The sequence below is a fragment of the Bufo gargarizans genome, chromosome 2 (genome assembly GCF_014858855.1).
Source record: "Bufo gargarizans isolate SCDJY-AF-19 chromosome 2, ASM1485885v1, whole genome shotgun sequence".
NCBI lineage: Eukaryota > Metazoa > Chordata > Amphibia > Anura > Bufonidae > Bufo > Bufo gargarizans.
In genome coordinates this window covers 536885418-536957506 of record NC_058081.1, presented here as the reverse complement: position 1 = coordinate 536957506, position 72089 = coordinate 536885418, and the positions used below count along the sequence as shown (strand labels likewise).

The 72089-nt window shown below is 43.4% G+C and overlaps 2 protein-coding genes across 2 annotated transcripts in view; both read right to left on the bottom strand.

Annotated features, from left to right (window-relative positions):
- Nucleotides 1–11938, bottom strand: part of TSEN34 (tRNA splicing endonuclease subunit 34) — an 11976-nt gene extending 38 nt beyond the window's left edge. The window contains exons 1-5 of the mRNA XM_044278068.1: nucleotides 11807–11938; nucleotides 10924–11156; nucleotides 9387–9567; nucleotides 6545–6823; nucleotides 1–1551 (exon numbers count right to left, since the gene is read on the bottom strand). The exon at nucleotides 1–1551 is cut by the window's left edge and continues 38 nt beyond it. Coding sequence (XP_044134003.1) covers nucleotides 1364–1551; nucleotides 6545–6823; nucleotides 9387–9567; nucleotides 10924–11156; nucleotides 11807–11858 — 933 coding nt within the window. The 5' untranslated portion in view covers nucleotides 11859–11938 and the 3' untranslated portion in view covers nucleotides 1–1363. The remainder of the gene's footprint in view (nucleotides 1552–6544; nucleotides 6824–9386; nucleotides 9568–10923; nucleotides 11157–11806) is intronic.
- A 10884-nt stretch (nucleotides 11939–22822) lies between these two features.
- LOC122926633 (G-protein coupled receptor family C group 5 member C-like) lies at nucleotides 22823–54937 on the bottom strand. Its single transcript, XM_044278067.1, has 4 exons — nucleotides 54800–54937; nucleotides 34982–36041; nucleotides 29174–29238; nucleotides 22823–25911 (listed from the first exon to the last, which is right to left on the bottom strand). Exons 2-4 carry the CDS (start codon nucleotides 36027–36029, stop codon nucleotides 25837–25839), a joined length of 1188 nt encoding a protein of 395 aa, XP_044134002.1. The 5' UTR covers nucleotides 36030–36041; nucleotides 54800–54937; the 3' UTR covers nucleotides 22823–25836.
- Between the last annotated feature and the right edge of the window lie 17152 nt (nucleotides 54938–72089).

Sequence of the window (72089 nt, the reverse complement as noted above, 5' to 3'; positions counted from 1 at the left end):
ATTTTAAAAGAACAAAACTACTCTTCATTCAGCTTGCACTAGTTTTGATTAATCCCCTCCATTGTATTTTTTTGGGACCCATATTTCAATACCTTATATTGCATTCAGAAACTCTTCAGCCCCTTTCACTGTGTGCTAAAAAAAAAAAAAAAAAAATTCCCCATCATTCTGCACACAATACACCACCATGCTTCACTGTAGAGATGGTACTGGGAAGGTGATGAGATGTGCCTGGTTTTCTCCCAACATGATGCTTAGAAATAAAGCCAAAAAGTTCAATCTTCTTCAGTTTCATCAGTCCAGAGAATCTTGTTTCTCACAGTTGCAGTGTAGCACAGGCCTTACTGAGAAAAGGTTTCTTTCGGGCCACTCTGCTATAAAGCCCAGATTGGTGGAGTGCTGCAGTGGAGGTTGACCTTCTGGAAGTTTCTATTATCTACACAGAGGATCTTTGGAACTTGGTCACCTCTCTTGCCAAGGCTCTTCTACCCCAATTACTTAATTTGGTGGGACGTATAGATCTAGGAAGAGTCCTGGTTATCCTATACTTCTTCCATTTAAGAATTATGAGGCCATGGTGCTCTTGGGAACTTTCAGTGCAGCAGAAATGTTTTTATGTCCTTTCCAGTTCTGTGCCTCCACACAATGAAGGGCAAAGTTCTTTCCTCCTTATGGCTTGTTTTTTTCTCTGATATTGCTTATATAGACAGAGCGGTTTCTTTTCAAATCATGCCCAATCAACTGAATTTACCAGAGGTGGACTCTAATCAAGATGTAGAAACATCTCAAAGATGATCAAGAGAAAAGTGAGGCCTCCAGAGCTAACTTTCAAGTGTCATAGCAAACGGTCTGAATACCCTTAGGCAAAATTTTTGCGTTTACTTTCTAATTTGCAAAAACTATATTTTCGCTTTCTCATTATGGGGTATTGAGTGAATATTTATGGGCGGAAACTTGATTTTTTTTATTTTATTTTAGCACAAGGTAACAACATAACAAAATGTGAAAAAAGCTAAAGGGTCTAAAGACTTTCCAAATGCATTGTATGTACATAGGGTCTTTCCAACATCAAATAAGAGTGTCAAAGCTCTTAGATTTGTTATCTTAAAATGTCAGCTCAAGTAGCAAGCTTTAATTATTTTTCTTTAATAACAATGGTCACTGGGCCCTTGTGTAAGGTAAAGAAAAAGTCAGACGCAGCGGCGTAATCTCATTCAGAGGACTGATGGATCACCAGGACTTTCTAGCGTCTCACCTGGTGCCTTCTATTCACAAGCAGCCACCACGTAAGCGTTTTGTGTTTGGAGCCTTCACTTTGGCGTCATCACGTACGATTGTTAGAAAACAGTCTGGTGTCAGTACTTCACTGCAACCCTGACCACTGTAAAGATGTGTATATCACTTGTCCCTCTTGGCTGGAGGAGCACAGCAAAACTGTCTTTTTCACATTCGTGCCCAAGCGTCCTGCAGTGATGATGTCACTGAGTGCAATGTTCTCATCTTGTGGAAAGCAGATAGCGATATAATGTGCATGGAAGCGCATTGGATCTCCTGTAGCAACAAGAAGCAAGAAATATTGGTCGTACTGTTACAGATTATGCATACAGTTGTGTTGTATTACAAAACCATCTAACAGAATAAATCTTTTTTGTATCTACACTACGTGCAGAATTATTAGGCAAATGAGTATTTTGACCACATCATCCTCTTTATGCATGTTGTCTTACTCCAAGCTGTATAGGCTCGAAAGCCTACTACCAATTAAGCATATTAGGTGATGTGCATCTCTGTAATGAGAAGGGGTGTGGTCTAATGACATCAACACCCTATATCAGGTGTGCATAATTATTAGGCAACTTCCTTTCCTTTGGCAAAATGGGTCAAAAGAAGGACTTGACAGGCTCAGAAAAGTCAAAAATAGTGAGATATCTTGCAGAGGGATGCAGCACTCTTAAAATGGCAAAGCTTCTGAAGCGTGATCATCGAACAATCAAGCGTTTCATTCAAAATAGTCAACAGGGTCGCAAGAAGCGTGTGGAAAAACCAAGGCGCAAAATAACTGCCCATGAACTGAGAAAAGTCAAGCGTGCATCTGCCAAGATGCCACTTGCCACCAGTTTGGCCATATTTCAGAGCTGCAACATCACTGGAGTGCCCAAAAGCACAAGGTGTGCAATACTCAGAGACATGGCCAAGGTAAGAAAGGCTGAAAGACGACCACCACTGAACAAGACACACAAGCTGAAACGTCAAGACTGATTTTTCTAAGGTTTTATGGACTGATGAAATGAGAGTGAGTCTTGATGGGCCCGTGGCTGGATTGGTAAAGGGCAGAGAGCTCCAGTCCGACTCAGACGCCAGCAAGGTGGAGGTGGAGTACTGGTTTGGGCTGGTATCATCAAAGATGAGCTTGTGGGGCCTTTTTAGGTTGAGGATGGAGTCAAGCTCAACTCCCAGTCCTAGTGCCAGTTTCTGGAAGACACCTTCTTCAAGCAGTGGTACAGGAAGAAGTCTGCAAGGTAAGAAAAACATGATTTTCATGCAGGACAATGCTCCATCACACGCATCCAAGTACTCCACAACGTGGCTGGCAAGAAAGGGTATAAAAGAAGAAAATCTAATGACATGGCCTCCTTGTTCACCTGATCTGAACCCCATTGAGAACCTGTGGTCCATCATCAAATGTGAGATTTACAAGGAGGGAAAACAGTACACCTCTCTGAACAGTGTCTGGGAGGCTGTGGTTGCTGCTGCACGCAATGTTGATGGTGAACAGATCAAAACACTGACAGAATCCATGGATGGCAGGCTTTTGAGTGTCCTTGCAAAGAAAGGTGGCTATATTGGTCACTGATTTGTTTTTGAATGTCAGAAATGTATATTTGTGAATGTTGAGATGTTATATTGGTTTCACTGGTAAAAATAAATAATTGAAAGTTGCCTAATAATTATGTACAGTAATAGTCACCTGCACACACAGATATCCCCCTAAAATAGCTAAAACTAAAAAAAAACTACTTCCAAAAATATTCAGCTTTGATATTAATGAGTTTTTTGGGTTCATTGAGAACATGGTTGTTGTTCAATAATAAAATTAATCCTCAAAAATACAACTTGCCTAATAATTCTGCACTCCCTGTATACAGTTACAAGGCATAGCTGCAAAGGCGCTCAAGAGAATAGGAAGTCAGCTGCAGTAACCAGGCACTGTTCTCAGTGGTAGTTCCAGCTTTGGCAACTATGAGAAGAGCTGACTGGTGGGGGTGCCAGGTGTCAGACCTCCACAGTTCTGATTAGCTATGCTGAGGACAGGTCATCAGTATCTATAACCTGGAAAACCACTTTACCTTTAGAATACAAAGTTAGGCCTCCTGCACATGAATGAGTGCGCCCCATGGCCGTGCTGCAGGCCGCAATGCACGAACACTGACCGTGGGGCAGCCGCAGCGGACCCATTCACTTTAATGGGTACGCGATCCGCCTGTTCTGCAAAAAGATAGGACATGTTCCCTCTTTTTGCAGAACAGAAGAACAGGACGAAACCCTACGGACGCACTCCGTAGTGCTTCCGTTCCGCACCTCTGGATTTGCGGACCCATTGAAGTGAATAGGTCCACATCCGTGATGCGGAATGCCCATGGAATGGCGCCCGTGTATTGCAGATATTTTCAGAAACTGACACCTTACACATTGTAGAAATGCCACCCAGCCCTTACTCATGGGCACCTTCATGCAGTTTTGCATTAAATCATAAAATTGTGTAAAAAATGACAGATTGTCATATTTTGGGCTAAAGGCCCACTTACACAGGCTGATGTACCAATTAATTATCGGGAAGGAAGTGTTCCTTCTGGACAGTTGCCTGGCCGTCGGTGTAGGTGATCTCCTCTACAGTATGGGGAGGAGTGATTGTTAATGTTGCTGGTCCCCATACGTAATGATTATGTGCTGACAATGATTTAGGTGACCCGCATGAACGATTCTATTATCTGATGAATGAATGAGCGTTTCACTCTTTAATCGGATAATCTGCGGCACTTTTATACAGGCAGATTATCGCTAACGAGCATCTATACGAATGCTTGTTAGCGATAATCTGCCCAAACATCAGGCAGTGTAAACGGGTCTTTACAGCCTGATCCATAAAGAGCCTGTAGACTGTATTTTTATGCCAAAGCTTGAAGTAGGTCCAAAAGATGGAAGGGGAACAAATCTTTTTTTTCGGTGTAGATTTCACTCCTGCTGTTGGCTTACAAATACTGACCAAAATATACAAGTGTGAAAACAACAACTCAAAATAAAAAGCATATAAAAATGATCAAGTTCATACGTGCCTTAAGTCAAAATGCACATATCTTCATGTAATCACCAAAACTAAAATATCAGCAATCTAGATGTCAGTAAACATGTGGCTTATGTCCAGATTGGGGGCAGGGAGTGATGTGCAACTGCTCATCTTCTCACTACTTTAGGCTGTGTACACGTTTCTAGTCATGGCGGTTTTTACAGAAAAATTGCTATCCATATCTCTACCTTCTAGTTGCGGCAAGCACTTAAATATATTCTCGTTGTAGATATTTATGGCATAGCCACAGGGCATCATCTATGTCCAGAATAGTGCCACCACTAAGGCTACTTTCACACTAGCGTTCTGCTGTCCGCTCGTGAGCTCCGTTTGAAGGAGCTCACGAGCGGAGCAGAACGCTTCCGTCCAGCCCTGATGCAGTCTGAATGGATGCGGATCCGCTCAGACTGCATCAGTCTGGCGGCGTTCAGCCTCCGCTCCGCTCGCCTCCGCACGGCCAGGCGGACAGCTGAACGCTGCTTGCAGCGTTCAGCTGTCCGCCTGGCCGTGCGGATCCGTCCAGACTTACAACGTAAGTCAATGGGAACAGATCCGCTTGAAGATGACACCATATGGCTCAATCTTCAAGCGGATCCGTCCCCCATTGACGTTACATTGAAAGTCTGAACGGATCCGCTCAGGCTACTTTCGCACTTAGAAATTTTTCTAAGTTATTAATGCAGACGGATCCGTACTGAACGGAGCCTCCGTCTGCATTAATATGATCGGATCCGTTCAGAACGGATCCGATCGAACGCTAGTGTGAAAGTAGCCTTACCCTGTCCGGCCAGGATACTTTAGCCAAAAGTGGTCGGGACTACAGAAGAAGCCGAACAAGCAGTGCTACACTTTCCATTACTCTGTGAAATCAGATGGGACTGGGTCCCATTCTAGAGAGAAGTGTTGGTCCAAGAGGCGAGACCTGCATCTATCAGACTTTTACACATGTACAGTATATCATTTGGGCATGTGTATGGCAAAGTAGAGCAGATACCCAGCTCAGGATACTATGATACAATATAAAGAATATTTGATATGCACCAGGGAACAGAAGACAACCCCTTGAAAGATATTCAGCACAATTACAGCTCCACTGTCTTAAGAAATCCTTGCTGCTTCCACAGTCCTGAAATCAGAACCACAGAGCTAGGTTTTGGGGAGGCTATATAGCGGCGCTCCGTTACTGCTACATTATACATTTATTAGACTCTTTATGGAGAACGGTAAGTTTAAAGGGAATCTGTCCGTTCCGAAACACCCCCTAAACTAGAATAACCGGTGCCGAGTCCAGTAATGTAATTTTCATCTTCATGCTCACTTGCATTCTGACATTGTGCTCCGACAAACCAGCAGTAAAATGCACTGAGAGGACTCCTGAGCACACACACATAATGGAGAGGACTCAAAGAGGAGTCCTCTTAATGCATCTCACTGCTGGTTTAATAAAGATAAAAATTATATAACCGGACCCAGCATCACTTACACTTTACACAGCTTACTCTGCTTTGGGGGAGGGGGGCTGTCCCACGAAAAAATATTCTACAGCTTGCAAACCAGGCCCTGGATCTGAATACTTTTGTAATTGCATGTAATTGAACATTTGTATAGCCACTGAGTTATTCAATAAAACCCTTTCTTTTTCTTAGTCCAGCTCATTGACGAGGCCGCACATGCTCAGTTACATTCTTCAACTGCCACCTGAGCTGTGAAGGGTAGAGCTCCGGCAGAAAAGACACGTTCCCCCGAGCTGCCGGCAGAAAAGACACGTTCCCCCGAGCTGCCGGCAGAAAAGACACGTTCCCCCGAGCTGCCGGCAGAAAAGACACGTTTCCCCGAGCTGCCGGCAGAAAAGACACGTTTCCCCGAGCTGCCGGCAGAAAAGACACGTTCCCCCGAGCTGCCGGCAGAAAAGACACGTTCCCCCGAGCTGCCGGCAGAAAAGACACGTTCCCCCGAGCTGCCGGCAGAAAAGACACGTTCCCCCGAGCTGCCGGCAGAAAAGACACGTTTCCCCGAGCTGCCGGCAGAAAAGACACGTTCCCCTGAGCTGCCGGCAGAAAAGACACGTTTCCCCGAGCTGCCGGCAGAAAAGACACGTTCCCCCGAGCTGCCAGCTTGATATAAATCAAAGCATTCTTAAAGTCTAGTAAAATAAGTTATAAAAAGTGTATAAATAAAGTACTGACAGAAATACGATACCTGGATAAACAAGAAAATCTCCCCCAAACTTGCCACCATTGGTGAGGTGGTAGCCCTTCTGCCAAAGATCCCTGAAAACCTTGTAGCGTGCTTCATGATTCTTCTGGCCTGTGTATGGCCACTCAGATGACACCTGTTGTACGTCCACCTCTTCTTCATTACCAGGTCGAAGATGAGCAGTAGGAATCTGCACCATCATTGCTTCCTTTGGGAAGTGGAAGGTCTGTTCTAGATTAATCAGCTCTTTTATAGGACCTTGAGAGGATGACTCCATCGGTTCTGTAATCATAAGAATAGACAGATTATTGTAAGTTAACCCCTGTCAAAACGCCGGTGCTGCAGCAGTCAGTTGGTCGCAGTGGTGGCACTGGATTTGATAAAATCTCTTGCTGGTATTTTAATGCAATGTGGATTTTCTGCACATAATTCTGCAGCGAATCCCTCCAGTGTAACCATACCCCAAGAGCGCCCTACCAGCAGTCTTAGGCTATGTCCGCATGTGACTGAGATGCTGCAGCCCTGCAGTCGCAGATTTTTGTAAATTCGCAGCCCTGTACAGTACTAGGCGCTGCGTCCAAAAAACCACAGCATAAACTGACCTGCAGGGCAGAATATTAATCAGCAGCGTCAATTTATGCTGCTGTTTCACCCTTTACAATGGAGAGAACCGCAGCAGACTTCCGCAGAATTTTCGTGTGGATGTTCCCTTAGAGTACAGACAGTACAGGGGTTCTCTAGTCCCTCATCGCATCTGCAGGAAACCTGATGACCGTATCTACGGGTAGAGTCCTCTTTAATCACACCACAGTCACTCTTCACTATGGTGATCAAAAGGGTTAAAACAGTCATGATTGGAGGTATCATAAGAGACAATAGCATAAGGGCTTGTTCACAGGACCGTATGTATTTTGCGGAACCGAACAGCTGGCCCTAATAGAACAGTACTATCTTCGTCCATAATGCGGACAATCATAGGACATGTTCTATTTTTTTGTGGAACGGAAACGGAACGCACATGGAGTACCTTCCGGTTTTTTTACGGACCCATTGAAATGAATGGTTCCGTATACGGTCCACAAAAAAAAAAAAAAAAAAAAAAACGGAACGGACACGGAAAGAAAATATGTTTGCGTGCATGAGCCCTAATACTGTATCTTTCAAATAACTGAAATACTGGCGTTTTCTTCATGTACTAACCTACCTAAACCTGATATCTCCATCTCAGTGTGAGGCACTACCATAATGCCTGCTGTCTCGGTGCTATGTTAGACACGGATCTGTCCTTTACCACCTATATGAATCTCTTGCCCGCTCATGCCGCCTACTCCTTAAAAACATCTCTAGAGTCCGCTCCTTTCTAACTGGGGAGACAACAAAAAGCCTCATTGTTGCCCTGATCCATTCCCATCTTGATTACTGTAACTCATTACTAATTGGTCTCCCCGTCCCCAATCTATCCAGAATACAGGAGTCAGGCTCATCTATCTGTCTAACTGCCACTCCGATGCCTGTCCTGTGCCAGTCATTGCACTGGTTGACTATACAGTACAGGAATAGATTTAAACTGCTTGTCCTCACCCACAAAGCTCCCCACAGTGCTGCACTCCCTACGTCTCCTCCCTCATCTCTGTCTACCATCCTACCCGTGCTTTCCGTTCAGCCAACAATTTACGACTAACATCCTCCATAATCGGAACCTCTCACCCTCATCTCCAGGACTCCTCTGGAGCTACACCAGTTCTCTGGAATGCCTTACCTCAAGCAATCAGGTTAAAGGGGTTTTCTGTGATTTTTATACTGATCACCTATCCTCAGGATAGATCATCAGTATCTGATCGGTGGAGGAACAACACCCGGGACCACCGCTAATCAGCTGTTTGGAAAGCCATTGGCGGTCCTGTGAGGGACGCTGCCTTCTCGCAGCTCACAAAGCACAGCAACGTACATTGTATGGCGGTTGTACTTGGTATCCAAGCTTCACTTCACTGGGGCTGAGCTGCTCCTAGGCCATACGAGTGATGAAAGTGTCGTCAAATGGCCTAGGAAAAGCGGAGAGAAGGCCGCTGCGCTACTGCGAGCACCAATGCCTTCTCAAACAGTAGATACTGATGACCTATCCTGAGGAAAACCCCTTTGATTCATAACATTCACAGTTTTAGTCACTCCCTAAAAAAATAACAAAACATCTTTTTAGGTTGGCCTCTCACATCCCTATCCACACTCCATGCACTACAGATTTCCCCTAATTTCCCAAGATGGCTGGACCATTCTACAAATCAAGCACTTGTTACCTTTTGCGTCACCCCTATCTCCTCATAGATTGTAGGCTCTTGGGAGCAGGGCCCTCATTCCTCTGGTTTTAATTGTTGACTTGTCTGTTGCCATGTTATTTATGACTCTGTTTGTGCTGCAGAATATGTTGGCGCTATATAAAAGATTATTACTACTATATTACAATGCCCAGGGGATCGCCTGAGCCCTCCTTCCAGGTATAAATCAGCTGATAATCCCAGCATTAATTACTGCTAGAAGGGTCAGGTACTTATGCACTTGCCCGGTGGCCGCCCCTGAAATAAATTGTATTGCTGTCCTCAGGTGGGGGCTGCACTATGGTATCTGGTCCTGCTGGGCCTGCTGCGGTACAGTATTGCTGTCCTCAGGTGGGGGCTGCACTATGGTATCTGGTCCTGCTGGGCCTGTATTCTCTGCTGCAGTACAGTATTGCTGGCCCTGTCTACGTGTATTGTCCCACCTTCTGTCAATCTGAATCTACCTACAACATCGGGCCACTTCTAGGTTTTCTCCAGGGCCAATGCTTTCTCAAGCACTGGCCCCCACATACCTTCTTGCTCAACCCGCTGTCTTTTTCTCTTGCTTCTACCTTCCGCAATCCGCCCTGACAGGCTTTCCAGCGTCCGCTTCTTTTCTTGCAAGGCCAGCTGCCCTTGTTCTTCATAGCTGTGGTGCAGGAACTGTGCGTAGGCCTCCTTGTCCTCTACGGCAGTGGAGACATCGGTGCCATCCTGTAACGAAGCAGCAGTAAAACACTGGGGGGAGATTTATCAGGATGGCGCCAAACACACAACATGCGGCACAGTCTTTCATAAGTTTACGTATCATTAAAGGGGTTTTCTGAGTTTAGTACGGTTTGTGACAGATGTGCCCATATAGTTGCTTACCTCATGGACATCTTCTCCAGGCTTGTTGTCGCTGACCTGTTTTCACCATGTAAACCAATCTCTCTGGTTTGTTTCCATCCTGTATATAGCACTTCCTGTTTCCAACCAATCCCATGATGCACTTCTCCTTTCTCTGCCCCTAACACCCAGCTAGTTACATAGACACTCCATCATATCATGGAAAGCATAAACCAATTAAAACATAACAACTTTTAACTTGCTATATAAAAGGGCCCAATTTGGGCTAACAATGTATACCCCAACGTAACACTGCTATAATGATAATCAATGAGCAACTGGACACCGGAAGCTAGTCTGGGGCTAGGTATCGGGAAGTCTGACCCCGTCAGATCCCAAAAAGCTGCCTCAGGCCGGAGGCACACCCCAATGTTGGATGCCCCTAGAAGGCCTAACACAATTATCAACCATATAATGCCCTAAATCCCGACGTGATTCCCCCAATAGATAAATAAAGGTCCATCAGGGCAATACAATAGCAACAATCGGTGAGATCATTATCTGATATTGGAGACCTTTAAAGGCAATACCGGAGCATAAAAACCATGGAGCAATTACGAGATGCAAGATACGGCAAGGTACACATCACATGAGCTTCACAAAGTGCTGTTAGCCGGACGCGCCGTGGATATCCTACATAATATAATAAGGTGGTAAAATACAATAAGGTCCATATGGACCACTCACGTGCGCCAACTTCCTCATAGTATAAGGGTCTCCATTGAGCAGAATAGCAGCTATCTTGAAACGTCTACATGTTAGTTTAAATACCCATTTGTGGAGGGCTAAGGACAATGATGCACATGGGGGCGGGTATAGAAACAGCCAATCCTAATGAGGTTCACAGATCATGTGATAAAGGGGTGTAAAAAAATTTGTTTTCAGGCTGCGATCTCCACGCTGGAGATCACAGCCCGAAACCAGGCATGACTGCCACTGTGCCCCCATTGATATAATGGCCCCCAGTAATTTAATTGCCCCCATAATGCCATTACCTCCTGCCAGCCAGCCTCAGTGTGATGGCAGCGGCTCAGGAACGGAGCAGCTGCCATCAGCAGAGTGTTAGCTGTAACTTACAGCCATTCTATGAGCTGTCACTATAAAACCATTGATCTCCCATGTTCTTCTCCATACATGACATAAGAGTCTAGTTACTCCAGGAGCAGTAATAGTAATACTCACGGCTGCCCAGCGATGATGTACCAGTCGTGCTGCCCCGATTTCCACCAGCAGCCGGGCTTCTTCAGGGAGCAGTTGTAGCGGCAGGCCGAGTCGGGTGTTCTGCCTTGGCTTCCTGACCAGCGCTCCTACCAGGCTTCCCACCAGCCCGTGCTCCTCCCGGATCCTGCGGGCATGGTCTGCTCTCCATACCAAGGCTCTTCCCTGCTGAAGATGGATCAGGATCCTGGAATGTTCTTATTAAACGAGAAAAAAATATATAATATTAATCAAACGTGGAAAAACGTTCAGTCATTAACCATGTCCTGGGCTCCCATGATCAGAGGGGGCCCCAGTAGTCGGCCCCTACCCATCAAACACTCATCCTGTGAATAGGGGAAAGGTTGTCATAATAGCCCTTTAACATTATAGCACAGAAATAACTTTTTTCCTTAGACGCACCCGGGGTGGCAGACTCCATGGCCGCTGCTAGGCACTGCCCGCAATGACCAGCTTGCTGATGGCTACCTTAAAGGGATTTTTTTTATAAGGGGGGCAGAATCAGGTATTAAAATGGAAAGCTTTACTCGCCAATACTCACCAGGTCCCGGCGAGCAGTGATAGGCTGAGCAGCATCTCCTGCCATTTACTGCATGTGGGACCAGCAGGGACCCAGTAAGCATCAGAGCAACTGCACCAGATCAGTGGGGTGGGGTTGGTAAAGCTTCTCTTTTTAACCCATTTTGCCCCTTGTATAAAATATGTTAACCCGCCAGACATCCCCTTTAAGTAACCAGTAAAAGTCATTTGCTGGAAACAATCTCCAGTCACATGACAGTGCAGACAGGAGGTTGTCAAACTACTACCCCCAGCATGTTTCAGCCAACCTAGCAGATGAGTGAGTTACCTGCTGCGGCCGTGCCATGCACACTGCCCTCTTCCTGCCTGCAGCGCTCCATGTGTACGGCGCGCAATCCCCTCCCCCTTCTACATTCACTGCAGCTACTGGAGGAAATGAATGAGAGGCCGAGGTAAGACAGCGTCCGCTATGCAGCAGTGGGCGGGGTCACAGGCCAGCGCATCATCGAGGGGCGGGTACTGAGAGGCGGCTCCTCCACACCAGAGACCATTGACGGGGGAGGAGCTATGATGCTGCAGTGAGGGAGAACACGTGACCTGCTGGGTGCTGTGTAGCGTGACTCGTCTGTTTACTCACAGGCGGGTTATATACATATATCTATATGAAACGTGTATGCTGAGGGCAGTTGTGAATGGCGCAGACAGCTGGCGGGAATGCAGCAGATTAGCAGTTCTCAGAACTGCTTGGTCACGTGGTGCTGAGCGCTGTGTTTCACAATGGGAACCGCTGCTAGGACTTGGACGGGGCTTTATAGAATGGTTTACAGTGTAGGGACCAGTACTAGGGCTGCTGAGTCTCCATATATCTGCTGATCAGTGGAGGTCCAACTGCTGGGACCCCCTGATCCTGAGAATGTGACCCCAGTATTAATAAAGCCCTCATAATGTGTGGCAGTAGAAAAAATGCCCCCCTTTTATAGCCCCAATTGTATTAAAACCCCCATTATGTAATAATGCCCCTTGTAGTGCCAATTGTAGAACTAAATTCCCCATAAAGCTCCCCCAGTTATTGTAATGACCCCCAATAGTGCTGCCCCAGTAATAATAATGACCCCCAATAGTGCTGCCCTAGTTATAATAATGACCCCCAATAGTGCTGCCCCAGTAATAATAATGATCCCCCAATAGTGCTGCCCCAGTTATATTAATGACCCCCAATAGTGCTGCCCCAGTTATATAATGACCCCCAATAGTGCTGCCCCAGTAATAATAATGATCCCCCCAATAGTGCTTCCCCAGTAATAATAATGCCCCCCCAATAGTGCTTCCCCAGTTAAAATAATAATGACCCCCCCTATAGTGCCCCAGTAGTGCTGCCCCAGTTATAATAATGACCCCCAATAGTGCTGCCCCAGTAATAAAAATGACCGCCAATAGTGCTGCCCCAGTTATAATAATGACCCCCAATAGTGCTGCCCCAGTAATAATAATGACCCCCAATAGTGCTGCCCCAGTAATAATAATCATCCCCCAATAGTGCTGCCCCAGTAATAATAATGACCCCAATAGTGCTGCCCCAGTAATAATAATGATCCCCCAATAGTGCTGCCCCAGTTATAATAATGACCCCCTATAGTGCCCCAGTAGTCCTGCCCCAGTTATAATAATGACCCCCAATAGTGCTGCTCCAGTAATAATAATGTCCCCCAATAGTGCTGCCCTAGTTATAATAATGACCCCCAATAGTGCTGCCCCAGTAATAATAATGACCCCAATAGTGCTGCCCCAGTAATAATAATGATCCCCCAATAGTGCTGCCCCAGTTATAATAATGACCCCCTATAGTGCCCCAGTAGTCCTGCCCCAGTTATAATAATGACCCCCAATAGTGCTGCTCCAGTAATAATAATGTCCCCCAATAGTGCTGCCCTAGTTATAATAATGACCCCCAATAGTGCTGCCCCAGTAATAATAATGACCCCCAATAGTGCTGCCCCAGTAATAATAATGATCCCCCAATAGTGCTGCCCCAGTTATAATAATGACCCCCTATAGTGCCCCAGTAGTGCTGCCCCAGTTATAATAATGACCCCCAATAGTGCTGCCCCAGTAATAATAATGTCCCCCAATAGTGCTGCCCTAGTTATAATAATGACCCCCAATAGTGCTGCCCCAGTAATAATAATGATCCCCCAATAGTGCTGCCCCAGTTATAATAATGACCCCCAATAGTGCTGCCCCAGTAATAATAATGATCCCCCAATAGTGCTGCCCCAGTTATAATAATGACCCCCCTATAGTGCCCCAGTAGTGCTGCCCCAGTTATAATTATTCCCCAATAGTACTGCCCCAGTTATAATAATGACCCACCCCCCTTCACACACACACACACTCCAGTTACAGGAGAAATCAATTGTAAATAAATAAAAAAATATGTGATACTAAATGTCCCCCAGAGGTCTTGTATGACCATATGGGGGACACAAAGTGTAAAATTAAAAAGTTTTATAAAAAAAAAAAGTTTCACGTGAAAAAACAACCTTTTCCCCAATGTCAAGTCATTTTAAAATTGTTAAAAAATAGAAAAAAAATTAAAAAGACATATTTGGTATCACCACGTCCGTAATGACTGGCTCTATAAAAATATCACATGATCTACCCCAACAGGTGAACGCCATAAAAAAATATATTTATTCCAAAACTGCAATTTTTTTAGTCACCTTATCTCCCAAAAAACATAATATCATGTCATCAAAAAGTCTTATGTACCCAAAAATGATACTGATAAAAGGTACAGTCTGTCCTGTAAAAGGCAAGCCCTCGGACCTCTATGTTGGCAGAAAAATAAAACTTTTATGGATGTTAGTATATGGCGATGCAAAATATGGCCTCATGCACACGACCGTTGTGTGCATCCGTGGCCTTTGTGCCGTTTTCAGTTTTTTTTCGCGGACCCATTGACTTTCAATGGGTCCGTGGAAAAATCGGAAAATGCACCGTTTGGCAGCCGCATCCGTGATCCGTTTTTCCTGGCCGTGAAAAAAATATGACCTGTCCTATTTTTTTCACGGCCAACGGTTCACAGACCCATTCAAGTCAATGGGTCAGTGAAAAAACATGGATGCACACAAGATTGTCATCCGCGTCCGTGATCCGTGTCCGTTTTTTCCTATCATTTCAATGGCAAACTTGACTTAGATTTTTTTTATCATTTTTCATGTCCGTGGATCCTCCAAAAATCAAGGAAGACCCACGGACAAAAAAACGGTCACGGATCACGGACCTACGGACCACGTTTTTGCGGACCTTAAACAAAAAAACGGTCGTGTGCATGAGGCCTATAACAGATTTTTAATAAAAAAGGGATTTTATTATGCAAAAGTAGTAAAACGTGAAAAAATATATAAATTTGGTATCACCATAATCGTATCATATATACCACATGGTGAACTTCATAAAAAGTTCTGACCGAATTTCAATTTTTTCCCACCTCACCTCCTATCAAAATGAGATAAAAAGTAATCAGAAAGACACATTTACTCCAAAATTGTGCCAATAAAAACTACAGCTTGTCCCGCAAAAAATAAGCCCTTAAACAGCAAAGTGAACAAAAAATTAAAACATTATGGCTCTTAAAAACCATTTTAGCAAATTATAGGTAAGAAAATCCAGATGCCGCTCTTTCCCTTCCCGCTCTTTCCCTTCTTAGCCCTGATGTATCCCCAAACAGCAGTTTATGACCACAAATTGGGTACTTCTGTACTCAAGAGAAAATGGGTAGCACATTGTGGAGTGATATTCTCCTGTTATCCACTACACCCCTTAAAAATTCCATAGGTGGTGTCGTTTCTAAAATGTGTTCACTTTTTGGGGGTTTTCACTGTAGTGGTACCTCAGGTCTCTCTTCAAATGTGACATTGGCGTCCAAAGACCATTTCATTCCAAAATCTGCCCTCCAAACACTATGTGGCCTTATGAACCCTGCTGTGTGCCCATATAGCAGTTTACGAGTCCGACCACATATGGGGTAATTTATGGATGGTTTCTTTTATGTAAGCTTCTCAAGTTGACTTCAGAACTGAATTGTTCCTTAATAAAGTTGATTTTGGAAATTTTCTTGAATTTCAAAAATTGCTTCTAAAATTCTAAACCTTCTAACATCCTAAAAAAATAAAATTGCCAACATAAAGTAGACGTATGGTAAATGTTAATTGCCGTATTTTTCGCCCCATAAGACGCACCCCCCCCCAAAAGTGGGGGGAAATGGCAGTGCGTCTTATGGTGCGAATGCTGCCATTTTTACATCACTAACGCTAATTCATCGCCAGCTGCGATGCTGCACAGTGCAGCGATGTATCAGCGGGGAGGGGATGGAGGCCAACAACTCGCGGTGGGGCCCGGTGCAGTCACTGTACTCTTACACCGGGCCCAGCCACTCACAGCAGTATACATATCTAAACAGTAATCCTTAACCTCGAGTAACTTTAAAGCAGCGCTATCCTGTTTACTACCTTACAATCAAGCTCCGGTAACAGGCAGAGCGGGTGGCGGAGTAACGTCACTCACATACGTCACGCGCCTGCTCCTCCCACTTTATTAATGAAGCAGGCGCGTGATGTGAGTGATGTTATGCCGCCTCCCGCTCTGCCTGTTACCGGAGGCAGTGCGGATGCGGACAGCACATTCCAGCCCCATTAAAAATTAGTGGGTCCGCACCTGTTCGACAAAATTGTGGAACGGATGCGGACCCATTTTGCGGACGTGTGAATGGAGACTTAGGCCTCATGCACACGACAGTATTTTTTCACGGTCCGCAAAAACGGGGTCCGTAGGTCCGTGATCCGTGACCGTTTTTTCGTCCGTGGGTCTTCCTTGATTTTTGGAGGATCCACAGACATGAGAAAAAAGTCGTTTTGGTGTCCGCCTGGCCGTGCGGAGCCAAACGGATCCGTCCTGAATTACAATGCAAGTCAATGGGGACGGATCCGTTTGAAGTTGACACAATATGGTGCCATTTCAAACGGATCCGTCCCCATTGACTTTCAATGTAAAGTCTGGAGTTCTTTTATACCATCGGATTGGAGTTTTCTCCAATCCGATGGTATATTTTAACTTGAACCGTCCCCATCACCATGGGAACGCCTCTATGTTATAATATACTGTCGGATATGAGCTACATCGTGAAACTCAGATCCGACAGTATATTCTAACACAGAGGCGTTCCCATGGTGATGGGGACGCTTCAGGTTAGAATATACTGAAAAACTGTGTACATGACTGCCCCCTGCTGCCTGGCAGGTGCTGCCAGGCAGCAGGGGGCAGACCCCCCCCCCCCCTGTTTTTAACTCATTGGTGGCCAGTGCGGCCGCCCCCCCTCCCTCCCCTGTAGTTAACTCATTGGTGGCCAGTGCGGCCGCCCCCCCCGAAGAGCTGCGATGTCTGTGACCGGCCGGGAGCTCCTCCTACTGGTAAGTGAAAGGTCTGTGCGGCGCATTGCCTATAGCACAGACCTGTCACTTACCAGTAGGAGGAGCTCCCGGCCGGTCACAGACATCGCAGCTCCCAGGTGAGTATGAAGCTTCTACAAATTGCTAAGCTACCATGGCAACCGGGACTGCAGTAGCGTCCCGGTTGCCATGGTTACCGATCGGAGCCCCAGCGATTACACTGGGACTCCGATCGGTACTCACAACTGCCACCAATGATAGGGGGGGCCATTTTAATTAGGAGGGGGAGGGAGGGGAGAGGGCCCACATCTTCAACTATTGATTGACTCGCGCCCGTCGGTATGTGGAGTGCACTTTCGGAATACTGTCCACAAAGTGGAGAGTGTTCATGTCATCCATACAGATGAATCTGGACAATGCCACCCTGGTGATACAGGCCTATGTACTCCTACACAACTTCACCAGGATTCACGATGCCTCCACAGATGCAGAATTGGGCCTAAATATGACATATTTTGTCATTTTAGACCTGAGCCGCCCTGGAACGGCTGGACTAGCTGTTCGGGAACTCTCTGCCGACTACTTCTGCAGTCCTGAGGGGGCATTGTCGTGGCAGTTGGACACTATCCGTGGAAGTGGTTGATTTCAGCTGGAATCTGGTTTAACATTTAAATAAAATTTTATTTTCTTAGCTTAGTTAGATCCCCTGTTGTTAGTTTAGATTAGGGACTCGCAAGAGAATAGGGACCATTGACGTGGGCTTGCGGGCTGAGGTATTTTGTAAAATCCAAATGTATTTTTAAATTTGGTGTAAATACCTTCTAATACCTAATTTCTAATTGTCTTTAAAAAATTATATAATCATTTTTATATTTTAAATTTGTGTATGCCCTCACAGCTAAACATGAAAATGTCCCATTTTTATTAATAAAAATGGTATATGTCTGAGTTCAGCTTTGAACAAGGACTAACCCAGACGTAATCAGGCCCGCAATCCACTAAGAATAAACTTCTACGCAGAAAAGGTAAGTATACAACATCATATTTTCATCCAGGCAGACCCAGTGATATGAGCATTTGGGGACATCACCAGCACAAATTGCTGTCCCCAATGCACGGAACAGATACACAACATTCGTGTGCATCAGGCCTTTTTTTTTATAATAATGACCTAAACAGATAATAGGTCATCAATATTACATACAAACATACTTTTATAAATTTAAAACTTTGTAAATATAAAATACAAACAACATATTAACAATATAAAAAAAAATTATAAACATTTTTTTTTTTTAAGATCGTGTAATTCCCTCATGAAAGGGCCAGAGGTATTAGTGATAGGGGGATCAGGACAATTCAGACGGGAAGGAGGGGTAACAAGATTAAGCATTTGATCCTTGATTTTTCGATATTATTAACTACGTGATGTGGCTCCTGAGGCCCTGCAAACTGACCGATCACCAGCGCAAGAGTTGAAAGGCACCGCATTTGCCGTTCATCTGGCACACGACGCAAAGAAGGAGCTATCACTTTTAAAGCTAATTCTTCCTTGCCGTCAGATTGATTCCAGTTTGGATATTCGAGTACCATAGTATCAATCTAGCCTCGAAGATCTAAACCAGAATCGACCATGACACGTCGCCCTCGTCTGCCAGATGAACGGCAAACTGGTGCAGCTGCTGCTACTGGGCTGACCTCAGGGATTGGCTCTACAGCTTCTTGATTTATATCAATTTGTTCCGAAGGCTGCAGTGCATGTGAAAAGGATGCTTCCCCTGAGGCCTCCTGGTGTTCATCCTCAACTTGTCTTTCCTCCACTTCAGTGGACGGCGCTCGTCTTTCCTCCACTTCAGTGGACGGAGCTCGTCTTTCCTCCACTTCAGTGGACGGTGCTTGTCTTTCCTCCACTTCAGTGGACGGTGCTTGTCTTTCCTCCACTTCAGTGGACGGTGCTTGAGAAGTACCACCTTCTGAGAGGTTGTCAACAGTTCTGTAAAAAAAAAATATATATTATTAAATTATTTTATATAAAAATGTATTTAAATATTAAAAATATAATATAAAAATTACTAACGTTCTTATTTTCATTATTTGTTTAAGAAATTGCAGCTGTTGCGTGTACATATACTGTTTTTTTTAGTTTTTTTTATTCCACCGTCACTGCTCCTCTGCTTAGCGTTAAGTTCCCTGCGGAACTGGTCCCGGCATGTGTACCAGTTTTTTTTTATTTGTTGTACTGAAAAGATAATAATAAAAAAAATTGATTAGAATTTATTATTATTAATACAAATTTTCTAGGCAAAATTTGAATATAAAATCTAAGGCTACTTTCAAACTAGTGGCAAGGACCTCCGGCAGGAACTCTGCCATCATTCTAATCAATGGGGACAGAGCGGCAGTCCGGGGGCACACGGTCACTAGCGTCAGGGCGGATCCGGCAGGCTGTTCCGTGCCGCTGGTGTGAAAGTAGCCTAAGTGAAATTTTGCTCACGTGCACACAATCAATGCTGTTCTGTGACATACGGCCTGCTCACGGACCATGTGTCTCAGAGGGCATATGGTCGTGTGCATGAGGGCTGATACAAACATCCTTCTAGTTTTAGGGCTCATGCACATGGCCTTTGCACGGCTGTGGCCATATTGCGGGCCACATATGGCCTTCCCCAATGCACTGAAGGACTCCTCAACGGCCATTTCCATGAGCCCTAATAATCAATTCTGTGAAAGAGGCCTATTATCAATTTACATCTAAGAAATTTAGAAATATAGAATCAAAAATATGGTTATTAAAGTTTTTTTGTTTTTTTTTACATGTTCATCTCTTGCTATGTAATAAGTTATGCATTGCAGAAAGGGAATTTATATTGTATGCTATGCAAGACATTTTCTAACTAGGCCTCTTGCACAAAATATATATAATTGACAATATTTACACAAAAGTGAATTGGCCTCAGTCACGAAGAAGCATAGAATATGTGCAAATGAGCATATAAAGTACTGTATCACTCAAAAGTACACTATCTATGCCGTTCTAGGACATACGGCCCACTCACGGACCATAAGGCACACTCGCATCTGTGGAGCATGGTCCGTGTAAACCCAGCCTGCCGTGCTGATGAGTGCAGGAGCGCACGGCGTCATAGCAACCAATGACGCCGTGCATTCAGGAGCACGGCAGGCCGGGTTTACACGGACTGTGCTCCATGGATCTGTGTATGAAGCTATTTAAAATACACATACTTTTTAATAAAATTATATACTCACAAATTTTTTCTTTCTTTTGCACTGATGCTGAGGTCCTTCCCAACTTCTTCCCACGAGCGGTCTTTTCTAATGCGATCAAATGCGATCATGGTACATCTCAGCTCTGGTGTCCTATAGGGCTGGGCGCTCATGGATGAGCACTATGAGTTTCTCCACATCAAAAGATGCCATAATCATAATTTTTTCTATTTCCTGTGGATCTGCAATTGCGGATGACATTTGGCACCTTTCCGCATGTCCATCGAACCAGGAAACTCCTGTGTCCCAGGCGGCAGTCTTGCTCATTGAGCTACCGGCTACTCAGGACAGCTTTACTCCTGAACCTAGTGAATAGTTTCCTAGTCTTGGATAATCTCTGCTCATTTTGCCTAATCAGCCACAGCTTGGAATGTCCTATATACAGTAAACGGGCAGATTGGCCATAGACCTTACAGGGAAATTTCCCAGGGGGCCGCCTGAGCTCTCCTCACAGCCAGCCAGTGGAATTTTTTGCTGATATAGTTTATGCAGTATTTTTTGTTGGACTGTGGTATTTGGCTCTGTTGGGGTGGTATAATGTGTCACAATATGGTATCGGCTGGCCCTGCCTTCCATCAATTTGGACCCGACTACAAAACAGGGCCACTTTAGTATTTTTTCCAGGGCCACTTTCCGTTCCCAGTCCACCGCTGTATATAAAAGAGACCTTGCCGCTCCCTGCTTGCCAGATTATTGTGCTTCCTGCCTCTATCTAGCTTCTGAGCGTCATCTTAAACTGCTGTGTTTACTTGTGTACTGAACTTGGATTGTTACCTAACCACTCTTCTGCCTAATCCTAAATTGTTGTGTTTACCTGTTACCAACCCGGACTGTTACTTGACACTGCTTGCTTCTGTTACTCCACTATTCCAGATTGTGTCAGCCATTGGACTCCTTAGGCTAGTTTCACACTAGCAGCAGCACGGCAAACATGCAAAGGCAACCGGACCCGGATTTCCGGCGTCACTGTGCACTAGCACGGATCCGGCAGGCTGTTTCCCGCCAGAAAAGGCTGCCATTAGTGTTAAAGTAGCCTTACCTACCTTCCAGGCCTAGACGATTCCTCAGTTCAGGTGAGCATTTGTGACATAATTCTTACAGTATGTTTCATAGATAACATTTTGTCAGGATGACATTGTTTTTTATATTAAGTTTTTTTTCTTATTTAAAATACCAAGAGAATTTCGGGTATCCAATTCCTTTTGAAACAGCGGGGGTAATTATGCCAGACCCAGGATATAGGTATTAGGGGTCTATCATGAGAGATATTAGATTTTGCCTTGGGCGTTGAGGATAGTGGCTGATTCTGTATGGACCATTCTTATATGTAATGTTATCATTTATATATATATATATATATATATATATGATCCTTTGTCCTGTGACCAGTACTTTTACTTTGTGCCGGTCATTAATAAACCTTATATCTAAACTACTAAGAGGTCAAAAACACTTATTTATACCACATTCTTATCAGTAAGATAAGAACTGAGCTATAATGAGTGCTTATTTTGTCAGAGAGCATAGATAAGGAGCCTGTCAGCTCCCCAACTGACGGAAAAGAGAACATCCAGAGGCTGCTCCTAGAGCATTTCGGGTATGTACAGAGAAACGGGTATAATTCAAAATGAGTATAATTCAATAATATAAAAATGCCTCAAAAAATGACTTTAACTTAATAATCATCCAACATTTTAAGATATTTTTGTGTATCAGCTTTTATTATAGACTTTTCACAATTAGAGGATAAATCTTGGAAATCCTCTAAAGACCTAAAAGGCTCCAATTTCTGCTTAAAATCTATACCAGCATTAAAGTATGTTGTGTGAAAAAAATGCCAAGGCCTCTAGAAAACCCTATCCCCTAATATGCCATCACTCTAACCCTTGGGTATGCCACCACTGTCCTGTGTGTGCCAGCACTGCCCCTTGGGTATGTCACCACTCTGTCCCTGTGTGCCATCTCTGTCCCCTGTATGCCCATTGTGCAAAAAATACTGTGGGCTCTAGAAAACTCTTGGGTCATTTCTTTCATTTTTTCATAAAAAACATTCAAATGCAGAAACAATTTCAGGATGAAAATTCTCCTAGGGCAGAAGATGTGGACTCCCTTCAGCATGTTGCTTTATTGTTTTTACAATATATAATATGGCTGACCCAGAGAACAAGGCACACCCACACCGGGAGCATCCACTACTCAATACCCTTCTACTGACGTAGTGTAACCCACAGTAGACCCACACTGACAGAACTTACTACTCAATACGATGGGGTGGAGAATAGGGGTCTATCAATCAATCAGAGCTCGGCTTTCATTTCTTAAGCTGATCTGGTAAAATGAAAGCTGGGTTGGGATGTTTTGCTATGGGTAACAAACAGGTTTTATTTTAGATAGTTTTGATAAATCAGATCCAATAAATACAGTTTACCTGTAAAACAGCACATTCATTAGAATAGTATATGCAGGGAGATGAGAAGAAGGCTGAGAAGTGGTACCTCAGCAGTTACAGTTAGCACTATGTACTGTATGTCTGCTTCAAACTGCCACTGATTAGCTGAACTACTTACACTTTGTGACCGCTGCAGCCAATCAGAAAAGAAGTGAGTCGTGGGTAACATGACGTGTCTTTTATTTATTATTATAATTCTGATTTAAAGGAGACAATTATTTTTACAAATAATAAATCCTGTAGCATTAAAGCCACAATTATCAATATCATCCAGATTATCATCTGCATTTAAAGATCACTTCTCAGCAGGCTCAACCCTATTTAACCAGGCATACTGCCTGACATGGTTGATCATGCTGTTTAAAATGATTCCAGGCAAGGCTGCTTTTGTCCATAAATTGTTGCGGGCGACATAACAGAGAAACAGACTTTTATTCTTTTTGCAAATGAGGGCTTCAAGGGCAGGGTCTAGCCCCACGCTGCACCTCAGCTCCTCGTCTTTCCAGTACTCACCATGCCTCTTGGTGCACTTAAACCCTCATCTGCATAACAAATAAAGTATTTTTTTATGATTTGGATGCACTGCGTACTGTTGTGGCTGTCTTTTAGCTGGGGTTTCCTGAATTCCGCAACCCCTTTTGCATTTTACTTTCCATTTGTAAGATCTGATAAAGCAGTCTCAGTGCAGCATTCACAGCTACTACAGGGACATTATGAATTCTGCCCAATGTAAACATACCACAGGAAGGCATAATGGCAGTGACACAGTGCTTTAAAAAAGTATTTGCTCTCTTACAGATTTCTTTTTTTTTTTTGCACATTTATCACAATTAAATGTTTCAGATTATCAAACTTGAATATCAGACAAAGGTAACCTGAGTAAATACTAAAAGCAGTTTTTACAACTTGGCCCTATGTATAAATAATCCCCCCCCCCCCATGAATTAATTGCGAATAACCACAGTTTTTGGAAAGCTGAGTTCCATTTCACTAGCCACGACCCCGCCTGATTACTACTGGACCTGTAGAATCAAGAATTCCCTTAAATAGAACCTGTCTGACCATATGAAGTAGGCTAAAATATCTCAAAAAGCAACACATTATACCCCAATCTGAATATATTCAAGAACACATGAGAAAGAAAGTAATTGACATTTCTCACTTTGGAAAAGTTTACAAATCTATTTCTAAGGCTTTGGAACTCCAGCAAACCACAGTGAGAGCTATTATCCAGAAATGGAGAAAACATAGACCAGTGGTGGACCTTTCCAGAAGTAGCTGGCCTACCAAAATAACTCCAAGAGCGCATCAATCCAGGATCATCCAGGAGGTCACAAAAGAACCCAGAACAACATCTAAAGCGCTGCAGGCCTCACTTGCCTCAGTTAAGGTCAGTGTTCATGCTTCAACAATAAGAAAAAGACAGGGCAAAATGGCATCCACGGGAGAGTTCAAAGTCGAAAACCACTGCTGAACAAAATGAACACAAAGGCCCGTCTTAAATTTACTAAAAATCTTGATAATTCCCAAGCCTTTTGGGAAAATATTCTTTGAACTGATGAGACAAAAGTGGGATATTTTGGAAGGTATGCATCCTGTTACATCTGGAGTAAAAATAAAACAGCATTTCAGAGAAAGAAAATCATACCGACAGTGAAACATGGTGGTAGTGTGGTGGTCTGGGGCTGCTTTGCTGCTTTAGAACTTGGACGACTTGCTGTAATTGATGGAACCAAGAATTCTGCCCTCTACCAGAAGATCCTGAAGGAGAATGTCTAGCCATCAGTTTCTGGCCTTAAGCTCAAGCGTACTGCAGCAGGACATTGATCAGAGGCACACCTGCAAGTCCACCACTGAATGTCTGAAAAAAAACTAATTGGAAGTTTTGGAGTGGCCTAGTCAATGTCTGGACCTTAAACAGGCGGTTTATGCTCGAAAACCCTCCAATGTGGCTGAATTAAAACAATTCTGCAAAGAGTGGGCAAATAATCCTCTACAGAGATGTGAAAGACTAACCGCCAGTTATCACAAACGCTTGATTGCAGTTGATGCCGCCAAGGGTGGCACAACCAGTTATTAGGTTTAGAGGGCAAGTACTTTTTCACATAGGGCCAGGTTGGTTTGGATAGCTTTTTTCCCTTAATAAATGAAATCATCATATGAAAACTGCATTTTTTTTATTTACTTAGGTTATCCTTGATATTTAAATTAGCTTCATAATCTGAAACATTTAAGTGTGACAAATGTCCAAAAAGACAATAAATCTTTAAGGGCACTGTATATTGAGTGACCTTCCCATTAGATAAATCAGGGTGGAGTGGTCATTGTACATGAAAAATAACACAATTACAAATGATTACATTAAAGCTCATCATGCTTAAGGGTGGTTTAGATGGGCCAATGGAGTGGCCGAATGTTGGGAAGGAAGCGTTCCTTCCCAACAGTTGGCTGCTCGCACAGTGAAAGAGACCAATTTATTTACAGAATTCATACAGAATCATTGTTTCTGGTCAGCAGATCGCTGTTTTGCATGTTCATCGGGTGATCAGCAGCACATTTAGATAGCCAGATTATCGGGAACAAGCGTTCGCAGGAATGGTCGTTCCCGATAATCTGGACGATTATTGGATCATCTAAATCCACCTTTATTCACAAGACAAGAAAACAATCAATATTCAAAAATCTACTTTGTAGACTTTTAGCGTTAAATTGAAAGACAGCTGATTCACTGGATCGTCAGCATATGAGACAGTTGATTGACTTTGCACTCCACCAATATGTGGTAACTTTAGTGCCAGTGCATTTAATTCAACACCTCCCAGGTCAGTGACCGGAAATGACTGGATGTTTGCTGCGTTGTGTGCAGTCAGCAAACGTTTGTTCTTCTGAATTGTTACCAGTTTGGTTAATGAAGGCTCCGGGGGACGGCAAGTAAAAAATAGTACATCACAGTAACAATGATTAAAATGTAATGCAGTCCTATCAAATATTCATATCCCTGGAGAAAAAGGATAGAGAAATGTGTATTAAAGTTCATTATGTCTGGATTGGTCCTTGGTTACACCTACAAGTCTTTTTCTGCAGTTTATCAGAGTGAACTCTTCTATAGCATGAGATGATGGAGTGTCCTTCTCGTCTGTAGCTCTATACTGTCAATGTATCTCAAGTGTCAATGTATCACAGATGGTAACGCCAAGGTTCCTTTGAAATCCGTGGTAGATGTATTGGTATATGGCTTACAGTTTCCATGTCCTGGGAATGGGGATTTTTTTTTCAAGAGTAGAAAAAAACAGAAAATAAATATGAAATATCACATACAATTTCAATTATATTTATATTACCTGACCTGCTCTATATATGATAGGAGCTATTTTGGTAACAGAGGAAGCAAGTACAGGGAAATGAAATTCCCTGAAGCCATCATTTGCAGGACCTGTATAGATGAGGAGAGGCTGCTGTGATGGCCATCTGTATATATGTTTTCATCTACTCATTGACAAGATTCTGTTGATATATGTGGTTTCTCTGCATCTGCCTTACCCTACTAGGCCTTATGCAAATGGCAAGCCCATGTACACGGAGACTGTATAGAGGCACATGGAGTTCTTGAAGTTCTATTTTTTGGAGCCTTATGTACTCCATGTAGCACCAAATGGTACTTCCATAATACAGTACACAAATGAACAATTATTTTCTCATGAACTCCATATAGATCAATGAGGAAAACTCCATATAACCTCAGATGAACACAGACGTGGTCACATTGCTTTCTACAAACTTTGTATAAATCAGTAGTACAGGTAAATAAAAGAAAATTTGTAATATATGTTATCAGTTAAAATGCCCTTTTTTTCCTCTACCAGCCCCCCTTTCCTTATCTTTACCCTCTCTATAGACTTCTATAAGTAGAATGTCTGTGTGTGTCTCTCTGCACTTCCTTCCACCTCATCCCCCTCCCCTCTCCATAGACTTTTAGTCTGTGGAGAGGGGAGCTGGTGTGTCTAAAGATGGATTTAGCAGAGAATGTCAATGTAAGACCGGGAGAAAGAGACATTTTTCTCTGATAAGCTATAGGATAGAGTTTGTTATATTCACCTGTACTATTGATTTATGCAAAGATTGTTGAAATGACAGTGTCTGTATGTAAGTATGGGTCTATATATTACCATGGGTGCAATATTATGGATCTGTACAACATGGATGTGATTGTAGGCCTACTTCCATGAGGCAAGATGAGCATTTTGTCTCAGGCAGTGGCTGACCTGCCTCTGAGAATGGCAGTTTATAGTTCGGCACGCAAGTCTATAGATTTTGTCCCCCCTGTTCAGTCTCATAGGCCTGCAAGGCAATAGAATGGTGCAGGAGGCCACAATGACATCATTGTGACCTCCTGCATTTGTCACTATGCCATTGTGCCACCTGAGATCCGGCACAGGCGGTCGTGATGATGAATGCGGCAACTCAGGCTGCAAGCTGGAAGAGCCCTGTGGTTTGCATCACACATGGCACCAAGGAATGGTAGTCAGGTGAGTACCTTTTTTGTATATGTCTGCACTATTGGAGGCACTACAGGGGAAAATATAGGGGCCATTACAATACAGGGGTCAATAAAGGAGCCATTATAATACAGGAGACAATAAAGAGACCATTATAATAAAGGAGACCATAAATGAATCATTATAATACAGGGGGCAATAAAGGGTCCATTATAATAAAGAGTGCAATAAGGGGGGCATTATAATACAGGGGACACTATCTGGGAAATTATAATACAGGGGACACAAGGGGGGGCATTATAATGCAGGTAGCATTAGAACTGCAGGGGAGCATTATAAATACTGGGGGCACTAGTTAGGGCATAATGGGGTTTATATATACTAAGGCTACTGCAGAAGGCATCATAATTACTGGAGCATTATAAATATATTATAAAAAGGGTTGCCTTATAGAGGGGTCTTGTTACTTCTGGGGGCACTATAAATGGGCCTTATTTCTATTGGGGACACTATAGGGGGGCCTTATTTCTACTAAAGGTACTATTGTGGCGTTATTACTACTAGGGGTAATGTGGGGGCATTATTATTAGACACAATATGGAGGGCATTGCTAAAAATGGGGGCGCTTTTGGGGAGCATTATCGTAATTGGAGGCACTATTACTAATGAGGGAACTCTAGGAGAGAAATATTGCTATTGGTTGGACTTCTGGGAGCACTTTGGGAACTATCAGTGTGTCTCAGTTTTTTGTAAGTATAGTATTTAGACGCATTGGGGAGCACAGTGGGCACATTATTGGAGGTGGCAGCAGGATAACACTGTAAGGGCGCCAGGAGGAGGTTGATGGAGAAATGAGGAGACTAAGATGGCTGTGTGGCAAACTCTGCAGAGACTAAATGTGGCTAAAATAATTTGTCATGGCTATCTGGGCTGAATGGACAGGATAAGGAAAGAGAACAACTATACCAGAGGAGTCTTCACTGCATATAAAAGGTATGTAGCACTGTATGTAATGTCCATCCATATATGTCTTTAGCAGTAGGCAGAAGAAAAGCTGAAATCGGCCCTGCTAATCCATGTGAGGAAGTCTTTTACGGATTTTAAGATTTTCCCGCATTGGTGGGGGATAGGAAATAATGGCAGGGGCTTTGCTTACCACATAAGCGTACATCTACACATAGCACAATTCAGGTTATGTGCTTTTACAAAATACTGTCCTTGCAGATTTGCTATAATTTTTGATATTTTAGACACTTAAAGGGTTTCTACCACTTCGGTGTCACATATTTAGCTGTCAGACACTAGCGATCCGCTAGTTTCTGCTCTGCCCAACCATCCTAATATAATTGCTTTTGGGGCAGCCGTTTTGCTAAAAAAAGAACTTTTATTAATATGCTAATGAGCCTCTAGGTGCTATGGGGGCGTCATTAGCACCTACATGCTCCGTCTACCTTCAGAAACTGCCGCCGCCCAGCGCGTCCCTCCAGCCCGCCCATCTCTTCCTGAATGCGATCCTCCTGTGAGCGCCTGTATTCGGCGCATGCGCAGTGAATGTCTGACAGCTTCCCTGCTCAGACATCTCCACTGCGCCTGTTCCTCGGAGCACTATGGCGTCATCGCGCAGGCGCAGTGGAGATGTCTGAGCAAGGAAGCGGTCAGACATTCACTGCGCATGCGCAGAATACATACGCTCACAAGGAGGATCGCATTCAGGAGGAGATGGGCGGGCTGGAGGGACGCGCTGGGCGGCGGCAGTTTCTGAAGGTAGACGGAGCCTCTAGGTGCTAACGACGCCCCCATAGCACCTAGAGGCTCATTAGCATATTAATAAAAGTTCTTTTTTTAGCAAAACGGCTGCCCCAAAAGCAATTATATTAGGATGGTTGGGCAGAGCAGACACTAGCGGATCGCTAGTGTCTGACAGCTAAATATGTGACACCGAAGTGGTAGAAACCCTTTAAAATACTAACAAACTAAAGATAAACTTTTATAGCCTCATATATTTAGTGGAAACTTACCCCAGGTTGCAGAGGTAGAGTGGGATACAGTCCAGTAAAATTACTGTACGGAGAAACTGGTTTGTCTACAAAGGAAGAAACAAAACAAAAATGACAAATGTGCAATCCTGTAATTATCAATATAAACTAGTGTATGGCTATTCAAAGAATTATCGGAAAAATGTTTGACGGATTCTAAAGTGAGACAGAGATCAGAGTAACGGAATTGATTTCCTCAGGCGCATTATATGGAGCCAAAACTTTAATTATTTTAAAAGGATTGTCTCACTTCAGCAAATGGTATTTATGGTGCAGAGAAAGTTAATACAAGGCACTTACTAATGTATTGTGATTATCCATGTTGCCTGCTTTGCTGGCTTGATTTATTTTTCCATCACATTATACACTGCTTGTTTCCAGGGTTTACGGCCACCACTGCAGTGCAGATACAAGTGGCCGGGATGGAAACTGCCATGCATGTGTGCCTATCCCCACTCTCACAACCCTGGTAACTAGAGAGCCTGGCACTTTTTCCTACTATATACAAGCACGGCCATCGCTGCTGGATTTCAGGGTGGTCATATCCCCTGGAAACGAGCAGTGTATAATGTGATGGAAAAATGTATCAAGCCAGCAAAGGAGGCGATATGGACCATCATATGATAAATGCCTTTTGCTGAATTGAGGCAATCCCTTTAACAAATATAAAATCTCTGATCAGAGCAATTATCACCAGGCTGCCATTTGTCCTCTAACATAATTGTGTCATTTATGACAATAAGGCCTCATGCACACAACAGTGAATTTTCACTGTCAGTGATTTGGCTTCAGTGGTCCGTGTTCGATTTTGCTTCAGTTGTGTTTCCTTGTGTCTTCCTTTTTTTTTTGTCTGACAGGGGGAAAAAAAAGGAAGGTTAATGAAAAGTGTAATTTTATTGCACCAAGGTCTTGTAGAAAAAAACGGACACGGATGACATACCAGTTGTACATCCGTTTTTTTTTTTGCCGGACCCATTGACTTGAATGGGTCCGTCCTCAGTTTTCCACTGACAAGAATAGGACAGGTTATATTTTTTTGACGGGCTGGAATCACGGATGCGGAGAAAAAACTGAGGCCTATATAAAATGACGGAACGGACACGGATGCACACAACGGTCGTGTGCATGAGGCCTAATAGTAATTAGTATTTATAATAATAATTATAACTATTTATTATTTATTTAATATGAACATATATCAAACCATAGATTGTTTTCAAAGTAGCCCCAATAGTATCTGATTTTATATTGTACAGGGTGGGCCATTTATATGGATACACCTTAATAAAATGGGAATGGTGTTTGTGGCACATTAGTATATGTGAGGGGGGAAACTTTTCAAGATGGGTGGTGACCATGGCAGCCATTTTGAAGTCGGCCATTTTGAATCCAACTTTTGTTTTTTCAATAGGAAGAGGGTCATGTGACACATCAAACTTATTGGGAATTTCACAAGAAAAACAATGCATATGCTGTGAAGATACGAGATGTGCAGCACCTGAAACTACGGATACTGGAAGCCTGTGCTAGCATTTCTCCTGCAGTGTTGCTATCAGTGTGTGAAGAGTGGGAGAAGAGGGTTGCATTGACAATCCAACACAATGGGCAGCACATTGAACACATTTTATAAGTGGTCAGAAACTTGTAAATAAGTTGTAAATAACTTTTTCTTGTGAAATTCCCAATAAGTTTGATGTGTCACATGACCCTCTTCCTATTGAAAAAACAAAAGTTGGATTCAAAATGGCCGCCATGGTCACCACCCATCTTGAAAAGTTTCCCCCCTCACATATACTAATGTGCCACAAACAGGAAGTTAATATCACCAACCATTCCCATTTTATTAAGGTGTATCCATATAAATGGCCCACCCTGTAGTTATGTGCCAAAATGTGATACTTTGTGAATTACAGGATGCAGGATTACAGCAAATTTGAAAAATCTGTTATTTGTGGCTAGCAGCACAAGTGTTATAATTTATAAATGCATTAAATGAGTCTTCTCACACAGGATATTGATATGATGTGTGATCGATGGGGGTCTGACTGCTGGGCCTCCAACCGATCAAGAGAAGTAGGTCCCTGATTCCCCTGTATGACTGTAACAGTGGTGTATATGGATGACCACTGCTCCATTCTCTTCAATGGTACTGTCAAAGATAGCGCAAAATGCTATCCTCCATCAGTCCCATTAGAGTGAATTCATACCTTTATAGTAGATATACACACATGGACATAATTCACCATAGAATTCGCCTGCTCGTTTCGATCAAAGTGTGATCTTACTTGTAGATATATGCCATGAGTAATGCGTCACTTTGATCGAAACATGTAAACTAATTCTATGGTGGGTTATGTCCTTGTGTGTATATCTACTATAAAAGTTTATTTTTATCCATCCACGTAGAGTGCTGGGGATCTTTTGTCTCTGTACATATGAAGGTCTCACGCGTTTCTCCAGGCATTAGTCAAGATAGACACTAATGGACAGGGTTAGCTGACTTTTGTTTCTTTGTGAATGGAGCAGTGGTCACCCGATTCACACATGGGGAATCGGGAACCCCAGTTCTTGTGATTGTTAGGGGTCGGGCTGTTGGGTCCTGATTTGAGTAGTGGGAAAACCCCTCTATGCTTTGCTAGCCTATAAAATGGCATCCTTCTACAACTGTCTTCTAGAATAACTACAATTAACAGCAACAATTTTGTCAGCTTTTTATTGTTTAATGTCAATAGGTATGAAAATGCTTCCCTCCTGCCATCACAGTAATAAGGAAAAACTATAATTTTACCATGTTGCTTCTTTGTCAATTATGTATAATTACATTGTAGGAATATTTTTTTATTTTGACCTCAAATAAGTAGTAGACATTTTAAACCCTATGTGAAATATTTAGTAGACTGCAAAATAATGATGATATCTGAAAATTAGCAATTAGTAAATTACTGAATACATTAGGACAGTAATATGTGTAGTTTAATTAGTAGTTAATTTATTAACAGGTAGTAAATAATAATTTACTAGAAAGGATCATGAAAACCCACAGAAAGGGCATAGTGATTTATTTATGTCGTAGGAGCCCAGGTAATCGGAAACCATATGGAAGAAATAAAGCTAGTCATATGTCGTCCATGTTTATTTAGTAGTGGAGATGGAGGCAAGCCTGCAGAATAGAGGCCATGAATGCAGCATTTTGAAATACCCCAAATCACTAATTTGTATGGACAGCTTATGTAGTGGCCCAGAGAGGCACTACCATTCCTACACCCTGCTACTCTAATGGCTCTAATGGCTAACCAAGTATGTCATCTGTGTATTTATTTTCAGGTCCTTTGCTACTGTGCACTAATAGTATTGCTATGAAACTGTTATGTTCATGTAATGTGCCTGGTTCACCAACAGATGACAGTGTATCTGGGAGAGAGAGATATTTAGACAGAATGGAACTAACCATTCCATTCTCCCCCTTTTGGGCAGAAGTGGGCTATCCCTGCTTCCTATTAAGGGAGGGGTTGCAGGAAGCTATAGTCAGTTGAGTTGTAATTGTGGTCTAGCCGAGTCTAGTGTTGGAAGGAGACAAGTCAAGATGGTGCAGTGAGGGGAATGGCTGCCCCTCCTGCAGCAGGAATCTCCCAATAGAAGCAGCTCATAGAGCACCATGACTCCTTACAGATACAGACAGAGTGTCATGAGGGAGTCAACAGCCAAAATCGCCCGCTCAAAAGGTACCAGAACAGTCATAAAGTCCAGCTACCAAACTAAAGCTGAGCTTAGCACAGCAGAGAGAGAAAGCATAATATCCAAGTTTGCCTGCCAGTTTACCCCAAAACCTGCTGGAGCCAAGAGAAAGACCAAGTATTGTCTGGATGCAAGTTTATCCAAGTAAAGCTGTTGAACTTATAAAGTCTGGACTCAACTTATTTTCCACCTACAACTCTCCCCGATATTGCTTCAGAGCCTAACCCTGGGGAATGATCGTATCCAGGTAGGAGTACCGTCACACACACAAAACTAATAAGGCCGCAGCACCACTTGGCATTCCTAAAAACCTGGGACACGATCGGCCCTGTGGGGGGAGGGGGGGGATGTTACACTTATATTATAGAAATTTACGTAAAGATCACTAAGGGTCCATACACACGTCCGTAAGTGTTTTGAGGATTCGCAAAACTCGGACACCGGCCACGTGCGTTCCCCATTTTGTAGACCGCACATAGCCGACACTTTAATAGAAATGCCTTTTCTTGTCCATGTCTGCGGACAAGAAAGGGACATGTTCTATTTTTGCGGAACAGAAGTGTGGATGCGGACAGCACACTGTGTGCTGTCCACATCTTTTCTGGCCCCATTGAAAATTAATCCGAATCCATTTTGTGGACGTGTGAATGGACCCTAACAGTGGGTGCACTGTGCAACAAAGTTGTAATGTAACTAAAGTCAAACCATATGGATGTAAATGGGCAACCTTGGTAGCATTAAAGGAGCCTTCCGATCTTTGGCTAGCCTGTCAATGAATTTATTAGTGACGTTCTGATCCCTGGAAACTCTCCTAATCAGTAAAACAAAAAAAGAGGATCATTCACTGATGCAGTGGTATTATTCTCTGTACATTTTGCTGTTTAACAATTTTGACGCCACATGCAGTGCGATGCGTAAGGCTTTGTTTGTTATTTAGAGCACATCTCCTTAAAGGGAACCTGTCACCAGTTTTATGGTGTCCTAACTAAGGGCAACATAAATAAGTGACTGATTCGCTTAGCAAAATGCTGGGTCACGTTCTTTAATTGACCCAGTCAATCTGCTAACATCTTGTATTGAAAAGCTCCAGCTCATAATGATGAGTCATGAATATTCATGAGCTGACTCTCCCCGCCCACCTGCTGCTGCATGACAGTTATTTTCCATATGAATCAGCAGCAGGTGGGCAGGGGAGTGGCTATAGCTCTGAATTAAATATACGCTGGACTCAATGACATCACGCTGGATTCCAATCAGCTCATTAGCATGTGGCATGCGGCATCTTTGTGTGTATATTATGAGGTGACCATCTGTCACACCAGTAAGTGAATACATCTAAGGTACTTTTTAGTGGTTAATGATTGTATATAATTAGTTAGATTATAATCAAATATCCACATGACGGGTTCCCTTTAAATTCTTTTGGATTGCCAATTAAAGGAATTTCCACTTTCATTATATGGATGACTTATCAGATCAGCGGGGCTCTGACACTCGGCTCCTCCATCGCTCATCTATTTGCAGTAGCCGTTGGCAAGTGAGTAGTAGTATGATGGCACAGCCTCTTCACACTGGATAGAGTTATCTGCTTCCTACACTGTCCACTGTTTAGCTTCCTCTGATGGCTTCTGTTGCAAACAGCTTATAGGTGGGGTGGGGTGGGGTGACATGTGTCAGACCACACCAATCTGGAGGATAGTTCATTCATATCTAAAGAGTGGAAAGCTCTTTTAATATGGCCTGAGATCCAATACATGTAATAGTGACTATACTATTTTAATGGAACAATTTTGTTTTCTTTTGATTTCTGTTTTGTGAACAGATATTCACCTGTCCTGACATGCCTGTTGTAGTAACTACTTGGGAAGCCTCAGATGGGTTTACCAGTTCGGGGGGGGGGGGGGGGGGGGGGTGTCTGACACTGGCAGGAATAATAACGGAATGGCACATGATAGAGTTATACAAACAGATGCTCCAGAGGACACAAGAAGTTACTAAAACAGAGATGTCAGGAAGGTTACAGGTCCTCTTTAAATCAATACTAAGTAAACTTACCTTGTTCATGCCAAGAGTTGACATGCTCAGCTGCATCTAGATTATCCATAGAGAATGCTCTGTTTTCCAGGACTATGGACTGTGTGGCATCAGAAAGTCTCTTCATTATGTTAAGGGTATCATCTTTATATTTGTATCCAGATCTTGTCATTTCCACTAACTGTGGAATAATATAAAACATGACAAAAACCCAGGCATTTGATGCCAAAGCAATGGCCAGTACTGGGTCATCCCATGATGAGTGGTCTAGCTTCTCATTTCCATAAAGGTACATTACAATCCATGCTACCCAGATGAGAAGTGAGAAAAATGCTGTCAATACAATGTGTCTTCCATGACGTTTCCATTGTAAGTAGTGTCCACAAAGCACCGGGCAAGGGATTACCAACGATGCTACAATGAGGAACATGACATAGACTAAAGCTGTCACGAAATCTTGGTTGGTTATGTTACATGGCTCGGTATGTTGGAGCGTTTGACGCACATCGGTAATGAGGAGCCATTCCACGTTAATCACAGCTTCTACCAAGAAAAGTCCAATTGCAAGGAGAAACACCATGCAACCACCTGGACCTCTGTTCTGAAGAGCCAGGTAGTTGAGCCTGACCGAATGTGCTACCAGACATGCAAAGCACTGGGCAAATAAAACGCCAAACAAAAACCTTCGAACTATGCAGATTGTGGGACTGGGTGCAATGATAAATGCAAAAACTAAAGAAAATAAGCCCAAGACCCCGAATATAAACAGAAAGTTAAGGGCTAGGGTACCCTTGCGTGCATCCTGAGAGACTGAAGGGGCAAGTGCCACAAAAATTAATCCTAAGACTATTGTACATAGAATGCCTAAGGAGGTCACTGCTTCAAGGACAATACCCCAGGCAGCTGTAAGGTCACAAAGAGCAAAGTAAATAGATTTGACATCCTGACCACAGCCAGCCGGCCATGCTGAAGAGTTTGGTAGGTTTGGTGTCAGAGTTGAATTCTGAGCAAGTCCTCCCTTTATACAAGAGACCAAGCAGAAAACGAGCAGGTAATATGTATGCGCCATCTCCAAGAGTTTCTAAAAGAAGAAGAAAAGGAACATTTTAGTTCTTCTGTCATTTAGGTATGTATAACAAGGACATGGGTATATGTAGTCTGCTTGCCATTCTACCCTCCCCCAAAACTCACCCATCCCTGACCTCTAAGGTTAATAGTAATTTTCTTTCTACAGATTCCTTCATTACAGACCACATCGCTACATGACCATATCTGATCAGTCAGGGACACGTAGGAGTCTCCTCATGCTACTTCACTTGCCGGCTGAAACTTCTCTATTCACAGCAACACGTTTGTTCTTTTCAGTCGGTAGACTGATTTCGTGGCGACAATAGTTCATTTCGTGATATGTTTCTGAGGTAGAATTTCAAGGTGTATATACTGCAAATGTACATACAACTTATATTTCACATAAAACATTTCCTGATAATCTTTTAACCAAGCCCCGCCTGTGAGTTGTACAGTACAGCCTGTTATGGGTATATTGATATCAGACTACTGTTTTGCTAAATAGATTGTATATTAATGTGGCGTTTTTTTAAATAAATTTTTATCCCTTTCAACCCTTTTTACTTCTGTAAAATTTGTATTCATTTCAATATGTTCCTTAGCCAAAGTACTATCTCATTAGCTATTGTACATTCACATGACTGTATCCGTTTTTACAGACTGCAAATTTCAGATCCGCAAAACACGCATTTTGTGGATCGGAACGTCCTGCCCTATGGTAGAACAGGAGATGTTTTATCTTTTTTTTCGTGGCTGCGGAAGACATGTTGATGGGTTTACATCCGATCCACATAGTTCGGATTGGGTGCTGAAAAAAAAAATTGTCTTTTGAATGGTCCTATACAGTGAGTACAAAATTCACAAAGGGAGACCTTTATAAAGACTGGCATTTTATAAGCCGGTCTTAATCTGTGGTCCACTGGCATCAGTTGTGGTGCAATAATTAGGAGGTGCACCCCTCCTATTAAGTGTAGTACATCTTGGGGAATCCATGTAGCAGAACTGAAACCTACTCCAGCTAGGAGGTGGCTTAGATTGACGGTATAATTTACGCAGTTTTCTAAACTGTAATGTGTTGGTTCTCCTAGGGTCCACCTCCTCCTGCCCACCTTTTTAAAAAGTGGCAAGCGTAGTATAAAAAGGCAATCTAGGTGAAAAATGCGGCTTGCGAAACAATTTGAATATCTTGTGCAACTATTTCAATGCGGGTGCTTAATAAGTCTCCCTCACAATGTCCATAAGATTTGTATACTTATGTAAAAATATTGTTTATATTGTGCAAATCTGATAAACATTTAAACTCCATGTATATGACTATATTTACTGATTTGTCTGCACCAAAAATCTATCTAAAAAAATGGCACAAACTAATGCAATTTAGTGCATCTAGGGTTTTTACACTTTTTTCCATCAAGCTTGGCAAGTGGGTGGAGCTTAGCTGAAAGCGGATGGTGCTGCATGGGAAAGTGGGCGTGTCTAACTTGCACTTTTTTGCACCAACATTTTGGATTAATTCCAAGAAAAATCAGTTTCACGGTAAGCCAACTAGAGAAAAGTGTCTGTCCCTGCCCCACATTTATCACCCAGCCTGAACCACTGTGATAAATGTGGTGCAGGTCTAGGCAGCCTGTCTAAGCTTACCACATCTTTAGGATTAGGAAATTGGAGCCAGCTTGTCCTATTGTTTGTGATTTTGCTGATTTTTCTCCCAAATACTGTACAAACCAGATTTGTGATTTTCCTTAGAAACAGTTCTGAACAAACATGGAAATTTCCTTTGTGGGGATTTTCAGTGTAGATTTTCAGTGCAGGTTTCAGTCTCAACACAGGTTTTTACATCTCCCTACTGCTTTCTGAAAAAGCCGTCCTATTTTTTGGGCTGTTATTATTTCACTTTCTCCTTCACTTCTTATGTTTCTCACAAAGCCTCTAAGAAGTGCCTCAGTACAGAATTCCTGTGCACTCCCACTCACTAGGCCAATAAACTTGTAGGCAATTTCCTTATTTTTCCTGGAGAAAACAAAATTGTACCAGGATAGTTATTAGTGACCACGCAATTATTTTTTTTGTTATCATCGCTTTCCTAAAGCTATAACTTTTTTTTATTTTTTTCATCAATGTACTTGTATGAGGGCTTTTTTTTTTTTTTTGTAGGAATAGTTATAGTTTTTAATGCACCATTTTGGGTACATATAATCATTGATTAACCCATAAGATACAACTGGGTCTGAAATACCAGCGCCATACAGCTACGGTGTGCTGATCGGGCAGGCACAGGAGCTACGCCCGCCCAATCAGCTGCAGGGGTCCAGCAGTCACTGATAGCCGGACCCCTGCTATGAAAACACTGATGCCGGTGCATTAACCCTTGCACTGCCACAGTCAGCAGCATGTGCGGTATCCTCACGGGTCCCGGGTGTCCATCAGGTCCCCAAGCTGCTGTGACGGGGACCCGATGGCTTGGACGCCAGCCAGATGCCTTCCTTAGGCATTGTGGCTGCCATCCCTGTGAGCCTGTGAGATCCCGTCCGTCAGACGGGCAGCCTCAAGGAGAGGCCAGTGCCACCATAGACAGTCTGACATACCACCTTTATTTATGACACAGTGCAGAGTGCACTATTTGCTTGTGGAAGCCCCCATACAGTTTAGTGTCTCCTTGTGACTGCCCCCATAAATAAAGGTGGTATGTATGTCAGACTGACTATGGTGGCCCTGGCCTCTCCTTGAGGCTGCCCCAGTCTGTATGGGGCAGCCTCAAGGAGAGGCCAGGGCCACCATAGACAGTCTGACATCATACCACCTTTATTTATGTCTCACTCTCACTGTGCACGTGCACTATTTGCTTTTTAACTCTCTCGTCTCACTCACTCCTGTTTGTTCCTCTGTCTGGACCTGGTCCTGGATCTGGACATTCCTCGCAGGGTAGGCCAGGAGTCAGGCAAAGTGGCCAACTCTGTTCTATGAGTCTGACGGACGGTGTGTGAGGAGGGAGCCGGTCTGGACAGACTTTTCCCGGCTCGGCGCATGCGCAGTTGGCTGGAATATTCTGCTACGGGGGAATCCTCCACGCCTGCGCCGACAAACCCCCAGCAGAGCCAGTCAGGAGCGGTGGGGAGAGACGCACCTCCCACGTCACTACTGGAAGTGACGTGGGTAGCAAGGCCGGGTAGGTAAAAATTCAGGAAACACCTGGGGTCGGGAGGAGGAGGGAGGAAGTAAGTCACTCCTTCACTATGCGGCGCCGGCGATGCTGCCGCTCGCAGCAGCATAGTGAAGGATCGGATCGATGTGTACGTTACCTAACTAGGCAAACAAGGCATTTTGCCGCCCCATTGGCAAGTGCCGCCCCAGGCAAATGCCTTGTTTGCCTCGCGATAGATACGCCTCTGGGTATCACTTTCTGTTTTAAAAGAAGAGAAATTGAAATTTATTTGCATTTTGGAGATTTTTTCATAAATTAAGGTGAAATATATTGACTCAAATTTATAACTGTCATGAAGTACAATGTGTCACGATAAAAAATTCTCAGAATGGCTTGGATAAGTAAAAGTGTTCCTTGACACAACAATAATGATTAATCTTAATTCTAAATATAAATAATAAATAAATGTTTCTATATAAATAAATATTAATAATAACAAAAAATGATAAATTGTACAGAATAATAAATAAATAGATACATTTGTAAAAAATAATTAGAGTAATAAAGACAAAAAAACTGCATTCACCCCATTGCTGCAATTATAGATGCAATCTCTTGAGAGATGTCTCTTTTACAGTAAATGCACCACACCAGGATCTGTTCACATGACTCAGATCCTCACAAGACCTCCTTCTCTCCTCTTGTCACCTCTTCCCACTATCACCTCCAAGATTTCTCCCCTGCATCCCCCATACTCTGGAACTCTCTACCCCAACATATCAGAATCTCACCTACAGTAAAATCCTTCAAAAGAAACCTGAAAACCCACCTCTTCAAACAAGCCTATAACCAGTGACCCTGCTGCTGCTAGACCACCATGACCAGCTTTACCCTCTCCTACTGTGTCATTCCTCCATACCTTGTGCTCAACCTGCGGCCCTCCAGCTGTTGCAAAACTACAACTCCCAGCATGCCCTAATAGCTGTAGACTGTCTAGGCATGCTAGGAATTGTAGTTTTGCAACAGCTGGAGGGCTGCAGGTTAGGCATCCCTGTAGATTGTAATCCCTCGTGGGCAGGGTCCTCTCTCCTTCTGTACCAGTTTGTAACTCGTCTGTATTATGTACAGTACAGACCAAAAGTTTGGACACACCTTCTCATTCAAAGAGTTTTCTTTATTTTCATGACTATGAAAATTGTAGATTCACACTGAAGGCATCAAAACTATGAATTAACACATGTAGAATTATATACTTATCAAAAAAGAATGAAACAACTGAAAATATGTCATATTCTAGGTTCTTCAAAGTAGCCACCTTTTGCTTTGATTACTGCTTTGCACACTCTTGGCATTCTCTTGATGAGCTTCAAGAGGTAGTCACCTGAAATGGTTATCACTTCACAGGTGTGCCCTGTCAGGTTTAATAAGTGGTTAATAAGGTTTCTTGCCTTATAAATGAGGTTGGGACCATAAGTTGGTTTGTGGAGAAGTCAGGTGGATACACAGCTGATAGTCCTACTGAATAGACTGTTATAATTTGTATTATGGCAAGAAAAAAGCAGCTAAGTAAAGAAAAACAAGTGACCATCATTACTTTAAGAAATGAAGGCCAGTCAGTCCAAAAAATTGGGAAAACTTTGAAAGTGTCCCCAAGTGCAGTCACAAAAACCATCAAGCGCTACAAAGAAACTGGCTCACATGCGGACCGCCCCAGGAAAGGAAGACCAAGAGTCACCTCTGCTGCGGAGGATAAGTTCATCCAAGTCACCAGCCTCAGAAATCGCAGGTTAACAGCAGCTCAGTTTAGAGACCAGGTCAATGCCACACAGAGTTCTAGCAGCAGACACATCTCTAGAACAACTGTTAAGAGGAATCAGGCCTTCATGGTAGAATATCTGCTAGGAAACCACTGCTAAGGACAGGCAACAAGCAGAAGAGACTTGTTTGGGCTAAAGAACACAAGGAATGGACATTAGACCAGTGGAAATCTGTGCTTTGGTCTGATGAGTCCAAATTTGAGATCTTTGGTTCTAACCACCGTGTCTTTGTGCGACGCAGAAAAGGTGAACGGATGGACTCTACATGCCTGGCTCCCACCGTGAAGCATGGAAGAGGAGGTGTGATGGTGTGGGGGTGCTTTGCTGGTGACACTGTTGGGGATTTATTCAAAATTAAAGGCATACTGAACCAGCATGGCTACCACAGCATCTTGCAGCGGCATGCTATTCCATCCGGTTTGCGTTTAGTTGGACCATCATTTATTTTTCAACAGGACAATGACCCCAAACACACCTCCAGGCTGTGTAAGGGCTATTTGACCATGAAGGAGAGTGATGGGGTGCTGCGCCAGATGACCTGGCCTCCACAGTCACCGGACCTGAACCCACTCAAGATGGCTTGGGGTGAGCTGGACCGCAGAGTGAAGGCAAAAGGGCCAACAAGTGCTAAGCATCTCTGGGAACTCCTACAAGACTGTTGGAAGACCATTTCAGGTGACTACCTCTTGAAGCTCATCAAGAGAATGGCAAGAGTGTGCAAAGCAGTAATCAAAGCAAAAGGTGGCTACTTTGAAGAACCTAGAATATGACATATTTTCAGTTTTTGATAAGTATATAATTCCACATGTGTTAATTCATAGTTTTGACGCCTTCAGTGTGAATCTACAATTTTCATAGTCATGAAAATAAAGAAAACTCTTTGAATGAGAAGGTGTGTCCAAACTTTTGGTCTGTACTGTATGTATATGCCTTTTTATATGTACAGCGCCATAGAATGAATGGCGCTTTAAAAATAAATAAGAATAATAATAATGTCTGCAGTGGTGACATCCCATATGCCTCACATGACACTCACCGGCCTCAGCGGCCCATGCCTTATAGAGCTGAGGCTAGTGATGAGCTACAGCAGTTACACGAGGTATACGGCACGTCACCACTACCGTCATGTGAACAGAGCAAGAACTCAGACCATCCATTTAAACCCTTTTATTAAACTGTTAGAACATTATAATATTTTCAGTAATTGCTTGACCAGATAATGAATATTTGGGGTTATTTTGAAGACTGTGTATTACCATGAACACAAGGTAACACGCTGAATGATTCCTGCTGGGAACAACAATGGATAAATATTTAATAAACCTCAGTGAAACTGATGTATTTACCAGGAAAGCACAACAAACTAATTAAATGGCAAAGCGATTACACAAATTAGCAAGGTTTCTTTATAAAGCCACGTGTGTCAGTGTCACTCCTTTCTCTGCCCCCTCCTGGCACTAATCCATCCTGTTTGAAGCATTACCATTCTGGTATCTGTTAGTTGTAAAGATATTAGGAGACAACAAGACTTTCTACAAGGCTGATGTAATTACTGTATTTGGCATTGGAATTCCATGTGGCTACAACAAACATTGGTTCATGCAGACTGAAACCAAGCTAAATGTCTCTTTCAGAGAATTTAAGTGAAACTTTAAGGCAATGAATAGAACAACGCAGGGGGCAATCAGATTTAAAAGACGCATTGTTGGAGTCAGGTGCACTTTTCTCCAAGGAGTTCCTGGTGGTCTCTGCAGTGACAAAGCAGAGGAATGCTTACAGCAAGAAATGCAGTCAATACGTGCCTTGTGTAGTGAAACTGATGAAGATTTACACGTCTGAAGAACATTTTCCAGTGAAAACTCTTTCAAAATGGGTACTTTTCTATACAAAAAAACACCATTGTAAATGTAGGGAAGGATTACAGGTGTCATCCAAACTCACAAATTAATATATATCTTTTTTTTTGCAGTTTCCCAGATGTGTTCAAGCAATTTCTTATTAACAGCCGCTACATAGAGAAGTAACATACGTGGATCTCTATATGAGATGCGGATAAGTCATCCTGAGTACTCGTGTAAGGCCTAATCGTATGTACCACTTAGGGTATGTTCATATGCGGCGGAAAATGCAGCTGAAATGTCAGCTGTAGATTTGCGGCAGGTCAGTGGCAAAAAACCTCCTCCACATGAAATTCATTGCAGTCTATGGGAGAATTGATCAGACGTTTAAAAAAATGTAAAAAATGTAAAAAAATAAAAATCACCCCACTTTACAAATAAAAATAAATAGCAAAAAAAATAAAGATCATTGTTATTGACGCATCCCAAAATGCCAGTACTATTAAAATATAAAAGTTTTTATTCTGCATGGTGTAACATAAAAAATCAAAATGACCAGCTCTCCATTTTTGGTAATTTCACCTGCAAAAAAAAATAAACTTATACACATCCCACGATGGTATCAATGAAAAATACAGATTGCCAAAAATCTGCAAAAATGATCCCTCACACAGCTCCATAGACTTAAATATAAAAAGTTATAGGGGTTAGAATATGGCAATGCATTATTTTCAAAGTATTAAAACACAAGAAAAACTATAGAAATATGGTATGGCTGTAATCGTACTGACCTAGAGAATCAAGATAACGTCATTTTTACTGCCTAGGGAACTCTGTAAAAAGGAAACCCCTAAGACTGTAGTGTAGTTGCATTTCTTTTCCAATTCCACCCCGTTTAGAATTCTTTTTCCAGCTTTTCACTACATTGTATGCAATGGTAAATGCTGCCATTAGAAAGTACAACTTGTCCTGCTACAGACAAGCCCTCATATGACTATGTGAATGAAAAAAACTACAAAGTTATAGATCTGGCAAGGCATGGAGTAAAAAATGAACAAGAAGGCATACCTGCTTTCTAACAACATAGGATTTCCAATAAAAAGGTAACATACTTTAAGGGTACATTCACACGACTGTGTGTAATCCTTTCCGATTCGCGGTCCGCAAATAACGGAACCGTGTGTCTGCATTTTGCGGACAAATGAATTCCGTATGTCTTCCGTTGTTTACGGTCTGCAAAAAACTGAAGAAAAAAAAAGAGAAAGAGAAAAAAAAAAAGAATTATGGCCTTCAAAAATACGGAAACGGATCCGCCAAAAACGGATGACATACGAAAACCATTCCGTATCTGATCCGCAATTTGCGGATCCATTGACTTGAATGGTGCTGCGGACCGATCTGTACGGACAATAGTAGGACATGCTTCATATTTTTGCGGAATAGAAATGCGGACACACGGATGCGGACAACATACTGAATGTTGTCCGCACATTTTATTCACCCATAGGAATGAATGGGTCCGCTTCTATTGCGCAAAATGCGGAACGGATCGGACGCGGAAAAAATAATACGGTCGTGTGAATGTATCCCTTATACTATTATTTTACATCAAACTTGTGAGCAAATAATATGATATAAACATTTTTTTCATTGCTTGTCTTTTTTTCTTTTCTTTCCTCCAGAAGACATCTTAGAGGCAGTTTCGAGAGTGCTTCAATCTGCACTCAGTATTACAGGAAACCCATTACAGCTGTGTTCGCTCCACCCCTCATTTCAAGCATCTATAAACTAAGACAATGCGGCCAGTGAGAGAAAGCCAACCAAGCACAACAGTTTCTATGTTAACGGCAAGAGTAACAAACACAAACTGGATCCCATGCTGGGCAAGACTTGTCTTCCCAGCCACTGCCAGTCAATTCTGACCAGACCATCCCATATGTGTCCACTGAACCATCACTGCTGCCAAGAGACAGCTCAATAAATGACCAGAATGCTCAATGTCAGGTTTCTTAGACTTGTGCTACATAATAATCCTCGTATCGACTAGCAGTATATTAATCACAGCAACGGTAACGCCAAGGTGGAGTCCAAGACGTAAGATGAGAGGATTTTCCACTTCCTAGCTGTACATATATATCTTGTTGTAAATATATATATAATCTTGCTTTATATATCATGGGGGCAGATTAGGAACTTAAAGTTGCCCTGGAGAAAAACCTAAAAGTAGCTCCATGTTATAGGCAGGACTAAATTGATAGAAGGCAGGGCAACAAGGTAGACAGGGCCTGCAATACCATAGCGCAGCATAACGTACCGCCACAGTGTGACACAAAATACTGCCGCCCTCTCCACAGTATTCAACTGTATCATCTCCACAGTATTCATCATGGCTACCATTACAGCTCCCGGATAGGACATTACCCAGAAACTCCGGACCACAGATTGGAAAATACGGCAGTACATGCGAGCAGTTTTGTTTTACCAGATCATGTCTGAACTATGAGAAAGCTGGGTGGACAGATTTACTAATGATTTTTAAGATTTTAGGTGACTCCTCTTTAAAGGGATCGTAATTCTAAAAACCTCTGAGATGCCGCTGAATGCCACAAAATAACTAATCAGTCTATGCTCCCATGTGGATCTGTATGGTGTCCAGCTGTGCCCATTTTTTCGGACCTATGCATGTGAATGAATCAGTCTTGGAGAAAAACGGATAAGAATGGTGCATGCTGCGAGTCTTTCTGCACAGTGCATGTCTCATGAATTGCGCCAGTTACTTAAATAGGTCCGTGTCATATGCGAACAGTCTGGATAGAACACAAACGGAAAAAGACTGACATCTGAATCATCATTAGGTTGATTTATGAAAGCTGCCCATAGCATCCAATCACAGCGCAGCTTTCATTTTGTATTCTGAAAGCTGCAATGTGATTTGTTGCTGTGGGCATCAAAGACAAAGCATTCATCAAATCTGGTATGCCAGGCTTTTGGCGTGGAAGTGTCACAAGTGCTGTCACATGCAGGGATAAGAGCAAAAGTTTTTGACATTTTGAGAACTGCACCTTCCTGCACCACTTTCAAAAGTGGAGTGAAAAGTGATCCGGGATTTCACAGTAGATCCCTTTTATGTCACATTTATGCAATGCCACTTTTTAAAAATTTGAAACTCCATGCCAGTTATCCCCCAGGTGTACTTTTGGTAAAAATAGGCACATCTGCATTGCACTTGCACCAAATGTATTAATGCCATTCTGCATATTCATAAATTTGGCGCGGGTGCACATAGCAACTCCAGTGTAAAAACTAACCCCAACTACACCTACATTAATAAATGGCTTCATAAATCTCTCCTTTAGTGCACCCAGGCATCCTGCAGGGGTGTAGATTCTGTATATTGCTGGACTCAGAAGCCTTAATGGGACCTCCAGCAGTTCTACTGAAGCAATCTGAAATATCTATGGTGATCTAAGTTTTGTGAAGTAGACCCATGGGATTGTGGTAGTAATAGAGACATTACAATTCAGCAGCATTACGGTTGCATGAAACCCCCTTATTAGAGATTAACAAATCACTTAAAAATTTGATTTGGGTTTGATTCAGTAGAGTTGGTCAACCGATTCGAGTCTGAATCAATTCTACCCAAATCAAAAGTGATCCAATTGGCCTTCAAATTTGTGTTTGACACTCTGAGGTCTCGTAGGACCCTTATTTTTCTCTCGATTCTCACTTTTTTATTAATTAATTTGAAAAATATTTTTTTTCTTTGCTCTCTCTGTAACTTTCTCTTTCCCTCTCTGTAAAATTCACTCAAATCAAATAACCAAAGATTCAGATTCAAAAGCCAAGCAAATTTTCAAAAATGGAGGATTTAGAATTAGTTCACTCATCCTAACTCATGTCCCAAAGCACGGTGTCGTATATCTGTCGCAGATTCTGTCGCACTCCATGTTGTGGCAGAATCTGCGACTTCTTCTCTGCTCACGCCAGGTCTAAAAAAGGGGGCGTGGGCAGAGAAAGGGACCGGCAGGCCCGTGTCATGCATCATTTTCTATGCCTGTTTTATGTGTAGAAAATGGTCTAAATGTAAGACAGCAAGGAAGCTGCTTTACATTTAGAATCGGCGCTGGATACGAGGCGCCGGCCTCTACATAACTTGGGCGCAGCGGCTTATTAAGACCGGCGTCTAAAATACTGGCCTTAATAAATGTGCCCCTAAGAGTTCTGTGGATTTTTACACAGTCTTGCACAGTTAGGAAATGTAAAGCAAACTAGAGATTGGTTTTCCTTTGCAGCATTTTCGTGCACATTTCTCCGGTTGTACTATGCAGATTGGAGTCTTGGAAACACGGAATCTGCCATGTGGATGGTTTCATTAATGGAAAATCTAACTGTAATTTGCAAATAGTGAAAAATGCTAAATCGGTAGTCTAGGTGAGTCCTCTGGCTCCACAAATCATTTTGCTTTTATAGCATGGAGCTCATGTTAGGGACAGTCAGCTATTTGACGTTGTAAGATTTATTGCTCCCCCCTGGTGCAGGATTAGCATATTTGGAAAATTTATGACAAACCTACCTGATAAAACACTCCTATATACCATGGCTGTATAATAGGAAATTAAGTAGCCGTGAGAAATATAATATTGAAACACGTCAACCACTGAAGATTATCACTTTAGCTTGTCAAATATAACATTTTGTTATAAAGCCATCTGGGAAATGAAAAAGGAAGAAGCGTCATCCTCAACTAGGCTAAGTCATGCACTACCTCCGAGTTCCGTTAGACTAATGAAGAAGCTATTAATACCTTCTGGACCTAGGAGGCTTGCCGCTAATTACAATGTTTAACAGTGTAGGGCTTTCTGGCACGGGATGCATGATAGCTCAAAATACAAGAAATGTTTAACAGGAAAACAAAGACGCCTTGGTACACTGGACAGAAATACCTTGGAAGAGTTCCTGGATATTTGTTTTTCTTCTTTTTTTTCATTTTTTCATTGTGTGCCTTCCAAATATTACAACATTACTATTAAATGGGTTGTACAGGGTTACAAGAAAAGGTCATTTTTTCTAGAAACAACACCACACTTGTCAGTACTATGTTTCTGGTATGGTATGTCAGTCCCAGTTCATGTGCCGATATACTGGTGCAGTATCCCAGAACAGGGTACTTGCAAATTGTTGGTACTTTATTTTATTTTATTTAATCTGTTCATGCTCTGTGTTATGTTTTGTATGTATTCCAAAAGCTGTGTGTAGGTGGCACTGTTTATTTAATGTTTTTTTTCTGACTCAGCAGAGGGAGCTAGCTTTCCCATCTGAGGGAGAAGCTTTCTAGTTAGGATTGCATCAGCCACATCAGTTTAGTTTTGCCTGCTGTTAAGGGCAGATGCCTGTTCAGCTGCAGGAGAAACATCATTCTTGTTGAGAGAACAATCGCTGAGGGAAAGCTGGAGAAGACATTCATAGACTGTCCAGGATCACATGGCCATGTGTACTAGAAATGTATTCAGTATTTATGGCCGATATAGATTTTTCTGCTTGTAAAATGGACACAGTTAATGGCACCTTTTCACGCTTATATAAAGAGTTGGCTGACCTTTTGTAGGATTTGCATCCCACCATGGTAACTGAAAAACGTATTTTTGAGAGTTTTGCTTGCCTGTCACCATGTTGGAAAGGTTGCAAAGCGTTTAGAAGTAGCTCAGGGATTGCTACTCCTATTATCATCATTGGTGCTATTTGCCTATATACAGCTATTGGGAAGAGAATGCACTGTGATTTATTTTTCAACTGTGACTTGATGCTGTTGGATGTACTACAAATCCCATTCTGCACTTTAGTAGAGAGGGACTCCAGCACCATTTGCTGGCCACAGCACCTACATCTCCTGCCTTGCACCTGTACAACACCAAGGGCACCCCAACTACCATCAGACAGGAGCCCCAACATCAGGCTGGGGCCAGAGGGATGAAAGAGTGCACCCTCCTATCACTGCCCTGGCCCTAGGGAGCATCGGTGTGAGGATTGCCACTTTTAATTATAATTATTGCAGACAGAGCCATTACCACTCCCATCCTCCGCTCCTCTGGGGCTTGCAGCACTGGGACCTCTGTTACTAGTACTCATGGGATCTCCGAGATCAGACCCTAATAATCATAATGTTATGGTGTATCCTTACGATATGCCATAACATTATAAGATGGGAGTGTCCCTTTAAGAGAAAAAATAGGTTGGATGGAGACTATTACAGAAATATGTGTACATGGCATTGAGAAAACGTACAAATAGTAGGATTACATAGGTCAGTCTGGTGAAACACGTCATATGGTGACATATGTACAGTGACAGTTCTCAGTATTATGAGCAAGAATTCTTGTACATTTTACTTGTAAATCTACCCCACTGAATTATGCCTAGTGCAAGTCCTGTGTCACACACCACCCCTCAGGCCCTGCATTGGGCATAAGACTGTGCACACGTCTCCTGAGTGGTACCCTTTAAAAGAATCATTCAAGTTAAAGGGGAGTCCAATATTGATAGCTTACCCTCAGGGTAGGTCATCAATATCCGATCAGTGGGGTTCTGACTCCCGACATGCCTTCTGATCAGCTGTTTGAAGAGTCCATGGTGCTCCGACGCGCACTTCGGCCTCTTCCTAAGTCAGTGACATTGCACTCATTGGTCATGTGGCCTATTTGCAACTCAGATGCATTCAAGTGAATGGGCCTGAGCTTGAATACCAAGCACAGCTGATATAAAACGTACGGCGGTGTGCGCTGTATGCTGTGAGAAGGCTGCAGGATTCACTAGAGCACCACGGCCTCTTCAAACAGCTGATCAGTGGGGGTGGCGGACGTCAGACCCCCACTGCTTAGATATTGAGGACCTATCCCAAAGATAGGCTATCAATACTGAAGTCCCAGAAAACTCCTTTAGCTGTGTAGGTAATATGAATTCAGAACAGGGTAGCTTGCCCTTACCATGCCACCATGCTGGAAAGAATTACGCTATATTTTTCGTTAGAGAACCTCTACATTGCCCTTGTGCTTAGGGTATCAATGTGATGTACATTATATGGAGGTTGTATTTGTGCCAGAAGCACTGACCACAGCCGTGATTCATGCTAATCTCTTGTATTAATCTGCTGGGTTCAGTACATGGATCTGCGTCACGTTTCTTTGAATTCCACCCTCTTATCACTTTCGCCCTTGTGGTATCACTGACATTGTACATGAATGTTATTCTTTCCCCGGGTTGCCTATTCTTACTATTATCTCATCAGACATTCCAGGAACAGGATTTACAAGGCACATTCAGTTTGGGCTAGAATGACCAGCGATTTCTGTCCAGTTTAAGGTTATTTCCAGGCAGTGCACATCCTTGAACTGGTTCCATCTAACAGGAGAATAGAATTCTGCAGATGTTCCAGGGTCAGACCTGAACCATAAATCTTTACAGGATCGAAGTTTTCACTGGTTACCATAAAGCATTGTCCTTCCAGTCCTCCCACATAGAGAACTAATGAAATGTCAGACAGTAAAGGATCACTTCACAAACATAAGGAATGCTGGCTACTTCTGTTTTCTTCTCTGTGCCATGGAAAGTTCTACCACGCTGCTTCCCAAACTTTTTCCTTCAATACCCAAAATCGCTTATCAGAAAGTCCTTTTTTTACACCATGTGGGTAAAATGTATAAAAGCAGGACGCAAATGGTTTGTTCAATGCAATGTCTTTATTCTAAACATCTCTGAACATTTTAGCAGCCACAAAAATTATTACCCATAATTGGTAGATTCACCGTTTTGCGTCTTTATACTATAGGAGATTTTGAATATATGTTACTGTGCGCACTCAGTTTAACCAGTTCAAGGCTGGGCCATTGGTAGAAAACCGCATTGTGACGGTCGTAAAGCAGCTGTATACATGCAGATTCATATGACCGTGAATCTGCAAAAGACAAATACCATCCTCGTGCATGCCACATCATGGTGCAGACCCATTAACGTTTATGGGTCTGTGGTCCGCATCAGTGATGGCCAGTTCGCATTGTTCGCCCGCGAACATATGTGGGCTGCCATCCTTTTTCACAAGTCCGGCGAGGCACAGGTAAGCCCTTACCTGTGCCTGTGTTGCGAGCCGGTCTGAAAAGGGCTTACCTGTGCCTCGCCGGACTTGTGAAAAAAGATGGCAGCCCGCATATGTTCGCGGGCGAACAATGCGAACTGGCCATCACTGGTCCGCATCTTGAGGCAAACTATAGGACATAATGCACTAACACAATAGATGCAAACACCATACATAGACTAAGGTCCTACTCTAAACCTGTGCCGTTGGGCATCTGAATGTAGGCCATGTCCATGCGGACCACGGATCTATTAAAGTCAGTAGGTCTGCACCGTGATGCAGCGCGCACACAACCGGTATCCATGTTTAGCAGATCCTTGGTTTGCGGATCACAAAACAATTATGATCGTGTGAATAATAATAGCAATGACTGCAATAACTATTATCTGTGAAACCAAACCACAAAGAAGATAAGATATCAACCTTTTGCCCATTTCTACCAGTGTAACCTATGTACACAAGCTAGGATGCAGGAGTTTTGCATAACTGCTTAAGGCCTCATGCACACAACCGTTTTTGTGGTTCGCACCCTAGCCGCATTTTTTGCCGCTCGGGTGCGGACCCATTCACTTCAATGGGGCCGCAAAAGATGCGGACAGCACTCCGTGTGATGTCCACATCTGTTGCACCGTTCCGTGGCTCCGCAAAAAAAATATAGCATGTCCTATTCTTGTCCGTTTTGTGGACAAGAATAGGCATTTCTACAATGGGCCGCCAGTTCTGTTCCGCAACTTGCGGAAGGCACACGGACGGCTTCCGTTTTTTGCGGATGCGCGGTTTGCGGACCGCAAAAAACTGCACGGTCATGTGCATGTAGCCTTAGGGTCCATTCACATGTCCGCATTATGGGTCCGCATCCGTTCCGCAATTTTGCGGAACGGGTGAGGAGTGAGGACCCATTCATTTTCAAAAAATAGAACATGTCCTATTCTTGTCCGCAGACTAGGACAACAAGTAAAGGTATTTCTATTATAGTGCTGGCCATGTGCGGTCCACAAAATGCGGAACGCACATTGCCGGTGTCCGTGTTCTGCAGATCGGCAATTTGCGGACAGCAAAACACTTGCAGACATGTGAATAGACCCTTAGGAATACAGCAAATCTAGACCCAGGTCATTAATATTGGCAGCTCTTTGTTTCCCTGGTTTGGGATTCAGGATTTGTTCTGGCACACGTCACTAATAACAAGCTTTATCAGAAAACAAGCACACTTAGTTTACACAAAGGTAAGTCAAACTTTTCCCAGGTAGCTACAATATAACACGTAGAGCGGAAATAAAATAGTATCCCACACACACACAACTTGATAAAAAACTAATAGCACGGTAGCTTGTGTACTAGTGAACCAACATGACGCAATGTGTAGTAGATTGCATATAGGCAGTGTACACTTATACACAGTGCTTATATTCCATGGACAATATATATGAACCTATGTTTAGGTATTTTTAACACAGTCATTACCAGCATATGAACCAAATAATAGCGTAAAAAAGCATAAACTCAACATAGAACTATTCACTGTGGAAATGTTTTGGACATTATTTGTGATCTCATGGAGCTATGTATATTTAGTATTTTCAGATTGGTCTTTGACAACCTTTCAGATAATTTTTTCTCCGTTTTAAATTTGGGTCTGTAAAATCGGAGATGTGATTGCTTTCTGAGGGCAAGTTCTCATCTGTTTTCATAGCTAAGGCCCCTTCTGTTATTATCGGGAATCACAATGAAATCTCAACTATCCATGCCAGTAGTGGAGAATCTTCACGTGTCTTTAAGAAAGCATAATATTAAATATGTTAATTAAGCTAAGCGACTCCAACCTGAAGTATCACAAATTGTAACGCAACTTCTTACAATGAGCTGAGATGTCCCACTATGGTAAAGGATTAGAGGCATGAGAAGTCACCATGGGCCTGTAGTTTTGTGCTTGTATATGTTATTAAATACCTCATTAACGTCTCATGGCCTCATACTGCAGCCGATGTGATAGCTCATAGATATTGTAGGAAAAAAGTGTCTCAGGTAGATGGCTATAAATGTGAAAGCAGTACATTGTTTACGTTCTTGCTGGGACCCCCTCACCAGTTGGGAGACTTGGGCTCCAGTTCCCCCTAGATTCCATTTCCCGCCCACCATGTTTATTGGATAGGTGACCACTTTTCTGTGTGGCCCTCTCCATTCATGTCTGTGGGAGATACAGAATGTTACTGGACCTTCATTCTACTGATTGCTATCCTTTGACTATGCCATAAATGACTGAGCCAGGGTTGCCAACCATCTATACATTTCTAGACAGTCCTTAAAAATAACAATTCTTTTTCCTGTGTCCTTGAAAAAAATAGATGTGTCTGTGCTTTTTGTGGTGATTATTATTGACAGTTTCCAGTAAATATTGGTAATGTTTTTTTGTATCAGTATATTGATCTATAGACCTATACTACTTCTAGTCTTTATTATTTATTATGGTTTTCCAATTTGTACATAAAAATGTTGGCTGTATGTAGTTTTTTGGATAACTTGCCCAGAAAAAAGAAAAATTCTGGTTGGCAACCCAGCACTGAGCTGAGAATACACACTATTACCTGCACCAGGGCAAACATGTCCGGAATCCTTGACTTAGAATCTACATATGGCAGTTCACATTCATTTACAACTGACAACTTATATAATTACGCAATTATCAGCAACGGTCAATGAACTTTTTTGAATTTTGTATTATCAAACTGTACAATTTTTTATTCTTACTTTTTATTAATACAAATTATAGTTGATTGTAATAAACTATTTTGGTGCAAAAAAGATTGCGGTTACAAAGGTTCATTTCTGGTATATATGGGAAAACATGTTTTCTATGTTAAAGGCAATCTTTAAGTAACAAAAAAAAAATTGCAGACGTCCTACAGACTCTCTATGGAATCATTTTTTGATTTCACCATGCTTTCTAAGCAGCAGTCTGAATATTTTTGGGCTGGTGTTTAGCAACTCCAGATGCCACCATCAAGTGACATGTACCGATCCAGTATGTGGTAGTTTACTTTATACTACAACGTCTGTTTGCAGGTGTCTAGACGGGCATCCATCTGGGGACATCATGTACACAGAGTACTTCTGTATGTAATAGTTACCCAAGTGGTAACTAGTGTTGAGCTCGAATATTCAAATCACGAATTTTCATTGCGAGTATCGCCACTTCGAGAATTCGCAAATATTTAGAATATAGTGCTATATATTTGTATTTGCAAATAGTTTTGAATATTGTAATCGCGAATTTATCGCGAATATATTACATTGCCGTTTTCCACAATCAAGTAAACAATGACTGGAGATCACAAATTCTCTAATTTGCAAATTTATGGCGAATATTCGGCCAAATATTTGTAAAATATTGCGAATTTGAATATTGCCTATGCCGCTGATCACTAGTGGTAACGACTTTTTAGAATTGACATAATGTGAAATGCCACTCTCATGCTATATCACTTTAAACAACCAAGTTAACTATGTTCTAACCATCAGAGGATACACTTTCAGACGTCCTTCCATTGAGCTGATCATCAGCTTTCCGATCACAAACATTGTGATAGCATAAAAAAGCCAAAACAAACATAAACAGCCTGGCCAACAGAAGAACAAAAGTTCCTACAACTTTACTACAGTTAATATTTACAACACAGAGAAGCTAATAACTTCTACTCCTTAGGGAATACAGCAAACAGATCACATCTAGAGCTAGTACAATGGACTTGAAAGCTTCCAGGATTGTTGTGGGTCAGACACAGAAGACATAGAGAAGACATCTTTATCTGTGTATTAGCGTAGATCAGCAGTTACACCCTTGTTACTCACCACATGCAAGTCTCTTTTTACGTAGTCGTCCTTCAGTCTGGAATTCTGCTATCAAGTGTTTGGATGAAGAGCAGACAAAGTATTAATCCCCCTCCTCCTTGTGGCCAGCCCTCTAACAAGTGGAGGGGGAGAGGACACACCCTCTAAGGAGAGAGAAAGAGGTGATCAGGGGCTAAGAGGGGGGGGGGGGGGGGGGCATTAGCCAAAGTGAATTCTGTAGTGATTGATTCAACCTCACATCAGCATCCACCCTTCCAGTGCCGCCCCTGCTCCTGCAAGGTATTCCTGCCATGTCTGGCACCCAGACTATACAGAATTCTTACTTCTTCTTATCCAACTGCAGCATACAGAGGATCCTAAATTTCTTATGACTCTAGCATGTAATCTGCGTTGAAAAACTGCACATAATTCACATTGTCTGCAGTTACCCTTAGGCTTATTGCATAACGAACGTGTGCGCTCTGTGGCTGTATTGCGGACCGCATTTGCGGATCCGCAATACACGGGCACCGTTCTGTGTGCATTCCGCATCACGGATGCAGACCCATACACTTCAATGGGTTCGCAAATCCGGAGATGCGGAATGGAAGCACGGAACGGAACCTTATGGAAGCACTACGGAGTGCTTCCGTGGGGTTTCGTCCTGTACTTCCGTTCCGCAAAAAGATAGAACATGTCCTATCTTTTTGTGGAACGGCCGGATCGCGGACCCATTAAAGTGAATGGGTACGCAATCCGCTGCGGCTGCCCCACGGTGGGTGTTCGTGCATTACGTTCTTGTGCAAGAGGCCTTAAGCTGCAGAGCGGAGTTTATCATTTGGTCTAACTCCTTTTACAGTATAATGTGGACTGCACAGAAACCTATGTACATCATACACTATCAAATTATACAATTGTAAAGGGTTAAATAGCAACTTCAGCCAAACTTTATTTGTGGTTTTGTAAAGATCACAAAAAACGTTTTTATAAGTAATCACAATGACTTTACTCTTAGAAGTGGCGCAAGCATGTGTGCCATGTCTTATATAGCTTCACGCCGCCCTGCAAGCACAGGAATTTGTCCAGTCGAATCCCAGCATTAATGCGAGAAACAGGCCAAATCTCTGCCGGTCCCATTAAAGTCAATGGGCTCTGGCAGAGAAAGGTAGTATCTGGTTATGCTGGATATGATGAAAGATGTTAGCGCTAGTGTGAAACTAGCCTTGGGGATGACATTTAACCGTTTGTGGTGTGCTTCAAATTTATAAATGACAGGCAACATTTCCTACACAAAAGAACAACATTCGCCTGCCATAAATTGTAGAGTACGTCCTTTAACAGATTTGATAAGTGAAGAGCATGCACCAAGCTCACATATATTATTCTACTAGTTTTGTAAATTTGGTCATGTCTGCTGCCAGAAAAATTGTAGTGTTGTTGAATTTGTTATTTTTCTCTTGTGTAACTCCTCAGAAGCTGAAGCAGATCTGTCACCTAAATATGCTGCCCTCATTAATTGGACTTGTGTGTCAGTTGCACCCTATGGTTGATGTACACACCTGTGGTATATATGAGCTTTTCACACCTCAATATCATTTTTTCACATTGTTTTTATGTGTAAACTGCCCCTCAGATGTGAGTTTTAGGAGCAATGTTCATATGATCCATAGAAAACAGGACACTTCAAAATATTGCTTCAATTCTTCATTAAATCTTTCTTTAAATATCCCATATAACAACTGTATAAAATCTGCATAAGAAAAAGTCCACGTATGAACGAAGTGCAAAGGTGCAAAACAAGTTCATATATCCTGGGGTTGGATTTTCTTAGTAGCTCTCTTTCTGTGCCTGGCAGGAATACCTGTGGCACCTTTGCCAAGTAGGGCACCCTGGCTCCCTTCCACAGGCACTCCAGTATCTACTGCAACTTCAGAACCTCTGGCAACCCTTACCACATCAAACATATCTAATTCATAGAGCACATACATGTGAATGCGTATGCCAACTTTCTCAGAGTCTGTGCCAACATATATTGCTTTAAATGGTAGCAAGTAGCCAAAAAGTTCAGTATAAATTGTGGTGATTCTCAACACGGTAATTGGTAGATGTGCTGCTTTCAGGATGAAATATGGGTCAAATAATATGCTTTCAGGGATGCTTTTGAGGCTGAAAAGTCTGCTGGCCATGGTGGTCACTTCCCACCTTGTGTCAGGTAAGCTACCAGTTTGAAGTTTATAATAACTTGAAAATAGGGTGATTGATCCATTGTATACTGCCTATATATACTTGTACATTGTGAGTATAATAAAACCATTTTTTACTCCAATTTGCATGACGGTACTCCACAATTGGATGCAATTTTGGTGTTCCATAGAAGCTTGGAAAGGAGAGGAGGAGAGGCTTTGACTGGCCTGTTTGCTTCCCCATGTCCGTGATCATCTTGCTGGCTTCGATTGTGGATTTCCTGTGACTTCTGAGGCAGCGCGGTCCAATCAAAAGAAACACTTGAAAATAGGGGGCTTCCCTGATAGTTGATCCTCACCTATGAGTGGGCCCATTTTTAAATGCTCCTTGGCTCATTCAGTAAGGGTTATGTTGTCACGTTGTTGTGATTGTGTGTACGACATGGAAACAAAGCCTCAGCTGTAGGCATCTCTACTTTAGCAACAGCCTGTTTCCACTGGCCAGTGGCCACCCTTGCAGCTCGGAAGTCTTTTACCAGGTGTATGGGTTGTCACATTTCCAGCACCTTCACATAGTGGTGGACATAGTGGTCCGTCCATATTGGTTGATAGGGCAGCTTTTAGCTGAGCGATGTCCTCCTATCCAGTCCATCAGTGGCACATTCAGTTTATCAAACATGGTCAATGGGCATGTTTAGCATGGCAGCACTATTGGTATCATTGGTATCATCACAGATGGCTTTGGAATTTCTTTGAAGAGACTCATCCTATTAATAATGCTAAGTGTATATCGGTGCCACAGGAACACATAGCAACATTGACATGCATTGTTACAGAACGTTCTTTACTTAACTGGGAGTGGTACAGGATCTGCTTATCAAATGATATGTTCAGTAATATATTTTCAGAACTCACAGTCAAGGTGAGTGAGGCTTTTGGAGGAAAGATGGTGGCAGGTATAATTTACAAGCAATCTCTTTATGTTTATGCTGAGTTGCGTAGACACCAGTTAAGAACAGAGGAGGGGGTACCTTCACCTAGTGGTCACTTCAGGGGTAGGGGTACCCACTTACTGTACGGTGTACTGTGCTCTAAACCTGAGGTAGGTGCCACCATCTGAGTATCATCAGCATCTGTCAGCAGATCTGTACCTATGAAACTGGCTAACCTGTCACATGTGTGCTTGGCAGCTGAAGGCATCTGGATTGTTCCCATCTTCATATGTGCCAACACTGGTGAGAAAAATGAAGTTTTAATATATGCAAATTTAGCCTCTAGGAGCAACGAGTGCGTTGCCGTTACACCTAGAGGCTCTGCTCTTTCTGCATATGCTGTGCCCTCTCCACCTTGATTGAGAGGGCCAGACCCAATGACGTTTTCACTGCCTCAATCAAATGGCAGAGGGCACGACAGTTGCAGAGAAAGCAGAGACTTTAGGAGTAACGGTAACGCCCCCTTTGCTCCTAGAGGCTCTTTTTTTATGTTCTACAAACTTCTCATACAGTCTAGTTATTGGAGAATAGATAGGTTTACCTGGATGACAAACGACACACCCACACTACAGGGTAACATGTATCAAGGACAGAACAACATTCCTGGATTGTGTCCAAGATAGAACACACTGGTGGCTTGGGAACAAGGAGTGCTTGGTAAAAAAAAAATGTATTTATCTTTCAAAAATGTTAGTTTTTTGAAGGAGGAGCAGAACTAATTATGTAAATATGAAATGTCTGGAGCTGGGAAAATACATGAGATAACTGTCGGCAGAACCATTTTTCAGTCTTCTGATTCGTTCATACAATGCATGTTCAGCTTGGCCGATGATGCATATGTAGTGAAAGGGATATGGCTTCCTTGCCAATATCAGATTCTCAAAATGGTTCTATTTCCTATTCCTCCTGTGAAGCCATTTCCAGACACATCTGACAGCAGCTTATCTACAGAGAACTACGATTTAGGAATTGAAATCCAGCATTCCTGATCTTTATCTCCCCATCAGCCATCTGTGAAGAATTAGGAGGCCCTATACCATAAAATGGTTGACTGAACCCGCTGAAATCAACAGGTACAGCGAGCATTAATCTAATGTGTATGGCCAGTCGTATATCTTCTAAGCATGTTTGTACACTTAAAATAAACAGCATAACCAGTATATAATGAAACTTAGAAATTAACAGAAGGCATGGCCAACAAAAGTAGGTACGGCCAGCAATACCATATAGCTGCACCAGGGGCATGCATAGAAATCATTGGGTCCCATAGCAAGAATCTGAATTGGGCCCCCTAACTCTGCCCACTACCCACCCAGGCCCATCCCAACACCTGCCCTGGCTCCCACACCCCCTTAGTATTCCTACTGACCCAGAGAATGAAGGGAACAGGTCAGTTTTGCCGCAAAGGGAACACCGTAAAAATCCGTAAAATGGTGGAGAAATCTTATTTTTTTTCAATTCCACCCCATTTGGAATTATTTGCCTGCTTCCCACTACATTGTATGCCATATTAAAGTACAACTTGTACCGCAAACAATAAGCCCTCATATGGATATGTGAATGGAAAAATAAAAAGTTATGGCTCAAGGAAGATAGGGAAGAAAAATGAAAATGCAAAAATTAAAGAACCTCCGGTATGTTAATGGTTAAAAGGGTTATCCAACCCCTATTATGCCGCCCAAAATGCAATAGTTCTTCACCTTTATTGCCCCAGAATTCGCCACATGCCCCCTCCCCTCACAGCAATAAATTCCTCTCACTCACGACATCTGAGAGTGTTAAAAACCAGAAGTGTGGGATTTCTCTTCAGGCGCGCTTTTCTCCAGCAGAGATCGGGAAAAGCACCATGTTCTATAAATAAGCCGCAGCCTGTACTAGGCTATCCCTAGTATATCCCAGTTTAGGCCACTAGGTGGCAGCACTGGACTGTGATATAGTGATTTCTATACAGACTAATGGAACAATTTACATCTGATGATTGTCACAACTGAAGAGGAATCCCACAGGAATCCCACATTACTTACAGTCCCTGGCTGTCAGTAATCTGACCTTGCATGCTGCGTGCTTCTGCATCCTCCGTCCTTCAACACATAGACGGACCCTGCATTTTAAGCACAGGTAAAAGTAGGCAGTACAGGGAACAAAACTGTAGAATTAAGGGGTAATTGAGTACACAGTGAAAAGTAAAAAAAAATAAAAATATACGACAGTTATACTTTAAAGGGGTTATCCGAGTTATTCTTTTGTTCTTTCTATGTTCCTAACTAAGCAAATATAACAACTTTCCAATTCACTCACTTTATCTCCAGTGGCTGGTTTCTCATATTTCATTGAGGGTCACATGACCTGTGATGTCAGCTTCTCTCCCTGTTCTGATAAAGGTCGTTTTCACTTTGCTGGCCATGCCCCCCTTCACTGCCGTCTGCTCTCTCTCTCCTAAGGCTGGGTTCACACCTGAGCGTTCCGAAAGGAGCACTCTGTATGCGCGATTGTACCGGCGTTTACAAACGCGCATAAAGAGACAAGCGAACGCCCATTGTCGCGCGTTCCCGAATGTCTATGTACGGGAACGCGCGAAAAAACGCCCCAAAGAAGCTCATGTACTTTTTTGAGCATAGGGCGTTTTGTAAAACGCCCAGATGTGAACCATTTCCATAGGGAATCATTGGTTTCTCCTTGTTGAGCGTTTTACAGCGCGTAGGAACGCGCTGTAAAACGCTCAGGTGTGAACCCAGGGTTAGATTCTTAACTAGGGATGAGCGAACCCGAACCCGGACATTTTCGTAAAAGTCCGGGTTCGGGTTCGGTGTTCGTCGCTTTCTTGGCGCCTTTTGAAAGGCTGCAAAGCAGCCAATCAACAAGCGTCATACTACTTGCCCCAAGAGGCCGTCACAGCCATGCCTTCTATTGACATGGCTGTGATTGGCCAGAGCACCATGTGACCCAGCCTCTATTTAAGCTGGAGTCACATAGCGCCGCCCGTCACTCTGCTCTGATTAGCGTAGGGAGAGGTTGCAGCTGCGACGTTAGGGCGAGATTAGGCAGTGATTAACTCCTCTAAAAGACTTCATTCAGAGATCGATCTGCAGCTGTGGATGATTGAACTGCTGCTATTGAATTGCTCACTGTTTTTAGGCTGCCCAGAGCGTTTTTCAGTCACTTTTTTCTGGGGTGATCGGCGGCCATTTTGTGTCTTGTGTTGCGCCAGCACAAGCTGCCACCAAGTGCATTTAACCCTCAATGGTGTGGTTGTTTTTTGGCTAAATCCTACATCAGGGTGAAGCTGTCACACCAAGTGCATTTAACCAGCAATAGTCTGTTTATTTCTTGGCCATATACTACATCAGGGGCAAGCTGTCACCAAGTGCATTTAACCCTCAATGGTGTGGTTGTTTTTTGGCTAAAGCCTACATCAGGGTGAAGCTGTCACACCAAGTGCATTTAACCAGCAATAGTCTGTTGATTTTTTGGCCATATACTACATCAGGGGCAAGCTGCGCCTGTCACCAAGTGCATTTAACCCTCAGTAGTGTGGTTGGTCAAGCTGTCACACCAAGTGCATTTAACCATCAATAGTGTGGTTATTTTTTGGCCATATCCCAGTCTAATTCTGTCAGTAAACGTATACCTGTCACCCAGCGCCTAAATACTAGGCCTCAAATTCATAGTCAGCTAAATCTGTGGTTACTGCTGTGCCTGTATTAGTGTAATACGGTACCTAAATAGATAGCCAGATAGTGTTAGGTGTCTGTAAAAAAAGGCCTGAATTTGAATTCAATACATTGGGCCAAATAATATTTTTGTTGTTGTGGTGAACGATAACAATGAGAAAAACATCTAGTAAGGGACGCGGACGTGGACATGGTCGTGGTGGTGTTAGTGGACCCTCTGGTGCTGGGAGAGGACGTGGCCGTTCTGCCACATCCACACGTCCTAGTGTACCAACTACCTCAGGTCCCAGTAGCCGCCAAAATCTCTTATGCTGTTTGAAGACTCTGCTGGCAGGGTTTTCCAAGGGCATCCACCTAGCCCTTCCCCAGCGGTGGAAGACATAGAATGCACTGACGCACAACCACTTATGTTTCCTCATGATAAGGACATGGGAATACCACCTCAGCACGTCTCTGATGACGAAACACAGGTGCCAACTGCTGCGTCTTTCTGCAGTGTGCAGACTGAACAGGAGGTCAGGGATCAAGACTGGGTGGAAGACAATGCAGGGGACGATGAGGTCCTAGACCCCACATGGAATGAAGGTCGTGCCACTGACTTTCACAGTTCGGAGGAAGAGGCAGTGGTGAGACCGAGCCAACAGTGTAGCAAAAGAGGGAGCAGTGGGCAAAAGCAGAACACCCGCCGCCAAGAGACTCCGCCTGCTACTGACCGCCGCCATCTGGGACCGAGCACCCCAAAGGCAGCTTCAAGGAGTTCCCTGGCATGGCACTTCTTCAAACAATGTGCTGACGACAAGACCCGAGTGGTTTGCACGCTGTGCCATCAGAGCCTGAAGCGAGGCATTAACGTTCTGAACCTTAGCACAACCTGCATGACCAGGCACCTGCATGCAAAGCATGAACTGCAGTGGAGTAAACACCTTAAAAACAAGGAAGTCACTCAGGCTCCCCCTGCTACCTCTTCTGCTGCTGCCGCCTCGGCCTCTTCTGCTGCTGCCGCCTCGGCCTCTTCCTCCGCCTCTGGAGGAACGTTGGCACCTGCCGCCCAGCAAACAGGGGATGTACCACCAACACCACCACCTCCGTCACCAAGCATCTCAACCATGTCACACGGCAGCGTTCAGCTCTCCATCTCACAAACATTTGAGAGAAAGCGTAAATTCCCACCTAGCCACCCTCGATCCCTGGCCCTGAATGCCAGCATTTCTAAACTACTGGCCTATGAAATGCTGTCATTTAGGCTGGTGGACACAGACAGCTTCAAACAGCTCATGTCGCTTGCTGTCCCACAGTATGTTGTTCCTAGCCGGCACTACTTCTCCAAGAGAGCCGTGCCTTCCCTGCACAACCAAGTATCCAATAAAATCAAGTATGCACTGCGCAACGCCATCTGTGGCAAGGTCCACCTAACCACAGATACGTGGACCAGTAAGCACGGCCAGGGATGCTATATCTCCCTAACTGCACACTGGGTAAATGTAGTGGCAGCTGGGCCCCAGGCGGAGAGCTGTTTGGCGCACATCCTTCCGCCGCCAAGGATCGCAGGGCAACATTCTTTGCCTCCTGTTGCCACCTCCTCAGCTTCCTCCTCCTCTTCTTCCACCTGCTCATCCAGTCAGCCACACACCTTCACCACCAACTTCAGCACAGCCCGGGGTAAACGTCAGCAGGCCATTCTGAAACTCATATGTTTGGAGGACAGGCCCCACACCGCACAGGAGTTGTGGCGGGGTATAGAACAACAGACCGACGAGTGGTTGCTGCCGGTGAGCCTCAAGCCCGGCCTGTTGGTGTGCGATAATGGGCGAAATCTCGTTGCAGCTCTGGGACTAGCCGAATTTGGTGGTGCAGAAGTTCATTCACAACTACCCCGACATGTCAGAGCTGCTGCATAAAGTGCGGGCCGTCTGTTCGCGCTTCCGGCGTTCACATCCTGCCGCTGCTCGCCTGTCTGCGCTACAGCGTAACTTCGGCCTTCCCGCTCACCGCCTCATGTGCGACGTGCCCACCAGGTGGAACTCCACCTTGAACATGCTGGACAGACTGTGCGAGCAGCAGCAGGCCATAGTGGAGTTTCAGCTACAGCACGCACGGGTCAGTCGCACTACGGAACAGCACCACTTCACCACCAATGACTGGGCCTCCATGCAAGACCTGTGTGCCCTGTTGCGCTGTTTCGAGTACTCCACCAACATGGCCAGTGGCGATGACGCCGTTATCAGCGTTACAATACCACTTCTATGTCTCCTTGAGAAAACACTTAGGGCGATGATGGAAGAGGAGGTGGCCCAGGAGGAGGAGGAGGAGGAAGAGGGGTCATTTTTAGCACTTTCAGGCCAGTCTCTTCGAAGTGACTCAGAGGGAGGTTTTTTGCAACAGCAGAGGCCAGGTACAAATGTGGCCAGCCAGGGCCCACTACTGGAGGACGAGGAGGACGCGGATGAGGAGGAGGTGGAGGAGGATGAGGATGAAGCATGGTCACAGCGGGGTGGCACCCAACGCAGCTCGGGCCCATCACTGGTGCGTGGCTGGGGGGAAAGGCAGGACGATGACGATACGCCTCCCACAGAGGACAGCTTGTCCTTACCCCTGGGCAGCCTGGCACACATGAGCGACTACATGCTGCAGTGCCTGCACAATGACAGCAGAGTTGCCCACATTTTAACGTGTGCGGACTACTGGGTTGCCACCCTGCTGGATCCACGGTACAAAGACAATGTGCCCACCTTACTTCCTGCACTGGAGCGTGATAGGAAGATGCGCGAGTACAAGCGCATGTTGGTAGACGCGCTACTGAGAGCATTCCCAAATGTCACATTGGAACAAGTGGAAGCCCAAGGCCAAGGCAGAGGAGGAGCAAGAGGTCGCCAAGGCAGCTGTGTCACGGCCAGCTCCTCTGAGGGCAGGGTTAGCATGGCAGAGATGTGGAAAAGTTTTGTCAACACGCCACAGCTAACTGCACCACCACCTGATACGCAACGTGTTAGCAGGAGGCAACATTTCACTAACATGGTGGAACAGTACGTGTGCACACCCCTCCACGTACTGACTGATGGTTCGGCCCCATTCAACTTCTGGGTCTCTAAATTGTCCACGTGGCCAGAGCTAGCCTTTTATGCCTTGGAGGTGCTGGCCTGCCCGGCGACCAGCGTTTTGTCTGAACGTGTATTCAGCACGGCAGGGGGCGTCATTACAGACAAACGCAGCCGCCTGTCTACAGCCAATGTGGACAAGCTGACGTTCATAAAAATGAACCAGGCATGGATCCCACAGGACCTGTCCATCCCTTGTGCAGATTAGACATTAACTACCTCCCCTTAATCATATATTATTGTACTCCAGGGCACTTCCTCATTCAATCCTATTTTTATTTTCATTTTACCATTATATTGCGAGGCTACCCAAAGTTGAATGAACCTCTCCTCTGTCTGGGTGCCGGGGCCTAAATATATGCCAATGGACTGTTCCAATGCCTGATTCTCTGCTATGACATGCAGACTGATTCTCTGCTGACATGAAGCCAGAGTCTCTGTTACGGGACCTCTCTCCTCTGCCTGGGTGCTGGGCCTAAATATATGACAATGGACTGTTGCACTGGTGGCTGACGTGAAGCCTGATTCTCTGCTATGACATGCAGACTGATTCTCTGCTGACATGAAGACAGATTCTCTGTTACGGGACCTCTCTCCTCTGCCTGGGTGCTGGGCCTAAATATATGCCAATGGACTGTTGCAGTGGTGGCTGACGTGAAGCCTGATTCTCTGCTATGACATGCAGACTAATTCTCTGCTGACATGAAGCCAGATTCTCTGTTACGGGACCTCTCTCCTCTGCATGGGTGCTGGGCCTAAATATATGCCAATGGACTGTTGCAGTGGTGGCTGACGTGAAGCCTGATTCTCTGCTATGACATGCAGACTGATTCTCTGCTGACATGAAGCCAGAGTCTCTGTTACGGGACCTCTCTCCTCTGCCTGGGTGCTGGGCCTAAATATATGACAATGGACTGTTGCACTGGTGGCTGACGTGAAGCCTGATTCTCTGCTATGACATGCAGACTGATTCTCTGCTGACATGAAGACAGATTTTCTGTTACGGGACCTCTCTCCTCTGCCTGTGTGCTGGGCCTAAATATATGCCAATGGACTGTTGCAGTGGTGGCTGACGTGAAGCCTGATTCTCTGCTATGACATGCAGACTGATTCTCTGCTGACATGAAGCCAGATTCTCTGTTACGGGACCTCTCTCCTCTGCCTGGGTGTTGGGCCTAAATATCTGACAATGGACTGTTGCAGTGGTGGCTGACGTGAAGCCTGATTCTCTGCTATGACATGCAGACTGATTCTCTGCTGACATGAAGCTCGAGTCTCTGTTACGGGACCTCTCTCCTCTGCCTGGGTGCTGGGCCTAAATATATGACAATGGACTGTTGCACTGGTGGCTGACGTGAAGCCTGATTCTCTGCTATGACATGCAGACTGATTCTCTGCTGACATGAAGCCAGATTCTCTGTTACGGGACCTCTCTCCTCTGCCTGGGTGCTGGGCCTAAATATCTGGCAATGGACTGTTGCAGTGGTGGCTGACGTGAAGCCTGATTCTCTGCTATGACATGCAGACTAATTCTCTGCTGACATGAAGACAGATTCTCTGTTACGGGACCTCTCTCCTCTGCCTGTGTGCTGGGCCTAAATATATGCCAATGGACTGTTGCAGTGGTGGCTGACGTGAAGCCTGATTCTCTGCTATGACATGCAAACTGATTCTCTGCTGACATGAAGACAGATTCTCTGTTACGGGACCTCTCTCCTCTGCCTGGTTGCCGGGGCCTAAATATCTGAGAATGGACTGTTCCAGTGGTGGGTGACGTGAAGCCAGATTCTCTGCTATGGGACCTCTCTCCAATTGATATTGGTTAATTTTTATTTATTTTATTTTTATTTTTATTCATTTCCCTATCCACATTTGTTTGCAGGGGATTTACCTACATGTTGCTGCCTTTTGCAGCCTTCTAGCCCTTTCCTGGGCTGTTTTACAGCCTTTTTAGTGCCGAAAAGTTCGGGTCCCCATTGACTTCAATGGGGTTCGGGTTCGGGACGAAGTTCGGATCGGGTTCGGATTCCGAACCCGAACATTTCCGGGAAGTTCGGCCGAACTTCTCGAACCCGAACATCCAGGTGTCCGCTCAACTCTATTCTTAACCCCTTCAGCTGCACATACTGGCTAGCCTCAGCAGTGACAATTCTGGGCACAGGATCTGACAAACTAGAGAGAGCATTGCACAAGAAAGTAGGGGGAAGATCCTGGTTGTATTAGCAGTGTCATTATACAAGTGGGACTTGTAGTTCTACACTTACAAGTTGCTGTTGATTCTCCCAGCAGACAGACATGTCACTCAGGGCAGCTCTTGTATCCACTCCCTTAGCAGTGTCATTATACAGCTGGGACTTGTAGTCCTATACATACAACATGCTGCTGATTCTCCCAGCAGGCAGACATGTCACTTAGGGCAGCTCTTGCATCCACTCCCTTAGCAGTGTCATTATACAGCTGGGACTTGTAGTCCTACACATACAACATGCTGCTGATTCTCCCAGCAGGCAGACATGTCACTCAGGGCAGCTCTTGTATCCACTCCCTTAGCAGTGTCATTATACAGCTGGGACTTGTAGTCCTACACATACAACATGCTGCTGATTCTCCTAGCAGGCAGACATGTCACTCAGGGCAGCTCTTGTAGCCACTCCACTCCCTTTGCAGAGCGGGTGGGGGGGGGGGGGGGGGGGGGAAGGATTGTTTTTATTGCAAGTAAACAAAGGGCCAAAAAAGAACCAGGGAAATGAGGAAATAAATATATTTCTATATTTTTTTCTCTTATATATATTGCTGCCCATCAGATTTTCAGTGCTATATTATTTTTTTTCATAACTCGGACAACCCCTTTAATGCTTTTAATGCCAAGTCATTGCTGAAAAACCTCATAGAAGGTGTTCTCCCTCTGGTGTAATCCTGGATGATGATGAGTCGATTCAATCATTGTATTCCAGGTCCTAGTGTTAAATCCAAAATCAGGTTCTCTTAGTCATATGGATAATAATTGGGAGAGGGAGGGCCTTGAAGGGAGAATGGTAAGTGTCCTAACAAGCCTGATCCCCCTGCCATGGCATCTGTCCCTTAAATCTCTATTCCTACCCCCTCTTAAAACTATTACTGTTCCGAGGCGTTTCCCCCGTATTCTTAACTATCCAGGTTCATTAGGGAACAAAGTAAGTATCTAGCACAATGGCTTGCATATATATAGTGAAAAGAATGGTCCAGGGTGCAGCCACGAATTGTGGACACCTCTGTGTGTTTAAATAACGCATGTACAGTCCTTCTAATTCCCCCCACTAATAACTCACGCTTTTTTAAATAATGTTTTTCATTTAATATTTAATAAGGCCCAAAATCAGGTAAAATGGATCAACACTAATAACCACATTCAGGGCAATGTTTTTGGCATCCAAATTGTGAATGCATCCTGTTGATCCTTGAATAAACAGCATAGTCTGGTTGACTACATGATCTTTATGAACTAGTGATGTAATTATTCCTTTATACCTGAAAAGAGGGTTATCTTATTAGTTAACACCTGTGCTACATTACATCCAATTTATTTTCATTTTTCCCTTCTTGGAATCTAATTAGGGAATATTTAATGTGAATACTGTTTGCCTGAAATAGCAATAAATTGTTAGCACAGTTCTAACATACTTCCGTGTATACAACAATGTAGTCATGATGACCTGAGTCACGTGATCGCCACATGACGGTCCTGTGACACACACGTCATCCTTTACACGGCCTCACTAACACCATGTGAGGGAATACCCAACTCGTATTGGCTCTTTAGTGCGCATGCACACACCAGCCCGAGACACGCCAGGCAAGATTGGGGCTGTTTAAACACACAGAGGTGTCCACAATTCGCGGCTGCACCCTGGACCATTCTTTGCACTATATATATGCAAGCCATTGTGCTAGATACTTACCGTGTTTCCTGATGAACCTGGATAGTTAAGAGTACAGGGGAAACGCCTCGGAACAGTAATAGTTTTAAGAGGGGGCAGGAATAGAGATTTGAGGGACAGATGCCATGGCAGGGGATTAGGCTCGTTAGGACACTTACCATTCTCCCTTCAAGGCCCTCCCTAATTACACTGCCTGTCTTAAAAAAAAGTCGCCACCCAAACAAAAAAGGTCACACACTCTTTTTGTTTCAATCTTTTTTATTGGCATTTCAAAGTAATACATATCTCAATAAAGGTGCATTACATTCTTATTTTATTAGTCGAGTTATTTATAACAACTAGCAATACAATAACACAACCAATGCCATATAATAACTTCAGTAAATCCTTTGGACATCCTCCATGACTGATACATATTTACCACATATCAAATTTCTGTTGCTTCCAAAAAAATAAATAAAATCAAAGCCTAATCTCTCTAAGAAGCATGTCAATTAATTAACCACCGCCTCTCACTTAGTTATGATATACCTTTTCCCGCATATTTATTTATTGACAGTCCAACACATATGTTCTGTCCCCTTTCCTGTTACCTCATATTGCAATGTGAAGATGCTATCCAAGTTTGCCACTGTTTTGTAAATTTTTGTTAAGAACCATTCCCTAGTGCTATTATTCTTTCATAAGCATAGGTGGTGTTAATAGCTGATATCAGGTCTCTCAATTGCGGTACATCCCGAGACTTTCACCTCTGCAATAACAGCAATTTGGCCAGGACACATATAACGCATACTAATTTCCTGTTTTCCACAGGGAAATCCATCACTCCAATCAGAAGTAGGGCAAACTGCAGTGTCCACCCAAATCTCCGTGGGAGCAATAGGGCCAACAATTCTCCACATTCTTCCCAATACTTTGTAATCAATGGGCACCGCCAAAGAATGTGAAGAAGTGTACCCCCCTCCACATCCCCTCCAACATTCACCCGACACACCCACATACATATGTTGCAACCTTTCAGGAGTATAATACCAGTGTAGAATAGTTTTTAAAGCCGATTCCACGTGAATAGAACAATGTAATTGAGAGTGAATCAGTTTGATTGTTTTTTGCCACTCTTTTTCGGTTATTTTAATATTCTGTGAGCTCTCCCATTTACACATGGGGTAAGATTTCTTAAATTGGGTTGGCTGAAGAAGTGCTTCATAAAGTATTTTAATCCCCTTGAAATCACCAGAAAGGTATACCCTACCTATTTGAATGTAGCTCAAATTTGAAGCGCTTAGTGTTTGTAGCAAGTGCCGAATTTGTAGATATTTAAAAAAAATCTGACTTGGGTAGCAGCAGTTCTTCCCGCAAGGACTGGAAGGACCTCAGCGTCCCTTTTTCATATAACCATTCTATATTGCTTTTCTCCTCTGTGTTCCATTTAGAGAGATCTGCGTGCGGGAGTAAAGCTCTAATAAGATAAAATGGCAATGAGACCAAAGTTGGCTTGCACCCCTCATTATTTATGCTATTAAATTGTTTCCATGCCATGACAGATGCCAGTATTATTGGATTCGAGTTTTTAGGGGTCTGAATATTCTAGAAACTTAGAAGTATTAAGTCTGGTAAGGAAAAAGGCGCTGCCTGCGCTTGTTCCACTTGAACCCAGGGAATCCCCAGTTTTTCTTTCTTCCAATTTCTGAGCATAGATACTAACGTGGCGAGATAGTACATTTTCATGTCTGGAACCGCCAGACCTCCCATTGCTCGGGGTCTTTGAATGATATTACTTGCCACCCTTGGCTTCTTATTTCGTCAAATATATTTGGACAGTATAAGTTGCACTTTGTTAAAAAACCTTTTTGGCAACAGGATTGGGACGGTGCGGTATAGATATAAAAAACGAGGGAGATTAAACATTTTAAAGGCTGCAATCCTGCCTAACCATGAAGTTTCATGTTTATAGAAGTCTTTCAGGTCTTTACCCACCTCTGTTATCAGGGATTCATAGTTAAGACTATATAATTTTGACATTGAAGGGGTCATGTTAGTACCTAAGTATTTGATGCTATCAGTGCACCAGTCAAAGTCCCACTGTTCCCTAAAGGACTTTATCAGAGTTTCCGGGACGTGGATCGGCAATGCTCGTGTTTTGGAGGAATTGAGGTGATAGTATGAAAAGCTGCCATATAGTTCTATTTGATTCATAACCGCTGCTAAGGATATTTCCGGGTTTGATAGTGATAGTAAAACGTCATCTGCATAAAGCGAAATTACATGATCCTGCCCTCCAATCTGAACCCCCGAGATTGAGGGATCTAACCTGATAGCTTGAGCTAATGGTTCCATGGCTATGATGAAACTCAGAGGGGACAGCGGACATCCCTGTCTGGTGCCATTGGTTAAACCAAATGTCCTTGACAAGGCCCATTGACATAAACATTTGCCGTGGGGTTGCTATATAGGGCCTCAATTGCAGACATTATGGGTCCACTGAATCCCATAACCGAGAGCACCGAGAAGGCAAATGACCACCTAATTCGGTCAAATGCCTTCTCAGCATCCAAGGCCAGAACCAACAGGGGGATTTTCTGTTGCCTAACTTGATGAAATATGCCCAACATTCTCCTTGTGTTGAAATAAGACTGGCGAGATGAGACAAAACCTGTCTGGTCGTTATGAATTATGGAAGGCAGTATTGTAGCTAACCTAAGAGCTAAAAGTTTGGCATAAATTTTTATATCCTGATTTAATAAAGATATGGGCCTGAAGTTCTGAGGTCTATCAGATGTCTTACCTGGTTTAGGTATAGTAATAATAATGGCTTTTAAGTTTTCTTTATGGAAACTTCCAGATGATAGGGCAGATTGACAGAAGTCCCGTAGGAAGGGGCTTAAGATATGTGGGAATTTTTTGTAATAGTGGCTTGCAAAACCGTCCGGGCCGGGAGCCTTATCCTGGGGCAAGGATGATATTACTTTCTCAACCTCTTCAGATGTTATTGGGGTATTGAGGGCTTGGAGTTGCATGTCTGTTAGAGTAGGTAGATTTAGGGAACTGAGATAGGTACTCATCATGTTCGCTAAGTTTGGGGAGGAAGGTATTGAATCCTTTAAATGATATAATTCATGGTAATATGTCTGGAAGCCCTCTGCAATATCCAGCGGGGAATACAATTTAGTTTGTGTTTTAGGATGTAATAGGTAATGTATTTTACTTTTTGTTCGTTTCACCTTCAGGCTAGCCGCCAACAATTTCCCCGCTTTATTTCCTTGGGAATAGTATCGTGCCTTGATTTTCCGAAGCCCCTTCTCAAAGGACTCTAACATATGATTCTTCAAATCTTGCCTGATTTGTTTTAAGGCCTCCGCATTTGAAGGTGAGGGGTTATTCTTATTTCTATCTTCCAATTGTTTTAATTTGATGAGCAATTGTGTCATGGTCTCCTCTAATTTCTTTTTCCGC

Excerpts from the sequence above, each read along its gene's own strand:
- LOC122926633 (XM_044278067.1), bottom strand. The coding sequence starts at position 36,029 with ATGGCGCATACATATTACCTGCTCGTTTTCTGCTTGGTCTCTTGTATA. Across the intron at positions 29,239-34,981 it reads CAACTCTTGGCATGAACAAG|ACAAACCAGTTTCTCCGTAC; the intron begins GTAAGTTTACTT and ends CTTCCTTTGTAG. Across the intron at positions 25,912-29,173 it reads CTCTACCTCTGCAACCTGGG|GACATGGAAACTGTAAGCCA; the intron begins GTAAGTTTCCAC and ends CCCCATTCCCAG.